The sequence below is a fragment of the Bos mutus genome, chromosome 8 (assembly GCF_027580195.1).
Source record: "Bos mutus isolate GX-2022 chromosome 8, NWIPB_WYAK_1.1, whole genome shotgun sequence".
Classification (NCBI taxonomy): domain Eukaryota; kingdom Metazoa; phylum Chordata; class Mammalia; order Artiodactyla; family Bovidae; genus Bos; species Bos mutus.
This window is the reverse complement of record NC_091624.1, coordinates 37,715,139-37,786,212: the sequence shown is the minus strand read 5'-3', so window position 1 is coordinate 37,786,212 and position 71,074 is coordinate 37,715,139. Positions and strand designations below refer to the sequence as shown.

Sequence of the window (71,074 nt, the reverse complement as noted above, 5' to 3'; positions counted from 1 at the left end):
ATTCTCCAGGCAAGAACACTGGAGTGGGTTGCCATTTCCTTCTCCAATGCATGAAAGTGAAAATTGAAAGTGAAGTCACTCAGTCGTGTCCAACTCTTCGCGATCCAATGGACTATAGCCTACCAGGCTCCTCAGTCCATGGGATTTTTCAGGCAAGAGTACTGGAGTGGGTTGCCATTGCCTTCTCCTATCAAAAGGGGAGTGACACCTAATCTACCCAAAGGCCTGTTGGGTGGAATCCATCTTGGCTGAGAGAAGTACACACACAGACACACACATGAGAGAATCCTGCTGCTGCTAAGTCCCTTCAGTCGTGTCCGACTCTGTGCGACCCCATAGACGGCAGCCCACCAGGCTCCCCCGTCCCTGGGATTCTCCAGGCAAGAACACTGGAGTGGGTTGCATCCTGAGAAGTACCAAATATGGACTCAGAACCAGGCAAATCAGAATGATTGGGCAAAGGAAACCTGAAACACATGCCCCATAAACGTGATTCAAACTACAACGAGGCCACGACTTTCTCTCTGAGTCCCCCCTCACCCCGTGTGTCTATCCACATGTACTGTACTCTTTTCCTCCTGATAAACACTTTGCTTGCCTCACTACTTTTCATCTTTGTGGGAATTCTTTTCTGCAAAACCGAGGAACCAAGGCCTTGTCAATGACCACGGGTCTAGTGCCTAGAATGTGGCGCTCTCACTGCTGAGACTCATCCTTAATCTCTGGCCGGAACACCCTGCTTCAAGCCTCTGCAGGCCAAGGCCACCTGAGATCACTATCACAAATTATGCAACTGGGTTTCCCAGTGTTGCAGAGAAGAACCAATTCTGACTCCATAATGGATCTGTTTCTTTGACTTTAAAAAAATATATTTTTATTTATTTATTTGGCTGTGCTGAGTCTTCATTGGGGCACTTGAGATCTTCGATCTTTATTATGGCATGTAGAATCTTTAGTTGTGATATGTGGGCTCTAGTTCCCTGACCAGGGATCGAACTCTGGCCCCCTGCATCAGGAGTGTGCAATTTTAGCCACTGGACTACCAGGGAAGTCCCTGTTTGTTTGACTTTAAACTTTGTTTTTCAACGCTTTTTTTATTGTAATCATACATAGTGACCTGCCTCAGGAAACCCTGCTCCACATCCCCTCCTTTTCCTCTCTGAGTCTGACACAAAGAACATGGCCTGCCCTGAGTGCAAACAGGTGGTGAGTAAGTGGCAAGCCTAACACAGTTGTGTTGAAGTAAGAGTGGCCATTCCAGGAGATATCTACAAGATAATGATTTTCACTTCCTCAATTCCTCCTCCTCTCTGTCCTATAAAAGAACCTGGTATCCAGATCCAACAAGATGGTTATTTTGAGACATCAGTTTGCCATCTTCTCAGTCAGCCAGCCTCTCGGTTAATTGGCCTGTCAAGGGGCAAGTAAACCAAGCTTGGATTTGGTAACATCACGTTTGTGGAAATCTCAACAATCAACATACCCAGAGTGCAATGGATGAACCTCGTCCTGAGAAATACCACCTTCCTGGTAGTTCCCCTGGGCTGGTATGTATACAAGAACCTATTTTAGACTGAATGGTCTGGTAAGGCTTTACAGGGAAAAGGGATGTATACAGGTGTATTTTAAACAAACTCCTATAGCATGGACTTATAGTACAATATTATGATCTATTTTTAAGTTGTCCAGCTAAATACTAGACTATGTTCTCCTTGAAAGCTAACATCTTTCTTAATATTTGTGCCTTCAGCATGCTGCAGAGAGTAGGGCCTTGATAGATAACCTAAGAAGGAACAGAAAGGGACTTCCCTGGTGGTCCAGTGGTTAAGACTTCACCTTGCAATGCAGGGAGTGTGGGTTCAATCTCTGGTCAGGGAGCTAAGACACCACATGCCTCATGGCCAAAAACAAAACAAGCAATATTGTAACAAATTCAATAAAGACTTTCAAAATGAGCAACATTAAAAAAAAAAAAAAAAAAATGGATGGAAGGACGGAAGGAGCATTGGAAGAAAGAATAAATGAATGAATAAAATGTAAGATGATGTATGCATGCGTGCATGGCTGGACGAATAATGGATGGATGGTGGGTGGATGAATGGATAACTGTCTCTGGCACCAACACAGAGAACCAGCTTCCTGGTGGTACCAGTGAAGCCAGAGTAGAAACTGATAGAAACTTAGTTGACTCTTTTACCATATTTCCAAACCCTATTTATCATTTAAGGTGACCACAAATGACCCCTCCTCCCCAAAGCTCCCTTAAATATCATTGCTCAGCCTCACTCCCCATGTGAATGAATTACATCACCTCTCACACTCCCACACATGCCACTCTTACTTCAACACGACTATCTTAGGCTTGCCACTTACTCCCCACCTGTGTGCAGTCAGGGCAGGCCATGTTCTCTGTGTCAGGCTCAGAGAGGAAAAGGAGCAGGAGGAGGAAGAAGAGAAAGTTTTCCTCCTGCCTCTGTGCCAAAGAAGGTGCAGAGCTCAGAAGGTGGTGAGGACATTCTTGCTCTGATAATTCCTCACATGACTTCACAAAAAAGCACTCCAAATGACACATTTCCTCTAAATATGTCTTAGGCTCCTAAGAGGGATATAGTTTATTTAGAGATTCAATTTGCAGGAAGAAGAAAAATCACCCAGGGCCCCTCTGGAGTGCTTAAAAATGGAAAGTGAAAAGAAGATTACATAGAGACCAGTTCCTTCCCTTTGAAAACTCTCCAACTGGGGATGAAAGTTCAGCAGGCTCTGCAGACTTCAGACTTCCATACACTTGTTTCCAGCCCCAAAGAAGCTCTTAGCCACCCAAGCACATCCTCCTATGCCAAAGGAACTTGAATTCAGAGGGAAATTTCCAAAGGATTTACAGGTGGGAAAAGAGGACAGGATGGAGAATCTGGGACATGAAATTCCCCCAAGATAAAATAAAATACTTTTCAATTGTGAATGACTTGAACAGAATGCTCTCAAAAGAGGACAAATGTGGGATGAATATCCAACCCCAATAATAACTAAAAAAGCGTGAAGAAAGCAAGATTTCTTACGTATGCGTGCACACAGATACACACATTTCAAAATGTAATCCTCCAAGTCAGGATGTCCTGAAATGGCCTCTGGTGGGACTGTATTTGGTACATTTCTGAAATCATTGGGCAGTATGTAAGTCTCAAGTGTCTGTAAAACATTCATACTATCCCTCCCAAAAGAGGAGGATGTGATTTGATACAAATTTATTTCCAATTCTGACTATCTATCCTAAAGGAATCACTTGAAATACAAAAATAAATAATAATAAACAAAACAATAATAGCAAAAAGAACACTGAATATAAGGATATTTATCCCTGGGTTACACATATTAGTGAAAGACTGGAAACAGCCCAAAAGTCCAGGAACTAAAGAATGATTGTTGGTTGGGTATTTATATTAATAGAATATGACTTATCCATACACAATTATATGTTCTGCAGGGTTTCTCTTTGGGGAATGTGCTAGCAGTGATGTCGTCTAGGGTGTAGGCTGCAGGTCCTTCAGGAGAACACCCTGTTTGAGTCCCTTGAGTCCAAAACCTGGTTCTTAGCTCCTCAGGGTGAGAATCTGACTTCTTACTGTACCACATGAAAGCAGAATCTTGGTCTGTCAACTTTCTCTAATGACACCCATGCTGTTAACATCAAACACTGATTTATTAGATTATGGTGGATGATATCCCTTTTCAAACAGCAGAATATGTAGCCACCACTCAAGTCTATCTCTCATCTGGTTTTGGTTAGGCAGGAAGAGACATCAGGTTTCTTGGTGAGCTGCATGTTTGAATAAAATAAAACGGGTAGTCTTGAGGAGTATCTTTTCAAACCGTGGTGAGGCTTGATGGAATGTCCCTGATGTGTTGGACAGGCAATTTCTCTAGCAACTGAGATGGGTGTTTCTCTTCCCTGGAGAGCCAAGGCTGCTTGGTGATCAGTTAGCTTTCTTGCACCTGCCTGTCCATGCTTATTGCTTCTCTTTTTATGAATGCAGTTCCATTTTCAGCACAGGTGACTGACCAACCCAGGGGTAGCACTGGCTAGACCAGTCATCGTTCCTCCTCTGGGTATATGGACCTGGGATCGTGCTACTTCTCAATCTATTGTCTCTCAACTTCAAATTGAATCTTCATTGTCTGTGCTGCAAAAATGTAGTGGATCATCTCAATTATTTTCCCCTGCCAGTTGATGGGTGTTAAACTTTGTCTTTGTCCAGTAGAGGGCACTGGAGAGACACTGTGGGAGGGAATTTTCCTTCCTGATTGCGGTGTGCTCTGCTCAGCACGCCCCTGTGGCAAGCAGCGCCTGGTTCCTACAACCTAGACTGTTTCTCTGGTATCCAGCACCTGCAATGCAAGCAACTTCTCCTATATCAGCTTCCTGCAGGACAGATGGTTTCTTTGGCATCCAGCTCCTACAGCACCTAGTGGCCAGCATCATCCAAATGCCCCAGCTTCCTCTGGCGCTACTGCTGCAGGCGGTTTTGTAGAGGTGGGACCCCCGTGAATGCAATCCAAGCACTCTAGAGGGTGGATTTCCAGCACATTCTGCCATTACAGCACCATAGTGACATCTCTACCATCCCATGAACCCAGCTCCACATAGTCTGGACCTACAAAGTCTGGATCTCAGCTTTGAGCGTGGGATGGGAGTGGGGGCTGCCTCAGATGCAATCCCTCAGCCCTAGGCAGAGCGGCTGCTCTTTGGAGCTGCTGTTCCTTTACTCCTGAAGTCCACTGGACCTCCAAAGACTCCCTAGTATCCTAATAGTCCTGATAATTAAGGTTGCCCTTTTTTTCCACTTTTTTTTCAAAAGATTTATCTGTTGTCTGGAGTGGGTTTCCGTTGCTATGCCGGCTTTCTCTGGTTGGAGCTTGCAGGCTCTAGAGTACTGACTCAGTAGTTGTAGCCCCCGGGCTTGATCGCTCTGAGGCATGTGAGATCTTTCCAGACCAGGGATCAAGCTGGTGTCCCTTGCATTGCAAGGCAGATTCTTAACTACTGGACCATTAGGGAAGCACCTCTTTTATTTTTTCACTTTAATCTAGCTCTAGTGTGTTTCTGTAGCTTATAAACAAAAGAGACTTAACTTGGGAATTCTTAACGAGGACTCTGTTCTCACTGCTGAGGACCCCAGGTTCAATCACTGGTTAGGGAACTAAGATTCCATAAGCCTTGTGGGCACCCCCCATCTCCCACACACACACACACACACACACAAAAATATATATATATATTGAGCAAGAAAGACTTAACAATAGAGTCTGACTCTGAGAGAGACTGCACCTCTTCTCATCATATATTAACTTCAGTAGAAGATTTAGAGTTTGAGAGATGTCCCTGTTTGAGACAACATTATTTATAAAAGTGAAAATAAGAAGCAACTTGGAAGTCCAATAATAGATATGATCTGGAAAGTATTAATGTGCTTGTTTACACTTTTGTGTTTTCCTCTTTGGCGCAAATCATGCAGGATAGTTATCGTTCATTTGCCCCTTCAAATCCATTGTTCGCTGTATGCCACACCCTCTGCACTGGGAGGTTGACCTGTGCAGAATACCTGTTCCCTGTCTTCCCATTCAGTCAGGTTAATGGGAGGCACTGGAAACAGGTAGAAGGCAGCTGGAGAGAGATGTCAGAGTATTTACTCCCCTAAGTCCCTCTCAGCCAGACCATAGGGAGGCTATGGCAGTATCCTTCCACCTCTCCAAGCTTCAGATTTTGCTGTTGCTCCTTCAGGACTAAGGGTGTTAATACCCTCGCACATCTCTGGTCTGGGTGCTTCACCATTTCTTATGTGTTAAACTAGCCTTGCTGGCACCTTTCTAGATAGTCCCTCCATGAAACTCTCGAGTGTCTGCCTTGAGTAAGCTATCAGTTTTCTGCTGAGACCCTGGCTGATTCTATATCCACGAGAAGATAAAAGAAGCAGGAGTTAGAATTTGTTATAGAAAAGATGCAGAATGGGGATTCCCCAGTGGTTAGGACGCTGCACTTTCACAGCCAGGGGCCTGGGTTCAATCCCTGGTTGGGGAACTAAAATCCCACAAGCTATATGATATGGCCAAAAAAAGAGAGAGAGAAAGAAGGACGCAAAGAGAAAGACTGAGGTTTCTGACATGCAAAATGGGATCACATAGAAGGATGAAAGCCTTAAAGGCAGGCTATTCAAATTATTTCTTCAGATTATTCTTTAGTTAGAATCATTGCTAATTTTGCCTATTAAGCATGTAGGAAGTAGTGCAGGAGACGAGATCTGCTGCTGCTGCTAAGTCGCTTCAGTCGTGTCTGGCTCTGTGTGACCCCATAGACGGCAGCCCACCAGGCTTCCCCGTCCCTGGGATTCTCCATACAAAAAGTATAGAAATCGCATTTCTATAATCAAATTTTCTATATATTCCCAATTGAAGTGTGATATAAATCTGTAACCACTACAGGGATGTGGCTAACTAAATTATAAAAGGGTAGGATGGAATATTAATGATGATCACAGCAAGCGAGTAAGAGCTTATAATGTACTGCCAAGTGAAAAAGGAAGGCAAGAAACTCATAGCCAGTATGATCTCAGCTATGTGAAACATGTACATATATGCACGTGTATGTGTGTGTGTGTTCAGTTGTGTCTGACTCTTCGTGACCCCATGGACTGTAGCCTGCCAAGGTCCTCTGTCCATGGGATTCTCCAGGCAAGAATACTGGAGTGGGTTGCCATGCCCTCCTCTAGGGGATTTTCCCAACCCAGGGATCAAACCCAGGATTCCTGCATTGCAGTCAGATTCTTTACCATCTGAGCCACCAGGGAAGCCCAATGGTGTCCTGGAGAGTGGAAAACACAATAGGGCCAGCTTCATCAGGACTGAATGAAGACATGTAAGTTGACCCCTCTTCCCACCCAGGACCTTTTGGGCCTTTGGGGCATTGTGTGGGCCCTTCCCTCTGCTTCAAATGCTACCTCCATGTCCAATCTTGGTCTATTGCTGCCTGACTCACCTTTGGAGTATTTAGGTAGAATAGCAAGTAGTCTTGGGGTTTCCCTGGTGATCTAAGTGGTAAAAATTCTACCTGTCAGTGCAGGAGACATGGGTTCGATCCCTGGTCCAAGAGGATCCCTCATGCCTAGAGCCCAGACTCCAAAACAAGAGAGGGCATCACACCACAACTAGAGAACCCTGAGAACCGTTCTTAAAAGTCTTTATTGACTTTGTTACAATATTATGTCTGGTTTTGTTTTTGTTTTTTATGTTTTGGTTTTTTGGCCCCAAGGCATGTGGGATCTTAGCTCCCTGACCGGGGATCAAAGCCATACCCCCGCATTAGAAGGCAGCGTCTTAACCATGGGACTGCCAAAGAAGTTCCTGGAAGATCTATCTTTAGGCAATAAGGAGAGTTCAGAGAAAGCCTCTCCTTGTTTTGCTATTTCTCAAGTGCTTACAATTCAAAATACTCAATTTATCAAAGCATTCATTTTGGGGTAGCATATTCTGCTACCCTTCATTGTGGTTGTCAGTGTTGTGATTTTCAGTTTCCTCTGCCTTAGTTAACCGCCATCTGGTCTAGTTAACCCTCCACCCATCACAAGCCTAGTCTGTGGGAGGAGCTCCCCCAGGCCCTCACCCGGCCTGCCCGCAGTCTCACTGCAGCCCACAGAGCTCACCTCACCAGGGCCCAGGGCGACACCCAGACATGCGCACGACCTGCAGAAGGAAAGAGATTTCAAAACTAGGCCACCTGCTCAGCATCTAGGTGCACTCGCCCTGAAACTTCTTTGCTTGTTTATGGGTCAGGCTGCAGTGAACCCTCCCTGTATCTCCTCCATTAAGCAATGTTGAGGATCAAGAGGAAGAAGCTGAAAGTTCTCCATACAGAGCCCTGAATCCTGGGCTCTCTGGCTGGCCATTTGTCTGGTCCAGAGCAGAGACGGTGTCTCTGGGAGGGCAATGGGAAGTATCTGCTTCCCCTCCAAACCTTGCTCTTTCCCTTCCTCCCAGTCAGACCCATTATGCCTCCCAGTCATGGCAGATATCCAGGCAGGAAGGACCCCCAGGTACGGCCTCATTACCTGTCCTCACTCCTGGATGACATGCCTGCAGCCTGACCTGCTGAGTCAGCCCTTGCTGGGTGAGGAGAGGAGAGAAGCCACTTGCTTCCTCCGCCAGCCTTCCCTTCCTGTTCTGTCTGACTGGCCTGGCCTGGAGGCGGCTGGGTCAGCTCTTTGGCTGAGACACACACAGAACTGCATTTGGTTTTGTTTACATGCCTGTCAGAGAGTGCGCTCATTTCAAGACAGTGCTTCTCAAACAGTAATGGACAGAGGAGCATACATACACACACTTCTGAAGAGCTTTTCAAAACCTTTAATAAACTGACGGTCATTGCTAGTGTCCGAGAGAGAGCTTCAATAGGCAGTGTTGCCCTCACTTATTTGACCACAGAGAACTTTCCAGAGACTTATTTTATAGTTCTGAGAAATATAGGTGACAGTCATCACTCCGGGTGCTCATCCAAGGACTGTAAATAAAAATTAAGTTTCAAAGGAGATCTAGAGAGATGTGGGGAGTGGAGGTGAGAATTGAAAAAACAGACACCACTTTTCTGTTCCCTTTGCAGACTGGTGTCACCAGACTCAAGATCTTGTCAGCCACTGTGGGGTTCTTCCTGCTCCTCTGGATTCCTCAGGGAAGGGAACACAGGAGAATTCTGACTCCTTCCTCCTCCTCTGGTGCACTGTAGTGTCTGAGAGAGGGAGGCCAGGAAACCTAGAGAAGACTGCCTGGTGTTCAGTCCACTAAGAGACTAAAAGTTCTGGTACATTTCTCCAGGCAGAGCTTTATTCCAGTTGGAAAGTGGAGGTGGACATTTTTAAAAGGACCGTGTAATACATGTCTGTAGCTGAGATGATTGTTGTTCTTTGTTGCTAAGTCCTGTCCGACTCTTTTTGTGATCCCATGGACTGCAACCCGCCAGAATCCTCTGTCCATGGGATTTTCCAGGCAAGAATACTGAAGTGGGTTGACATTTTCTTCTTCAGGGATCTTCCTGGCCCAGGGATCGAAACTGCCTCTCTTGCTTGGCAGGCAGATTCTTTACCACCCAGCCACTTGGAAGCCCATAGTTGAGGTTAGGGTTGAAATAAACTGACAAAAAGGAAGGGAGAGTCTAGTAAAAGGGTCCCAAGTGAATTCCAGAGTTTGTTTACCACAAATCAGTGGTTCTCTACTGGAGGTGTTTTTGCCCCCGTCATTGGACATGTGACAACATTTGGAAGCATTTTTGGTTGTCACAACCAGGGAGAAGGGATGTTACTGGCATCTAGTGGGCAGTGGCCAGGGACACTGTCCAACATTCTATAATGCACAGGACAGCTCCCTACAACAAAGAATTATCAGGCCCAAAATGTCAACAGAGACACAGCTGAGAAACCTTCAGAGTTTTCCTAGGACATCACCTGTAATAAACCTTTAGGATGTTACATAAATTCAGCTCTCTTACCACAAAGAATCAGGAGAAATTTATTCAGTAGAAGAAAATCCAAGATTATCAATTTGGACATCCAAATCTTAGTAACAGTACTATTTTGTAAATTTAAACAACATCACAAAGAGCACTACACACTTTGCAAGGAGACGTACAAATAAAACAACTCACAGAGTTGTGAGTTGTAAAGTAGTTCCTTTAATTTAAAAGCTTATGGCTGTATGTCCTGGAACTTTTTTTAGTAAGTTTCAGCAATATTAACTATATTTTCTCACTTGTTCAGATTATTTGTGGTGAATCTTTGTCCACAGTTCCTTTTCAATACAGGTCAGTAAGTTCCAAAAAAAAGTTTATGGACTTCCCTGGTTCAATGCCTGCTCCAGGAAGATTCCACATGCTGTGGAGCAACTAAGCCTGTGTGCCACAACTACTGAACCTGTGCTCTAGAGCCTGAGAGCCTCAACTACTGAAACCCTTGCACCTTGAGCCAGCCCTCTGCAACAAAGTGTAGCCCCCTCTTGCTGCAACTAGAGAAAGTCCACTTACATCCAAGACCCAGCGCAGCAAAATATAAATAAAAAAATAATAAAAGTTTTGGATGATGCCTGGATTCAGCTGTTTTAGCACAAAGAACTTGGGGAAAATTTATGAAGCAGAAGGGATAAGGAGGTAAAATAAATAAGTATTATGAGTGGAGTTGGGAAGGACCCCACTCCTGGCTACGTCATTAGAGAAATTCTCACACCGGTGCATAAAAATCACATAAGAGGATATTTTATCACAAAATTATTTGTGATGATTGAAGGGATGGACACAGTGAGGCATCCATCATTGGAGTGTTATATCAGAATAAAGAGCAATGAAGTATATATACACACAATAATGTAAACAGATCTTTAAAACAAGGTGCTGAGTGGGTGGGGGCAGGGAAGAGTAAGGAACAGGAAGAGACCTCAGCACAATACTATTGATTGAAATGAAAAATTCATGCTTATAAAATCATGCCTCATACTCTTAAGAACACACACAAATAGCATGATTTACAAATGTTAGGCACTGCACACGCTTTACAGTCAAAGAAATTAGTTTCCACTGCCACCTGGTGACCAGTTCAGTTCAGTTCATTCGCTCAGTCGTGTCCGACTCTTTGTGACCCCATGGAGTGCAGCACGCCAGAACTCCCTGTCCATCACCAACTCCCGGGGTTTACTCAAACTCATGTCCATTGAGCCGGTAATGCCATCCAACAATCTCATCCTCTATTGTCCCCTTCTCCTCCTACCTTCAATCTTTCCCAGCATCAGGGTCTTTTACAATGAGTCAGTTCTTCCCATCAGGTGGCCAAAGTATTGGAGTTTCAGCTTCAGCATCAGTCCTTCCAATGAATATTCAGGACTGATTTCCTTTAGGATGGACTGGTTGGATCTCCTTGCAGTCCAAGGGACTCTCAAGAGTCTTCTCCAACACCACAGTTCAAAAGCATCAGTTCTTTGGCGCTCAGCTTTCTTTATAGTCCAACTCTCACATCCATACATGACTACTGGAAAAACCATAGCTTTGACTAGATGGACCTTTGTTGGCAGAGTAATATCTCTGCTTTTAAATATACTGTCTAGGTTGGTCATAACTTTCTTCCAAGGAGCAAGTGTCTTTTAATTTCATGGCTGCAGTTACCATCCATAGTAATTTTGGAGGCCCCCAAAATAAAGTCTATCACTGTTTCCACTGTTTCCCCATCTATTTGCCATGAAGTGATGGGACCAGATGCCATGATCTTAGTTTTCTGAATGTTGAGCTTTAAGCCAATTTTTTCACTCTCCTCTTTCATTTTTATCAAGAGATGATAGCAATCCAAAATTGAGACATAAATCCATTTTTAAGAGATATAATTTATATACTATGAAATGCACATTAAAAAATTATTTATTTTTGTCTGCACTGGATCTTTATTGTTGTGCATGGGCTTTCTCCAGTTGCGGAGAACAGGGGCTACTCTTTGGAGAACAGGCTCTAGAGCATGGGCTCACTAGTTGTGTTGCATGGGTTTAGTTGTATGTGGAATCTTCCTGGAGCAGGGATAGAACCCATGTCCCCTGCATTGGCAGGCAGATTCTCAACCAATGAACCCCCAGGAAAGTCCAAAATCACAGATCTTAAACGTTTAATTTGATTAATTTTGACCACTGTATTCAGCATAATTACTCTAAACAATAGATAGAATATTGCCCCATGACCCCAGAAAATTCCCTTTTGCCCTCCCCAGGAAATCCTGCCCACACCCTTCCCTCAAAGCAAACGCTGATCCTTTCTGTTATTATAAATAAGTTTTGCTTATTGTAGAACTTCATACCCATGGAATTATATAGTCTGCCCTCTTTTGTGTTTGCCTTCTCTTGAGAATTATATCATGTTTTTGATTCATTCATGTTATAGCATATATTGAGTTAGTTCATTTTTATTGCTGAGTAGTATTCCATTGTATGAATGTTTGACATTTGTTTCACATTTTGTCTATCAATGTATGTTTCACATTTTGTCTATCGCTTTACCAGTTGATGGACATTTGGATTGTTTCCACTTTGTGGCTATTACAAATAAAGCTGCTTTGAATATTCATTCTTTAGCCACTTTTAATATTTATTAATTTTATTTGGCTGCATCTGGTCTTAGTTTCTGCACAGAGGATCTTTATTGTGGCATGTGGGATCCTTCATTGAGGCACGCCGGCTTCTCCCTAGTTGTGGTGTGAAAGCTCAGTAGCTGCAACATGAGGGCTTAGTTGACTGATCAGGGATCAAACCTGCATCCCCTGCATTAGCAGGTAGATTCTTTACCACTGAGCCACCAGGGAAGTCTAATAGTGGCTATACTGCAACATAAAATAAAAAGCTAAAAAAAAAAAAAAAGCTGCCCCCTCCCAAACAATTATCTAAGGGTAATTTCTGAGGTTTGCTTTAAAATGTTTCAGGAAAGAAAAAAAGGTTGTTGGTTGAGCTGTGGCAAAATCTGGATAATTGTGGAGAACAGATACTACTTTGGGAATTTATAAAATGATTATTTCTACTTTTGAGTATGTTTGGAAATTTAAAAACCTTTTATTAGAGTAAAAAAATAAATTAAAAAAATGTATAATGGCATCTGCATATCCTAATTGTTCACTCATAGCCCCATCTGAAACAACTTTATAAACTACAGTACAAATCCTTTTGCCTTTAATCTTTCAGGCTCTATTTATTTCCAAAGTTACTTAGGTCAGCATTTTTCCCCACTACCTTCAGTGAGGTTGTTTTATATGTATGTAAGACAGTTAAATTGTTTTATTAGTAGCCTTGACTTTTCCAAAATATTATATCATTGGAAACATATAGGATATAGCCTTTTCAGACAGTTTATTTCATTAGCAAAATGTACTTGAAAATTCATTAATGTGTTTTCATGGCTTGATAGCCCTTTCTTTTTATTCCTGATAAAAGTTCATTGTGTGGACGTATCACAGTTTACCCATTCACCTACTGAACGGCAAGACGATTGTGTCCAAGTTTCCACATTTACAAATGAAACTGCTGTAAACATTCATGTGAAGGTTTTTCTGTGGACATAAGTTTTTAAGACATTGTATAAGACTATGTTTACCTATATAAGAAATGAATAAACTGCTAAATCGGTCGGCTGTGCCATTTTGCATCTGTCACTGTGTATCCTCACTAGTGGCAATTGATATATGATCAGTTTCATTTGTTTGGTTGAGTTTTTTTTAGCCAGCTGAGCAATGTAGCTTGCTTGGCCCTGCAACAAAGCCGTGTATTCCATGGGTGTCAGCATGCTCAGTTGTTCTGACTATGTGACTCCATAGACTGTAACCTGCCAGACTCAACTGTCCATGGGATTTTCCAGGCAAAAATACTGGAGTGGGTTGCCATTCCCTTTTCCAGGGGATCTTCCTGACCCAAGGATTGATCCCTCGTCTCTTGAATCTGCATTGGTAACGGATACCCTGACTTAGCTCCAAATACCCACTGTCAGAGTTTGGCTTTTGGTGCTGTGGGCACAAAGGCCCATTGTTTTGTTTCATGAAAAAAGAGGAAAATAGGACTTCCTTGGTGGTCTAGTGGTTAAGAATTTGCCTGCCAGTGCGGGGGACATGGGTTTGATCCCTGATCCAGGAAGATCCCACATGCCACAGGGCAGCTAAGCCCATGTGCGACAGCTATTGAGCCTGTGCTCTAGAGCCCAAGAGCATAACTACTGAAGCTCTTGCATGTAGAGCCTGTGATCTGCAACAAAAGAAGCCACCACAGTGAGTAGCCCCTGCTCACCACAACTACAGAAAGCCTGTGCGCAGCAGCGAAGACCCTGTGCAGCCAAAAATAAGTATGTAAATTTTTTAAATAAAGAAATACATTTTTAAAAAGAGAAACAATAGCAATTATTAAAAAAAAAAAAAAAAGAGGAAAGTAGCCCTCAGAGAGGTTTAGGAATTTGGTCAAGGTCACACAGCAGCTAAATGTTAGTACCTTAATCAAACAAGGCTTCCCTTATAGCTCAGTCAGTAAAGAATCTGCCTGCAGTGCAGGAGACCCAGGTTTGATCCCTGGATTGGAAAGATCCCCTGGAGAAGGAAATGGCAACCCACTCCAGTATCCTTGTCTGGAAAATCTCATGGACAGAGGAACCTGGTGGGCTGCAGTCCAAGGGATCGCAAAGAGTTGGGCACGACTGAGCGACTAACACTTACTTAATCAATCAAAGGTGGGCTTGCTCCAGAGCCCTGCTATTTCCATCTTGCCAGTGTCTGTGCTCAGCCTCTTGCAGGGGCTCAGAATCCCAGAGAATCAGGGACAGAATTGGCTGGACAGTATCAAGAAGAGGATGTCCCAGTGAGGGTCCAAGACCTTCCCTCCTCAGGCTGGGGAGGAAGAGGTAGTCAAGAGGCTATGTGCAGGAGACTGGACCACACCCCCCATGGAGGGAGGGCAGTGGGAATCTTTGGGTGCTGGCAGAGCTGGGGAGGAGACAATCCCTAGGGAAGGGCAGAAAAGGCCTGAGGCAACATTGCTCACAGTCAGTTCATTTCAGTTCAGTCACTCAGTCATGTCCGACTCTTTTCAACCCTATGAACTGCATCATGCCAGGCTTCCCTGCCCATCACCAACTCCTGGAGCTTGATCAAACTCATGTCCATTGAGTTGGTGATGCCATCCAACCATCTCATTCTCTGTCATCCCCTTCTCCTCCTGTCTTCAATCTTTTCCAGCATCAGGGTCTTTTCCAATGAGTCAGTTCTTCCCATCAGGTGGCCAAAGTATTGGAGTTTCAGCTTCAGCATCAGTCCTTCCAATGAACATTCAGGACTGATTTCCTTTAGGATGGACTGGTTGGATCTCCTTTAAGTCCAAGGGACTCTCAAGAGTCTTCTCCAATACCACAGTTCAAAAGCATCAGTTCTTCGGTGCTCAGCTTTCTTTATAGTCCAACTCTTACATCCATTCATGACTACTGGAAAAACCATAGCCTTGACTACATGGACCTTTGTTGGCAAAGTAATGTCTCTGCTTTTTAATATGCTGTCTAGGTTGGTCATAGTTTTTCTTCCAAGGAGCAAGTGTCTTTTAATTTCATAGCTCAGTTACCATCCACAGTGATTTTAGAGCCCAAGAAAATAAAGTCTGTCACTGTTTCCATTGTTTCCCCATCTATTTGCCATGAATTGATGGGATTGGATGCCATGATCTTGGTTTTCTGAATGTTGAGTCCCAAGCCTACTTTTTCACTCTCCTCTTTCACTTTCATCAAGAGGCTTTTTAGTTCTTCTTCACTTTCTGCCATAAGAGTGATGTCATCTGCATATCTGAGGTTATTGATATTTCTCCCAGCAATCTTGATTCCAGCTTGTGCTTCATCTAGCCCAGTGTTTCTCATGATGTACTCTACATATAAGTTAAATAAGCACAGTGACAATATACAGTCTTGACAGACTCCTTTCCCGATTCGGAAACAGTCTGTTGTTCCACATGCAGTTCTAACTGTTGCTTCTTGACCTGCATACAGATTTCTCAAGAGGCAGCTCAGGTGGTCTGGTATTCCTATCTGTTTAAGAATTTTCCGGTTTGTTGTGATCCACACAGTCAAAGACTTTGTTATAGTCAATAAAATAGAAATAGATGTTTTCTTGGAACTCTCTTGCTTTTTCCATGATCCAGCAGATGTTGGCAATTTGATTTCTGGTTCCACTGCCTTTTCTAAAACCAGCTTGAACATCTGGAAGTTCACGGTTCACATATTGCTGAAGCCTGGCTTGGAGAATTTTGAGCATTACTTTGCTAGTGTGTGAGATCAGTGCAATCGTGCGGTAGTTTGAACATTCTTTGGCACTGCCTTTCTTTGGGATTGGAATGCAAACTGATCTTTTCCAGTCCTGTGGCCACTGCTGAGTTTTCCAAATTTGCTGGCATATTGAGTGCAGCACTTTCACAGCATCATCTTTCAGAATTTGAAATAGCTCAACTGGAATTCCATCACCTCCACTAGCTGTTTTTAGTGATGTTTCCTAAGGCCCAGTTGACTTCGTATTCCAGGATGTCCGGCTGTAGGTGAGTGATCACACCATCACGGTTATCTGGGTCATGAAGATCTTTTTTGTCCAGTTCTTCTGTGTATTCTTGCTACCTCTTCTTAATATCTTCTGCTTCTGTTGGGTCCCTACAATTTCTGTCCTTTATCGTGCCCATCTTTGTATGAAAATTTCCCTTAGTATCTTTAATTTTCTTGAAGAGATCCCTATCATTCTATTGTTTTCCTCTTTTTCTTTGCACTGGTCACTGAGGAAGGCTTTCTTATCTCTCCTTGCTATTCTTTGCAACTTTTGAAATGCATACATTACCGTATGTAAAATAGATAACCAATGGGAATTTGCTGAATAGCACAGGGAGCTCAGCCTGGTGCTCTGTGACAACATAGAGGGGTGGGAGGGGTGAGAGGTGGGAGGAAGTCTCAAGAGGGAGGGGACATATATATACCTATACTGACTTATGTTGATGTATGACAGAAACCAACACAACATTGTAAAGCAATTATCCTCTAATTAAAAATAAATACATCATAAAAAATATAGCTGTTCTCTTGCTTTCTGCACATCCCCTGCTCAACCAGTGTCTGTTTCACCTACACCTGCTCACATGACTGACCTTCCTATGTACTTGCCTCCAGGCCCCCACTAGTGATTGTTCTAAACTTTCCTTAAGTTTGTTTTATTAAAGTATAGTCATATAGAATGTTGTTTTACCTTCTGGTGAACAGCAAAGTGATACATAATAGTTAGCATTTGCTAATCCCAAACTCCAATCCATCCTTTCCCCAGCTCCCTGTTCTTGTCTTTAGCACAAAGCATCTCCATCACAAGTTTATCAAAAGGATGATGAGGTGCATCCTCTTAGGCTTGTTTCCCTAGTAACCAATGAGCCAATCTGTCTTCAATTCCCCCTCTAACTGGTAATCTCCCTCTCTTTCCTGGAGCGAAGACTGCTTGGTGACATGTCTTGCCCACTGTCTGCCACACTCACACTTGGGGTGTTGCTCCAGGACTTGGCTTCAGACATATAAGCTCTCCCTGTCCCTTAAACCATTGACATCTCTGTCACTGACTCCAAACTCTTTCTTCAGTCTTGATGCTGTAGGAAGACGGGATGTGAGAGGATGGTCACATCCCAGATCTTGGGTGAGTCCGCCAAGGAAGGGTTGTTGGCTTCACACAGGAAAAATTTCAAGACTGAGCCATAGTAAAGTGAAAGCAGGTTTATTTAGGAAGACACTCAATCCATAGATGGAGTGTGGGCCTTCTCAGAAGACGAGAGGCAGCCCTGGGTCATGGGGTCAGCTTGGAAAGTGAGAGCAGCCCCAAAATATGGGGTGGTTAGTTTTTAATGGGCTGGGTAATTTCACATGCTAATAAGAGGAAGGAATATTCAAACTATCTTAGAGGAGGGTGGGGATTTCCAGGAGTTTGAGCACCACCAACTTTTTGTCCTTTGTGGTCAGCCTCAGAACTGTCATGGTGCCCATGGATGTATCATTTGGCAGATGCTAACGTACTACAACGAGCATATAATGAGACTCAAGGTTACTGGAAGTCAAATCTTCTGCCACCTTGGGCCTAGTAGGTTTTAGCCAGTTTTTTTTTTTTTGGAGTATAGTTGATTTGCAATGTTGTGTTAGTTTCAGGTGTAGAACAAAGTGAATCAGTTATACATATACATATACCTACTTTTTTTTAGATTCTTTACCCATAAAGGGCATTACAGAGTATCGAATAGAGTTCTCTGTGCTATACAATAGCTCCTTATTAGTTATCTGCTTTTTTCTTATGTAGACCGTCTTTTTGTCTTTATTGAATTTGTTACAATATTGCTTCCATTTTATGTTTTGGTTTTGTTTTGTTTTGTTTTGTTTGGCCCTGAAGCATGTGGCATCTTAGCTCCCTGACCAAGAATTGAACCCTTACCCCCTGCACTGGAAAAATGAAATCTTAACCACTGGGCTGCCGGGGAAGACCCTGATTATCTATTTTATGTATAGTAATGTGTATATGTCAATTCCAATCTTCCAGTTTATCTAGATAGCATATTCAAAAGCAGACACATTACTTTGCCAACAAAGGTCCGTCTAGTCAAGGCTATGGTTTTTCCTGTGGTCATGTATGGATGTGAGAGTTGGACTGTGAAGAAGGCTGAGCGCCGAAAAATTGATGCTTTTGAACTGTGGTGTTGGAGAAGACTCTTGAGAGTCCCTTGGACTGCAAGGAGATCCAACCAGTCCATTTTGAAGGAGATCAGCCCTGGGATTTCTTTGGAAGGAATGATGCTAAAGCTGAAACTCCAGTACTTTGGCCACCTCATGTGAAGAGTTGACTCATTGGAAAAGACTCTGATGCTGGGAGGGATTGAGGGCAGGAGGAGAAGGGCACGACAGAGGATGAGATAGCTGAATGGCATCACTGACTCGATGGATGTGAGTCTGAGTGAACTCCGGGAGTTGGTGATGGACAGGGAGGCCTGGCGTGCTGCGATTCATGGGGTCGCAAAGAGTCGGACACGACTGAGCGACTGAACTGAACTGAACTGAGACTTACCCCCTGGTAACAAGAAGTTTGTTTTCTACATCTGTAAGTCTATGTCTGTTTTGTGTTTGTATCTTATTATAGATAAGTTCATTGGTACCATTTTTTTAGATTCCATATATAAGCAATATCATATAATATTTGTCCTCTGACTTCACTCAGTATGACGATCTCTGGGTCCATCTATGTTGCTGCAAATGGAAGTACTTCATTCCTTTTTATGGCTGAGTAATACTCCATTGTGTATATATACCACATCTTTTTAATCCACTCCTCTGTTGATGGACATTCAGGTTGCTTCTGTGTCTTGGCTATTGTAAATGGTACTGCAGTGAATATTAGGGTACAAGTATCTTTTTGAATTATGGTTATCTATGGCTGTATGCCCAGGAGTGGGATCGCTGGATCATATAGTAGCTCTATTTTTAGCCTTTTAAAGGACTTCCATACTGTTCTCCATGGTGGCTGCACCAACTTACATTACCACCAACAGTACGAGAGGATTCCTTTTCTCTACACCCTCTCTAGCATTTATTGTTTGTAGATTTTTTTTGATGATGCCATTTAAGCCCATGTGAGGTGACGATATTTCACTATAGTTTTGAATTGCATTTCTGTCACTAAGCGTCTTTTCATGTGCTTTTTAGCTAGCTGTATGTCTTCTTTGGAGAAAAGTCTATTTAGATCAAGCCCACCCATTTTTTTTGATTGAGTTTTTTTTTTTATATTAAGCTGCATGCTGCTGCTGCTAAGTTGCTTCAGTTGCGTCCAATTCTGTGCGACCCCATAGACGGTAGCCCACCAGGCTCCTCCGTCCATGGAATTTTCCAGGCAGGAGTACTGGAGTGGGTTGCCATTGCCTTCTCTGTAAGCTGCACGAACTGTTTGTAATATTTTGGAGATTAATCCTTTGTCAGTTGCTTTATTTGCCAATATGTTCTCCCACTCTAAGAGTTGTCTTTTCATTCTGTTTATGATTTCCTTTGCTGTGCAAAAACTTTTCAGTTTAATCAGATCCCATTTGTTTATTTTTGTGTTTTATTTTCATTACTCTAGGAGACAGATTGAAAAAGAGCTTGTTGTGGTTGGTGTCAAAGAGTGTTCTGCCTGTGTTTTCCTCTAAGAGATTTTTAGTTTCTGGTCTTACACTTAGGTCTTCAATCTGAGTTTATTTTTGTGTACAGTGTTAGGGAATATTCTAATTTCATTCTTTTACATGTAGCTGTCCAGTTTTCCCAGCACCACTTATTGAAGAGACTATCTTTTCTCCGTTGTTATATTCTTGCCTCCTTTGTCATAGTTTAGGTAACCATAGGTTTGTCTCTGGAGTTTTTGTGCTGTTCCATTGATCTATATTTCTGTGTTTGTCTTGACTATCGTAGCCTCATAGTATAGTCTGAAGTCAGTTAGCCTAATTCCTCCAGCTCCATTTTTCTTTTTCAAGATTACTTTGGCTATTTGGGATCTTTTGTGTTCCCATACAGAGTGTAGAATTTTTGTCCTAATTCTGTGCAAAATGCAATTGGTAATTTCATAAGGATTGCATTGAATCTATAGATTGCTTTGGATAGTATAGTCATTTTCACAATATTTATTCTTCCTGTCCAAGAACAAAGTAACTAGTTTGTCATATCCCATTTTTCTTAATGGCTATGTCATTTTTTTAATGGTTGTGCCCTGCCCGCTTCCTTCCTGTCTCATCAAGGCTGGGTAAGTACAGGGCTTGCAGGCCTGTGGGGTACAGCCCCACACAGCTCCTGACTAGAAGCGAGCACACTGCCTCCAGAGGGTGTGCGCCATCACCAGGGGGACACTGGACATGGAAGATAAGGTCTCTCAAAGGAAAGGACTCCCAGGGCTCCCAGGACCCACATTGAGGACTTTAGCCATTTGGACTCAGCTCCTGGTGTTTTGCCTGGCCAAAAGATCGATTGCTAATGACATTATCCTGCTCCTTTGGCAAAAACCCAGTGCATGTGACCCCAGCCTGGACAATCTAAGAAGCCCAACCCCCTGGCTGCATTGATTGGTCCAAGAAAAAAGCTCATGACTTGTCCAGTCCAGTCAGTCTTCTCTTGGATTTTTATAGATCAAAGAAGACTGTGCAGAGAGGCCCTCTCAATATTTTTAGTCCACAAAGTTGGATGATGTAAATTCACTGAAGTCTGACTATGTAGAGTAAGCCTGTCTATAGCAGGAGAGTATATGAATTTATATCTGGAGGTGAATGTAACCTCAGGAGAGCACGATTGCAGCCCCCAAAGAGAAACACGGTAGTAGGAGGCTGTAAATGAAGCTCTGGAGCGCCCCAGCACGCGCCAGGGTCCTGGAGCTCACTCCCCCTTCAGTGAGAATAACTGAGATGTGGGCCTTACACTGTCCCAGCCATCCTGGGAGGACTGAGGCCTGGTTTCCCACGATGGAACCTCACCAGTGCATATTGCTGATTCCCTTCCTTATCATACCTTGCATGTGCTCACACCCCTAACAGTGCTTTCTAAGATCACCTCCCAGCTAACAACTTGGAATCTAGAATATCAGGGTGATATAGTTCTGAGTCCAACCTAAGACTCATGCTGTCTGGAAAATCCTTATTTTCCGGTCTGTTTCTGTGGCTTGCAACCCATGGACGCTGTCAGAATTAATAGTGGTCTGGAGTGGTCACATTGCATCTGGTCATAATAACCTGTGGTCTTCTTTCTAAAGATAATCAGAGCTCTGGAAGGGGAGGAGGGTCTCCTGAACCATTGTTCTAAGTTCTTCTATATGTAAGCTCACAGGACTTGAGCTATGCCTATGAATGGAACTGCTCGAAGTGACACATGATCTCAGAACATCAGTCTCTTGTGACCCCAGGTCATCTTAGGGTGAGGCCTGGCCTAAAATTTATTCCAGGTTATGATCAAGCCAGGACTCCACATACCAGGAGAGAAGGCACATACTGAAGCTGCTGTCTGTAGGCCCTGAAGATGAACTTAGGAAGGTTTTGAAATGAATCACCACATCTCAGAATGGAGGAGATTCTGAGTTCTTAGGGGCCCAACTACCTGAGCCAAGAACGAGAAAAATGTGGCCCTTGGAATAGAGTGCCACTTCAGTTCCCATATGGACATAGCATAGGGTGATCAGTGGCTGGACCCACTGGGCCAACTAGTGTTCAGTCTGGTCCTCAGAGCTCTCTGAAGCCCTCAAGTCCAGCTGATTGAGAATCTGGAGTTGGGATCCTTGTTGTCCTGAAGTTGTATTCAGTCCTGGATGTATTCATATAGTCACATATGACATATTCATATGTCAGGCCCCGTACAGGCCATCGAGGATAGGAGGCAAATTGGATATCCTCTACTCCTAGTATCTTAGAAGGTGATGGAGACAGTCACATAAGCAAGAAAGGGCCAGGGGACATTACAAGTGCGACTGGGACAAATGTATAGATGAGGGGCCCAAGCTGGGGAGGGGTGTGAGCCTGGGTGTGAGGGGCCCAAGCTTGGGAGGGCTATCACAAGGGAGGTGATAGAGGGGCATCTGGGCAGAGGGTGCCGCATGAGCAAAGGCTTGGAGGCATAAAAACTTGGTGGGTGGTTCTGTCTGATGCATAAAGGATTAAGTGGCCAGAGATGAAGTTGCAGAGGCCAGTAAAGGTCAGTCATGGAGGAACATACATGCTATGCCAAAGGGTCTGGTTTCCATCCTCAAGTCAATAGAGATTGAATCATTTTAATTGAATTAACAATAATAATTGAATAATATCAAGAAAGAGATCAAGTGCTCATTTTTGCATTTCAGAAAGATTGCTCAGGAAGCAGACTAGAGGGTGAGCTGAAGGAGGTAAGAATGGAAGCAGGGAGACAATATGAGTCATGAAGGCAAAATGTAGAGGAGGAAATGGATATGAGTGATGATGAGATAAAATTGGTAAGACCTGATTCCCTGAATTCAGAGGCAAGGAAAAAGTTCAGGGTGATGCCCAGGTCTGCCTGGGGCACCTGGATGTTGTTGGTGCCCTCTACATAGATTGGAAACTGGAGGTAGGACATCTCTGGACAGAGAGGAGATGGTAAGTGGACTTTTGGACAGATTGAGTGAGAGGTCCATGAAATATCTCTCTCACTATTTCTATCAATGCCCCAACCACAGAATTTTATAAATACATGCTCTAGTGTCTACAGGTCCATTCCACTTATCCCCACTTTTGAATTGCAAGCCTTCTGAGCATAGCCAGCCAAGTCCCACTCATCTCTGTGGCTCCAGAACCAGGCACAACAACTGGTACCCAAACACAGGTGCTCAATAAGTATCCATTGAATGGCAGATTGGGTGTTCCCATGGAGAGTTCAGCCATTTCCCATCACTGAGTCCTCCTTGGAGTCAGATCCCAAACAAGTAGATGAAATATCTCCTTAAAGAAGTAGAGGGGTCGGACTTTCCTGGCAGTCCAGTGGTTAAGACTCTGCACTCCCAATGCAGAGGGCATGGGTTTGATTCCTGGTTGGGCAACATCCTACATGTCACATGATATGGCCAAAAATTGTTTTGAAGTAAATAAAGGTAAAGAATCGGCCTGCAATGTGGGAGACATTGGTTTTATCCCTGGGTTGGAAAGATCCCCTGGAGGAGGACATGGCAACCCACCCCAGTATACTTGCCTGAAGAACCCCCATGGGCAGAGGAGCCTGGCGGGCTACAGTCCATGGGGTCACAAAGAGACTAACACTTTCAGAGGGGTTTGCTTTCCTCCCACTGCCGTCGTGAAGGCCCTGCAACTTTAGACCAGGCAGAATGGGAAGTGGCCAGGCATGGGACAAGTTGGGTGGCTGAGGAGCCCATGGTAAGGCAGGCTGTGGAGCTAGCTGTGTGCTCACTGGGCCTCCCTGGAATACATACCCACACCCATTCTTGCTGCTCACAACAGCTAGATGGGCTGGTAGGGGCACTTGAGGCTGGTGAAGGGTGGAGCAGGATGTGGGCTGAGGGGCCAGGTAAGATGGTCCAGGGAAAGCTGGGTGGATTAGCCATGCCATCTGGCAGGCTCAAGGCCTGACTGAGTTCAGTTTATTCACCTGAAGCCAAACAAGGCATCTGTCCCCTCCACCCATGATCAGGGCTCATAACTCAGACCTAATGGATCCTGTGTTGCCATCATCAAGGACAGGCTGTTTTTCTAGAAGAGCTGGGCGCCAGTCCATGTCTCATGATTGGGGTGAAGTCTGCTGGGTGGGGCTGGGGAGTGTCTGTTGGCTCAGCCTGTGCACACATCCCAGGCCTTCACGCCGCCCTGGAGCAGGTGATGGAGGAGTCACCAGCTCCCTGACCTGAGCCCAGTTCTGTCCTTACCATGTTATTCCCAGCGCTTGTGTAGGAGCCCAGGTTTGAGGATTTGGGCTCTGCTCTGCTCCCAGGAATCCCCACTCAAGGTGCTTCCATGGCATCACAGCGGCCATACACATCTCAACTCACACTTTCCTCCTTGGGGCCTCACGGCTGCACTGGGAGTCAGGCTGGTGGCAGTACATATCAGCAGGCCCATTTCTCAGATGGGAACACGTGCAAGCCCAAAGAGAAGAAGTGAGGCACCCAAGTTCACCCAAAAAGTTAGCGTCTGGGCTGAGCCCCAAGTACAAGCTGGCGCTCCCTCTGGGCACTCACTTCCTTGTTCACTCCTCTTCTGCCACAGTGTGCTCCTTGGACTTCCTGAGTGTGCCAAGCTTATTCCTGCCCCAGGACTTGCACTTGCTGCCGCTCCTCTTGGCAGGTTCTTCCCCCAGATCTCTACAGGACCCATTCCTTCTTGCTCACGCGTCATTATCTCAAAGAGCTGCCTTCTTTCCTTCTGTCACTTTCTCCCCTCACACCATAATTTCTCTTCTATATAACATATCATGTGCTTATTGTGTATTTATTTGTTTTCTGTCACTCCATTAATGTAAGCACCTGGAAGACAGGGACTTTCTCCACCTTATTCACAGCTGAATCCCTGATGGCGAGAATAGTACATAAAATATACTAGGCACTAACTGAACTAATACATATTTGTTGAAGGAATGAACATTCTCAGATCACCTCCTTTCTGGTCCAGAACTTTCTCCTTGTACATCTCTGCACTCCAGAGAAGCCAGAACAGTGGACAGTGAAGGAGGGGTTGGCTCAGGCTGGAGGGAGGCAGTATTGCCCCATTGCCAGAGACACACAAGGCACTCTGACCCACCCAGGCTGTGCCCCTGGGGTCTGATGTGTGTCAGCAGGCTTTCTAGGGTCCTCACGACCTCCCAGAAGCATGGAGGGACCAGTGGGGATAGCAACTGCCTTCACTGAAAACTGCCCCCTCTTTCTCAAAACTTGGACCATCTTAGTCCTTGGACCCGCTGTTCTCTGCCCCTCTTGGAAGTGCCATTCAGTATTTACTGGGCATCTACTGTGTGTTGGGCTCAGGATTGGGCATTCAGAGAGCTTTATGAGTAAAATAGACAAGCAAATGCCACCAGAGCACCGAGAGGAGACTGATGGAGTTGGGAGGAGCGGTGAGAGTAGGGTGTTCAGGGAGGATGGCAATGACCTTGCCTAGGCTGGTGGAGGGCAGCAGGAAAGTTTCAGAAGAGAGGGTATTTGAGCTGGTTTTTATAGGATGGGGGTGACAGGGAGAGAGACAGGAGACCCGGCATTGCTGGTAGAGAGAATAACCTGTGCAAAGGGTTCAGAAGATCTGAAGAAGTGTAGGTCCAGAGTGGGGCTGGGCAATGGTGAGGCTGAAAATGTGGGCTGGAATCACATGTTGAAGGGCCTTGAACAGCAGGTGGAGGAGACAGCTTCATCCTGCTGGCAGTGGGCACCATTACAGCATTTTGGGCAGGAGTGACTTAGTGTGTGAGATGAGTGCAGTGTGGGAGACCTGGGTTCGATCCCTGGGTTGAGTCTCACATGCTAGCAAAGTAATGCTCAACATTCTCAAAGCCAGGCTTCAACAGTACTTGAACCAAGAAACTTCCAGATGTTCAAGCTGGATTTAGAAAAGGTAGAGGAACCAGAGATCAAATTGCCAACATCCGTTGGATCACAGAAAAAGCAAGAGAGTTCCAGAGAAACATCTACATCTGCTTTATTGATTACACCAAAGCCTTTGACTATAGATCACAACAAACTGTGGAAAATTCTTAAACAGATGGGAATACCAGACCTGAGTATTCTGTATGCAGGCCAAGAAGCAACAGTTAGAACCGGACATGGAACAATGGACTGATTCCAAACCAGAAAAGAAGTACATCAAGGCTAAGTACATAAGCAGGCTGTCACCCTGCTTATTTATGAAAAATCTGGCTTAAAACTCAACATTCAAAAAACTAACATCATGGCATCCGGTCCCATCACTTCATGGCAAATAAATAGGGAAACAATGGAAACAGTGACAGACTTTATTTTCTTGGGCTCCAAAATCACTGCAGATGGTGACTGCAATCATGAAATTAAATGATGCTTGCTCCTTGGAAGAAAAGCTATGACCAACCTAGACAGTATATTAAAAAGCAGAGACACTACTTTGCCAACAAAGGTCCGTATAGTCAAAGCTATGGTTTTTCCATTAGTCATGTATGGATGTGAGAGTTGGACTATAAAGAAAGCTGAGTGCTGAAGAACTGATGCTTTTGAACTGTGGTATTGGAGAAGACTGTTGAGAGTCCCTTGGACTGCAAGGAGATCCAACCAGTCCATCCTAAAGGAAATCAGTCCTGAATATTCATTGGAAGGACTGATGTTGAAGCTGAAACTCCAATACTTTGGACACCTGATGCGAAGAACTGACTCACTGGAAAAGACCCTGATGCTGGGAAAGATTAAAGGCAGGAGGAGAAGGGGATGACAGAAGATGAGATGGTTGGATGGTATCACCAACTCAATGGACATGAGTCTGAGCAAGCTCCAGGTGTTGGTGATGGCAGCCTGGCGTGCTGCAGCCCATGGGGTCGCAAAGAGTCGGACACAAATGAGCAACTGAACTGAACTGACTTAGTCCAGTTTGCCTTTTAGGAAGCTTGTCCTGCTGCCATGTGCAGTGGTCTGGAGACAGATGAGGAGCCAGGGATGTGAGCTGGGAGAATGCTTGAGGTGGCCAGAGATAGTCTAGGTGAGAGATGAGGGTGGTCAGAGTGTGGCAGGGGCAGAGAGGGACAGAGTCAAGAGCTGTTTGAGAGGGAACTTCCCTGGTGATCCCCTGCACTAACACTTTTTAGTGCAGGGGATGCTGGTTCAATCCCTGGTGAGGGAACTAAGATCCCACATGCCTCAGAACTAAGCCTGTGAGTCACAACTAGAGAAACCTGTGCACTACGATGAAGACCCAGCACAGCCCTGCCTCCAAAAAAATTTTTAATTAAAAAAATTAGAGCTGTTTGGGAAGCTGAATCTATATACTCAGTGGGAAGGCAAAGAAGGCCACAGGCTTGGCTCCCAGACTCCACAGCTGGGAGGCTGTGGGATGTGGGATGGGGGGCAGTCTCAGGTGTGGGGTGGGGGTCAGTCATTCACCCCCTGGTTCATTCTGGGCTGATTTCAGGCCCCTCTCTACTCACTGACCCCACTGTGATTGCACTAGCCTCTATGTTCCCTGTTAGTGCCAAGCTTCTTCCTGCCTCAGGGCTCTTTTACATTCTGTTTCCTCTGCCTCCAACACTGCTCCAGTCTGTTACATCCTGCCCCACCCACTCACCCATGACTGTCGGGATCTGGTTAGGCATTACTGGCAAAATGGAGGCACGGCCCCGGCCCCCTCTCCTCATTCTGCAGGCACGGACCCAGGATGAAGGAGTTAGACTTGTTTCTTCTTCGGTTGAGTTGGCTGGGAAGAATGTTAAGGTGCTTATTGTTCTCGAGAGAAGTGTGAGAAAGCACAAAGCCTTCTGCAGTTGTGCCCAGAAAATAATCTATAAAGTAACCATTGACATTTGTTCAAGGATTTTTGCAAAGAATGTCCCAGGATGAGTACCTAGGCCACAGCTTGAGGCCATGGGAAAGATTGTTATCTGAGACCTGTTTGTGAGGGAAATGTTTATGGCAGAAAAAGTTTGCTGAGTTTAGGGTTTATGAATAATTAAGAATAGTTAGAAGCCTTTTTAGGAGATAGTGAGCTTAGGATACTAGAGACAAGCAGGATTTAGAAAGATAAGAAATAAACTGAGAAATGTGGTATGCAGCCCAGACATAAGCATGAGTTACAATGCAATCACAAGTAAACACAATTCTGAGAGAATTGCTGAGGCAGGAACTCTGTTTGAAGGGCAACAGTGAGACAATAATCTGGGTGAGGGGGAACTGAAAATGTCAATCCTCTGACCTAACGCTTTTGAAAAAGTATAAAACAGAACCTGATGCTTGAAATAAACATGTAGTCCCGTACTTCGGGTCAGAGGCTACGTCATTTCCCGCCGACACCGCTCTTCCCTTCAGGCTGATCCCCTGGCTGCTGGAGCTGGACTCCGGCACATGACCTCCTCTGACTTCCCAGGATAGGTTAGTCTTGGATCCCCCTAAAACACTGAGCATGTTTCATTCATAGGACTCACGCCAATGGTGATAATACAGTTCTATTGCTCAGTTAGTACCAATCACTCACTCAATCACAAGCTGCTTGCAGCCATTCCTGCCACATTCATAAAAGTCTAAGGTTCAAAACAAGGGAGGTGAGAAGCTCCTTTGCTCCATTCTGTCCCCTTTTAATTCTAACCTGGGACACTGGCAGACAGACCTGGGGACCAGGTGAGAAATGCAGAGAGGCCCAGGAGCTTCATCATATGCAAGGGTCAGGGGCAGGCAAGGAACTGGCCCTGCTCAGCCTGGAGGTTCATTTGGGGTTCAGGCAGGTGCAGGAGGCTGGAGACAGGGAAACACTCCTTCTGTGTGACAAAGGGCTCTGTTCAAAACCAAATGAAGACAAATACTGTATGATTTCATTTATATGTGGAATCTGAAAAGTAAAACAAACTAATGAATATAACAAAACAGAAACAGACTCACAGATATAGAGAACAAACTAATGGTTATCAGTGGAGACAGGGAAAGTGGGGGTGGGGACATGATGCAGGTAGGGGATTAGGGGGTACAAACTACTTGGATAAAATAAATAGGCTGTGAGGATACATTGCATAGCACAGGGAAGACAGCCAACATTTTATAATAACTGTAAGTGAAGTATAGACTAAAAATAATGAATCACTATGTTGTACACCTGCAACTTATATAACATTCTACATCATCTATCCCTCAATAAAAAATAAATTAAAAAAATCAAACCTTAAAAAAATCCAACAGTGAAACTTCTCCCCATCACTGGAGGATGAATGACTTCTTTGTAGGGCTGCTGTAGGAAGGCCTGAGTGGAAAAGGGGAGAGGACCCAGATGACCTTTAAAGTTTCCCTATTTTTACGAGATGACGTTCTTACATTAGGACAGGAAATCGTGGTTAAATATTTGCTCTGCCCAGCTAGTGATGGAAGGACAGCTGCCACCTGTCCCTCCATCTCTGAGGCATACCTGAGAAGGGGCAGTAGGAGCTCAAAGCTCAGTTATGGACCTCAGGTGGGCTTAGTTGCAGATAGAGGCTTCCATCAGTCTGTAGAGGTGACTGTCTGGCTGCCTGTGACCCCCAAAGCGGCTATTCTTGAACAAAAGTCCTTCCCATTGGTTCACTTAACTATTTTTTTCATCAGATTGGGTTAATTTTAATAGAAATACAATTAATAATACAAGGGTAGCCATTTTAAATTTGTTTCTGAGTTTATTTATAGTACTACTATGTTAAGATGAAAATTAAGGACTATGGGCATGATACATTAAAAAGAATACATTTTAATCAGTTCTAATGAGGTGGATGAAACTGGAGCCTATTATACAGAGTAAAGTAAGCCAGAAAGAAAAACACCAATACAGTATACTAACGTATATATATGGAATTTAGAAAGATGGTAACGATAACCCTGTATGCAAGACAGCAAAAGAGACACAGATGTATAGAACAGTCTTTTGGACTCTGTGGGCAAGGGTGGGATGATTTGGGAGAATGGCATTGGAACATGTATAATATCATATGTGAATATCATATGTGAAACGAATCCCCAGTCCAGGTTCGATGCATGATACAGGATGCTCGGGGCTGGTGCGCTGGGATGACCCAGAGGGATGGTATGGGGAGGGAGGAGGGAGAGGGGTTCAGGATGGGGAACACGTGTGCACCCGTGGCAGATTCATATTTATGTATGGCAAAACCAATACAATATTGTAAAGTAATTAGCCTCCAATTAAAATAAATAAATTTATATTTTAAAAAATAAAAATAAATAAATAAAGACTATGGGCATGATAAATATGTTTGAAGCATCCCTACCATATCAGGCTTACTATGGGGAAATATTTCTTTAACATTAGGATTCCTTCTTGGTATCTTCTCTCACAGGACTTGTTCTTTCATTGGGGTTACTCTCTTCAATTGAGAATTATAAGATCACATAGCGGGTATCATCATGCTGAGATGAAAATGACTGAAGTTTTTATAGACTTTTGTGTGGTAGGATGATGATGGCAAGCTCTAGCTTAATTTAATAGATAAAATAGTACTATTTCTTAATCATTTAATTTTTTGCAACCTATCTGTAGGATTGAAACCATTCAAAATAAAAAGGTCTTTTAAAAAAAAAACCTAAAACTTTGATTCATATATTTCAGGTTGGGGCTCTGCATGCACAGGTTAAAATTCTCCCCAGGGAAATTTATCTGGCAGATGGAGCTGAAAATCACTGATCTAAATGAATTAGAGGAATGTGCATGTAAATAAAATTTAGTTATAATTTTTATAAATTATATAAATCAGAAATTTTTTTATAAATCAGAAATTCCTTGAAAACAGATAATCAAATATCTTATTCATATATCCTGTATTGGGCTGGCCAACAAGTCCCTTTGGTTTCTAAGTAAAAATAAAAGACACATTGTTCATTTCACCAAGAACTTTATTGAACAACATATTCACCATTTTGTTCCACTAGCTTCTGTCATTTTTTAGACAACTTCATAATTTCTTCTTCCCAAAATTTTATTTTTTTGATCAAAGAACTGTTCCAGGTACCTTTTACAATCTTTCAGGAAATGGACCTTTTTTTCCATTAAGAGAATTTTGTAAAGACCAAAATAAATAGAAATTCAAAGTTGCAATGTCTGGTGAATACGGCAGATGAACCAGAACTTCCCCACCAAGCTGTAACAGTTTTTTCCTGGTCATCAAATAGATATGCAGTCTTGCGGTACCCTGATGGAAGATTATGCTTTTTCTCCTGACGAATTCTGGATGCTTTTCATCCAGTGCTGCTTTTAGTCGGTCTAATTGGGAGCAGTGTATGTGCTCAGTCTCTCAGTCGTGTCCAGCTCTTTGTGCCCCTATGGACTGTAGCCCACCAGGCTCCTCTGTCCATGGAATTTTCCAGGCAAGAATACTGGAGTGGGGTGCCACTTCCTACTCCAGGGGATCTCCTTGACCCAGGGATCAAACCTGAGTCTCTTGTGTCTTCTGCAGTTGTTGGAATTAATCATTTGGTTTTCTGGAAGAAGCTCATTATAGAGGACTCCCTTCCAATCCCACCATATATACAACATCACCTGCTTTGAATGAAGACAGGCCTTGGGTGTGGTTGGTGGTGGTTCATTTCGCTTGCTGAATGATCTCTTCCATTCCACTTTATTGTACAGTATCCACTTTTCATTGCCTGTCACAATTTGTTTTAAAAACAGAACGTTTTCCTGATGTTTAAGTAGAGAGAGCTGCATGGAGAAATACCGTCAAGGAGGTTTTTACTCTTAACTAGCGTATGTGGAACCCAAACATCAAAGCAGTTAACATAACCAAGCTGGTGCAAATTACTTTCATCACTTGATTTGGATATTTTGAGTATATTAGCTACCTCCCTTGTGGCACAAGATGACTTCAATTAATGTCTCGATTTAATTGCTATCAACTTCTACCCCTACTGTGGAGGGGTAAATTTCCAGTGAGAAATCTCCAGCATGGAACTTCCCAAACCACTTTTGTTTGATAAGTCACAACACCTTCTCCATACAAATCTTTTTTGCATTTCAGTTGCATTTTTATCTTTCTTGAAATAATAAAGCAAATAATATGCCAAAAATGTTCCTGTTTTTCTTCCATCTTCAGTATTAAAATGGCTGCACAAAAACTCACCTATTTGATGTTACTTTTTTAATGCAGGTTGATATGACAGCTGTCACAATACAATCTAACAAAATTGTTTTGAATGAAATTAAAGACAACTAGGCAGTACTAAAGCTGGCTGGTGACTCAAGATGGTAAAGAATCTGCCTGCAATGCAGGAGACCCAGGTTCAATCCCTGGGTTGGGAAGATCTCTCGGAGAAGGAAATGGCAACCCACTCCAGTATTCTTGCCTGGAGAATTCAATGGACAGAAAAGCCTGGCAGGTTACAATCCATGCATGGGTCGCAGAGAGCTGGACATGACTGAGCGATTAGCAATGAAGTGAATGAAAGCCAGCTTAAGAGAAAACTGGAACGAATGTTTTGGCCAACCCAATATAAATATGGAGAACTTATAGGGGAATTCCCTAGTGGTTCAGTGGTTAGAAATAGGCTTCCCAGGTGGCTCAGTGGTAAAGAATCTGCCTGCCAATGCAGAAGGCTTGGGTTTGATTCCTGGTCTGGGAAGATCCCCTGGGGAAGGAAATGCCAACCCACTCTGGTATTCTTGCTTGGGAAATCCCATGGACAGAGGAGGCTGGCAGGCTACAGTCCACGGGGTCACAAAAGCCTTAGCAACATGGACAACAACCACCAGTGGTTAGGACTCTGCACTTTCACTGCCAGGGGTCTGGGTTCCATCCCAGGTTGGGGAACTAACATTCCATGGGTCACACGGCCAAAGGGGAAAAGTATGGGGAACTTTTAGATATTGATTTTTTTTTTAACAGAATCTTATCTGTATTTAACCCATTTAAATGTAAATGTATGTAGAATACATGCAAAGCATGAGGTCATCTTCCTTATGTTTTATTTTGCCTTTTTCCCTCTGTCAGTTGTGCCCTCTTTATGGTGCAAAATAAATAAATAAAAAGAATAATTTCTATTTACATTTATTCCTCATTTCATACTCTACAAGATGTTTTCCCATCTGCTATCACCAGTCTCATCTTCTCAGCAGCCTGGGGAGGGAGACAGAGCCAGACTGATCATCCCCATTTTGTGGTGGGTAAACTGAGGACCAGTTTAAGGAAAGTGTCTTTCTGAGCTCACAAAGTTGGTTGGCGTTGGTACTGGCAAAGGAACCCCTGACTCCAGCCCCTTTTCTCTGCCTCTGACTAACTTCCAGTTGCTGCTTTTTTTTCCCTTCATTAATTAACTTATTTATTTAGCTTCCCTGATAGCTCAGTTGGTAAAGAATCCGCCTGCAATGAAGGAGATCTTGGTTCGATCCCTGTGTCGGGAAGATCTGCTGGAGAAGGAATAGGCTACCCACTCCAGTATTCTTGGGCTTCCCTTGTGGCTCAGCTGGTAAAGAATCCACCTGCAATGCAGGAGACGTGGGTTCAATCCCTGGGTTGGGAGGATCTGCTGGAGAAAGGAAAGGCTACACAGTCCAGTATTCTGGCCTGGAGAATGCCATGAACTGTATAGTCCATGGGGTCACAAAGAATCACACACGACTTAGCGACTTTCACAACTTATTTATTTGGCTGCAACACGTCTTAGTTGCAGCCATCGGGATCTTCAGTCTTCGTTGGGACACACAGGATCTTTAGTTTAGGCATGTGGGACCTAGTTCCTTGACCAGGGATTGAACCTGGACCCCCTGCACTGGGAATGCAGACATTTAGCCACTGGACCTCCAAGGAAGTCCTGAGGATTTTTCATTCTCTTTTTTTTGTTTTTTAAACAAATGAAATTTGTTTATTTTTTTGGCTGTTCTGGGTCTTCACTGCAGCGCTTCTCTCGTTGTGACACATAGACTTAGCTGCCCTGTGGCATGTGGGGTCTTAATTCCAAGACCAGGGATGGAACCCAGGCCCACTGCATTGGGCACTCAGAGTCTTAGCCACTGGATCACTTTGTTGCAGCTTTTTGTTTTCATTTTGATCTCTCTCTTTCAGTATTTCTGAATTAGTCTCTCTCTGTTTTCCTCTATTTCAATTTTCCTCTCCCTCTTGCCTCAGACTAGAGTCAGCTTTGCAAGTCCAAACTTTTTCTCACTTCCAAAATCCACCATCCCCAGGGCAACCCCCACCCCAGGCCACTTGGAGCTCAGCGTCTCTGCAGAAAACAAACCCTTTCTTGATGCCAGGGTGCAAATATTACCTCCGGGTGACACCTCCAGCTCTCCACCTGGCTTCAGATAAGATAAGGGTGGGGATCGGCACTATATACAGGCCCCCATCAATCCCTGGCCCAGGCCCCAGCTCCCTGAGGCCACATAGCCTGGGATCAGCATGGCTGCCCGCCTGTGGATAGTTGCCCTGGCCTTGGCTGTTCTCTTCCTTGTGGACAGGGGTGAGTAGACAGAGCCTGGATTCTCTGTGGCTTGGTGTTGGTAGGTGAGCTTGGAGTAGGGCAGAGGCAGGCCCTGGGGCACCCTCTGAGACCTTGGCTTTCTGCATAAAACTTCTTTCTGCACCCTGGGCTAGGAAAAAAGAAACCCGAGTTCCAATCCTACCTCTGGCTTAGAATTGCAAAAGTCCTCTCCCCTCATGGCTCAGATGGTAAAGAATTCACTTGCAATGTGGGAAACCTGGGTTCCATCCCTGGATTGGGAAGATCTCCTGGAGGAGGGCATGGCAACCCACTCCAGTATTCTTGCCAGGAGAATCTCATGGACAGAGGAGCCTGGAGGGCTACAGCCCATAAGATTGCAAAGGGTTGGACATAACTGAGCAACTAAGCACACGCACACACACACACACACACCTCCCCTCTTGGGGCTTCTGTTTCTCCAGTTGTGACATAGGAGGTTGTTCTATTTCAAAGCGACCCTGAGCAGCTACTGGGCTAGAGATTGGGGAGGCAGAGGGAGACAGCCTGTCTCCAGGGAGATTGACAAGTCTACTGGCTACAGGGTGCTGGTTGCTGAAGGAAGCCTGGCCGGGTCCTCTGGGCTCCCATCTGCTCTGATAGGCTGTGGCTGTGGGGCTGAGGCAGTCATGTGAGCACAAGAGAGCCCTCGCTCTGGGCTGAACACATGCTGCTGGAGTGGGGCCTGCTCAGAGGCTGGGTACCTCTGCAGTCTCACTTCTGCTGGGTATCAGGCCTTGTTCTGGGCCCTTAAAACTTATCAGCAAGCAAAACAGAAAAAGAGCTGCCCTGATAGATATTAAGTTTAATGGGGTAGGATGAGGAGAATCAACAATCAATAAGATAGGTGTAATATATATTAAATAGTGTTTAGATGGTGATAAAGGCTAAGAAAAAAAATATTGGGCAGGGTGATGGGGATTGAGAGGGGGTTGCAATGGTAATGCAGGGGACTTCTCTCTGAGATGCTGATGTCTGAGCAATATTTGAAGGAGGTGGAGGAGTGAGCCATGGGTATATCTGAGAGAGGTGGTTTCCAGGCAGAGGTAACAGGCAGTGCAAAGGCCCTGAGGTAGAAGCATGCGTGGAATATGTGGAGTATGGCAAGGAAGCCAGTGGGACTCGAAAGAAGTGAGGGGTAAGGTGCAGAGAGACAGGAGATGAGATGATACAGGCAACTGTGAACTATAATGGATAAAGCCTTGAAAGTCAATGTAAGAACTTGGATTTTCCTGTGAGTGAAATGGGAGGTACTAAAGGGTGATGAGCAGAGTCACATGTTAAAAGGATCGCTACAGGTTGAGAACAGAGTCAAAGGAGAAGCAGGGAGACTCCTTAGGACATACCCAGACAAAATCATGATGTTACAGGGTGGGTCTGAGCAGGACATCAGGGACACCGACCTCACAGTCAGTCTCACGGCCATTTCCCTGGCTGGGGACATAGACTAGAGGCTGAAGCAATAGAGAATGGATCCGGAGACTCTGGCCCAGCACAGCCAGGTTACTCCCAGCCTGGCATCAATTCCCTGAGCAGTTCTCTTGTTGGGAACACTGAAGAAGCTTCCCTAAAGGGAGTCCTTTTGCCCATTTCAGATTCCTGCCTGGGCTGTATGAGGAAGGGGGAAGGAAACTTGGGCCAAGGTCAAGGGCAGTTGGGGGTAAATGCAACTTCCCACATTATCCAGAACGAAACTGACACCACAGAGGGACCAGCAGAAGTGGAGAGAGCCTGTTCCGGAAGAGTGAGCAGAGAGGAAGGGCGGGGGCAGAGGGGCACAGCAAGGAGGTGGACGAGGAAGTGGCCCAGGGGAGTTTGGGATCATCTCACACAATGCCCTCAACATAAGATGAAGAGTCTTAGTGGTCATGACACGGAGCCCTGGAAGGGCTTTATTCATTTTTATAAATGCTTTCCCCCACCAACAATTATGTACCATGAAATGCACACATCTTATCACTCAGCGAATTCTATTCAATGAGTTTTGATGAGGCGTATACCTGTGTAACCCAGACCCCTATCAACAAACAGAACGTTTCCATCACTCCAGAAATTTCCCTCATGCCAGTTCATCCCTGCCCCACCCCACTCCCACCCCAGAGGCAACCCTGGCTCTGATATTTTTCCACCATAGATTAGTTTGCCTCCTCTAGAATGTCCCACAGATAAAACCATACAGGATGCTGTCTTTTGTGTCTGGCTTCTTTGGCTCAGCAAGTTTTTGAGATTCAGCCATGTTATTGCATGTTATCAGTTATTGCTTTGTTTTTGCTGTTGAGTTGAGTCACACTGTATGTGTGTGTCAGGGTTTATTCACTCGCCTGTTGGAGGACATTTGGACAATTTCCAGATTGGGTAATTATGACCTGGAGGGTTTTGAGCAGTGTGATGACAAGACTGGATTTGCATGTTGATGCTTAAACTGTGCACCAGTGGTCAATCTTGGTTCCCTTCTTCCTCTCCACCTTGGAAATCTCTTGTAATAGCATCTCCAGAAAAACCTAAACCAAGGGATGGTCACCCACCTCCAGGGATGGAGAACTCTCCACTTCTGGAGACAGCTTCTTTCGTTAATGCACAGCTCCCATTAAGAGAACATTCTGGAATCCACACCTGCCTCTTTGCAGCCTCTTCATGCAGATGGGCTCTGCCTTGTGAAGTTAAGAAGAGTTCCTCTCTCCTTGGGCTTCAGGACAGCCCTTCAGAGACTTCAGGAAGCAGCCTACCCTTCTTCAGTTTTTATAGACCCTTTCCTTACACCTGTGGCCTTAGATCCAGCTCCATTCCATTCCCTCCTCCACCCGTCACACTCACCAGTCACATCACAATTTGCTGAGGTCCTGTAAACAGTTCATCCAGACCTCAAAGGGCTGTGGGGCGCAACTGCATGTGTGGAGTGACAGAGCCATGGGAAAATCCCAGCTCTGCCCTTAACAAACTGTGTTGCCTTACCTATGAACCTTTTTCACAGATTGGCTGAGTTTTGGGAAGCAGACTCTGGGACCTGTGTGTAGTTTGCTGGAGAGTGCTCGGGGGAAACACCTGGGAGGGGAGAGGGACAGTGACTGCCATGCAGAGGAGCTGGGTGGCCCTGGAGCACTGCTCTGAGATGAGGCCTTCAGACCATTGTACCCACATCACCCTGACATTGGATGTGGGTTGTTCCTGGGCAGGAATGCCACCTTGGGCAAGGCAGCTCCATTCTCCGAGGGTAATTCCTGGGAAAGCACTCACTGTGAGCAGCCTGTGCTCCTGGCAGCTGAGGAAATGTGTGCCTCAGTCCTGTGGTGGGATCCGGGTCACAGACCTCTGCCTCCTCTCCTCCCTGTTACACAGCAGTGAGAAAGCTCTGAACAGTAGTCAAGATCATGTATTATCAAGGTCTGGTACATAGTAACTGAATTATTTTCTTTTTCTTTTCAATATTTTTCCTTTGGTTAATTTATTTTTGGCTGTACTGGGTTTTCATTGCTGTGCGTGGGTTTTCTCTAGGGAGGCCACTCTTTGTTGTGGTGGGCAGGCTTCTTGTTGCAGAGCACAGGCTCTAGGCACGGGGCTCGGTAGCGTCAGCTTGCAGGCTCTAGGGTGCACGGGCTTCAGGGTTTATGGTCCTTGGACAAGCCCAGTGGGATCTTACTAATGAGAAACAGACTAGACTTTAATCTCCCTAATTCTAGGCTTTCTGTCCCAGTTCTGACAATGTCATATGAGCTTTCTGGGAGCCCTGTCTGTGACTCACTCACTACCTTTCCCTGAGGAATTCCAGATTGGGTGGTGGCTGGGATAGGTCCCTGAAGAAAGTGTCCTCAGACTCTGGTACCTGGGGCCTAGAGCCAACATCCCCTAATTCTTGCTTCTTTGCCTTTCAGAGGTGTCCGTGTCGGCAGAAAAGTTGGTTTTCTGGAGAATGGTAAGGCAGCTGCTCTTTCTGGCCTCAGGGCTGCTGTCCCGGCCTTCCTTCTCAAAGGGGAGCCCTCTCATCCATACTGGGAGACAAGGGATTTTCTTCTTTACGCTCCTTCTCAGACACCTTCAATGGTGCCACAGTGGCCAGGGCGGCCTCCTGAGGCTGCATGCTCCCTAGGTTAGCTCTTCCAGGCTGAGCAGGCCCAGCCCCTTTGCCAAAATCTACACAGCTAATCAGTGCAGAATGCAGGTCTCTCGGGCCTGGGGCCTTCACTGCTGCACAGCACTGCCCCCCTCACTCCCCACCCCTACCCCAGGCCCCCATCCTAGTCCTGACCCTCAGGGCTGGCCTGAAACCCTTTTAGACAGAGCCTCAATTAGGGCTTCAGCCTCCTCATACCAGGGGCCTGATAGTCATGCAGGCCAGGGTGAGTTCAGGAGCCTCTAGGGAGGCAGGCCTCCTAGGAATGATGGCTGTTTCTCTTCTTGGGTCCTCAGTAAGACCAGAATTTGTTAGACCCTGTGAAGAGTGTGTGATCCCATGAATACAGGTATTTACCTGGCAGCCCGCATACTTGGGCTCAGCAGATACAGGTACATCCTTATGCACACAGTGATAGCCACACATGGCCAGGCACGTGTGCACACACACACACGCGCACACACACACACACACAGCAGATACAGGTACATCCTTATGCACACAGTGATAGCCACACATGGCCAGGTATGCGCGCACACACACACACGCACACACACACAGACAAGCAAACGTGCCATGGGGCCCTGCATGCTTGGTTTCATGCTCTTTGGACCCACACTCGGGCCTTCTTGAATCTGACTCCTCCCTGGAACCCCCTCAGCCCTGTTCTAAGCACAGCCCCTTGGTACCTCCTGTCTTTGGATCCCAGAGTGTCCCCCTTTCTCTCTCCCACAGCCCATCTGTGAACACATGGCAGAGTCTCCAGCCTGCCCCCAGACATACGACCCTGTCTGTGGCACTGACGGGGTCACGTATGAGAGTGAATGCAAGCTCTGCTTGGCTCGGATGTAAGTCCACCCCCGCATTCCCCCAGGCCATCTTGGGTGGGCTCCATCTGTGGTGCATGCGAGTATGAAAGGAGCAGGACTTGACCTGTCTCTTCCTTTACTCATACTTGGCCTGGGACAAGTCCTCCATTTGCTCATAACAGAATGAGTCCAAGTACAATCAAAAGAAGGCATGTGGTTCCAAGCAGAAAGCCCACTAGCGGGGCATTGGGGGTGAGGGCGGAAACCCTGGCTTCTTTTCCTTGTTCTGCCCCCTGACTAGGTGACCTTACTTGTTCATTTATTCCTCCAGCCAACAACTATTTATTGAACACTTGCTCTGCTCTAGGCACTGGGGATACAATAGGATATAAAAAGCTAGACAGCATTACCAGCTCCTGGGGGCGATGGTCAGTCTAAGGCAGAAGCCAAGCTGACAGTCAGCCCATTGCAGCACAGAATGCTTAAGGCTCAGATGGGGGTGCACAGGGTAATGTGGGTACCAGGCCAGGGCAGGGAAGACTTCCTAGGACAAGGGACATCTCAGCTCGGCCCTGAGGGATAAGTAGGAACTAGGTTGGAGAAAGAATAAACAAGGAAAGGTAATTCCAAGTAGAAAAATGAGTTTGGAAAGATCTAGAAGAAAGTTTATATTTGAGGAAAAATAAGAAGTTGGATATGCTAGAGTATAAAGTGTAAAGGAGAATGGGGGAGAGACAAGAGATGAGTCTAGAGTGAGAAGGCCAGAACATGACCTTGGTACATCAGATCTCCTACTTGGTTTCATTTCTTCTTTCATTGGAGAAGGCAACAGCAAACTACTCCAGTATTCTTGCCTGGAAAACCCCATGGACAGAGGAGCCTGGCCAGCTACAGTCCGTGGGGTCACAAAGAGTCAGACACAACAGAGCGACTAACGCACTTCACTCATAAGATCTTGTGCCGTCCAGCACTAAGCGAGATCACAGAAGAGAAATTGCTGACAATCGCAACATCCTAGAGAGATGGGCAGGAGAGCAGCAAGGACACTGTCCTAACTTAGAAAAAGATCATGATAATTAAAGATTCATGCTTCCATTGGGAGTAGAATCCACAAGCTGTGAGATTGGATGTGAGGGGTCAGGGTGGGTGGTGGGCAGGAAGGAAGCAAGAGCAACATGCTCGTTTCTAACTTGTGGGCTGGGGAGGCTGGGGATGCCATGTTGGTGGGGGGCTGGAGGTGTGCAGCAGGCTTGTGGGCCAATGATGTTTGTGGACAGTGGAGCCTCTGGGACATCCCAGAGGCAATACACAGTCAACAATTGCACAAACAGGCCTGAAGTTGAAGACAGAGGTCCAGGCCAGACAGATATGCAGCCAGCAGCATGTAGAGGTGGTTGAAAGCCCAGGCAGCTGAAACCTCCCAGGGGGAGGGTATACAAAGTGAGAAACAGTAGAAGGAGATGCCCGGGGAGTCCTGGGATCTCCCCCGCACTGTACACTGAGTGGGCTGAGCTTAGCAGGGAGTCGGGACAGACTGGGCTGGGGTTCCTGAAGGGTATGTTACACTTCCTGAGGAGCTGACCTCATTCTCGTCTGCTGTGACCCTAGAAAAAACAGACAGGACATCCAGATCCTGAAGGATGGGAAATGCTGACCCGGCCAGAGCCTCTTAAGCCGTGAAGCTTCTGGCTAGAGAACCGTGGTGGGCGTGCAGGATGAGACATGAAATAAAGATTCAGCTCAACCCAGCCAATGGCTCAGTGTTTTGGGGGATTCTGGGGAGGCAGAATTCTGGGGATTTGGGGAAGGCGGATTCTGGAGGATGGGGGAATTTGGCCCTGTCTTCCCTACTCTGAATCTGATGTCCTCTCCATCACTCTGATGCTCCTCAACCTTACCACATGTTCCCCTAGAAGTCCCAGGTATCTTCTGCCTTCTTGAGGGGGTCAGGGCTGTGTACAGTGCTCCTGTGAGCCCAACCTGGCCTGTCACTTAGGTCAAGAACCTAACTGAAGTCTGTACTCTCTGCCACTGCAAGGCCCAGCCTCAGCCTTTGAGAGGCTCCCACACGCCTCACAGCTTTCTCCCTGGGCTATACCAGCACCCTGAATCTCACTCACACACATACATACAGACCCACACACACGTCAACACTGCCATGGCTGACATTCAGGTGGTGTTCACCATACATCTGACTGCTTATTACAGTATTGATCTAGGTCTATAACTGATGACAACAGATGCTCCCCAAGCCCTGGAGTGTCCCCCTGCTCCCTGACCACCCGCAGCAAGAGGACTTCCAGACTCTGCTCTGCTCTCTTGGTCAACACACACTCTGACTGGTTGTTAAATGTGTTGACACTGGCCACACTGCACACAGAGCTCACAGGGACACGCAGCTTTCAGGAATCCACCATAGACAGAGATCCCAGCCTGTGGGACATGTCAGGTACCCCCACTCTATTGGCCAAAACTTACAGGAGCCGCCTCTGGTAGAGGTGGGGGTGGTGGAAGAAGGGTCGAAAGGGGCTTGGTCAGGCGGGAGTAGCATCACACAGATCCTGATTCCTGCTCTAGGGTAGGCAGCAAGAGCAGGAAACGTTCGGTGGGAAAATCCACACTGCTAGGAGAGTGGGGGCAGGGAAGATGGGACCCATCAATCCCTGGACCACTAAAACGGGAACCTAGGCAGGAATTGTTGACAGGTCTGCAGGGGCCGGGGCCCCAAGAGGCCATCTGTAAGGTCCTTCTACTGCTGGTAACATCAACTCGTTTCCTACCTGCATAGGGATGGTATAGGATGAAGTTTGGCTGTGACAGACCAAAAAGCCAAAATAGCAGTGGTTTCAACAGATAGAAGTTTTCTCTCACACATAGACCTAGGTAGTATGCTGATTTCATGTTGCTTGTATACTGTTACTCTGCCATCCGTATCAGTTTTTCACCCCAATGTCCAAATAGCTGCTCCAATTCCAGTAGTCATGTCTACACACAGGCCGGAGAGGTGGGGAAAGGCACTCTATGCCTCTGACAATGCTTCCCATAAAATGCATGCCGGGGACTTCCCTGGTGGTCCAGTGGTTAAGACTCCACATTTCCAAAGCAGACAGAGCGGGTTTGACCCCTGGTTGGCAAAACAAGATCCCTTGTGTCAAGTGGTGCAGCCAAAAGATTATTAAGAAAAGAAAAAGATGCACACACTGTCTACAACCCACTGGGTAAAATGTACCCTCTTGGCCATACTAGTGCAAAAAGACTGGGAAATACTATTTTCTCTGGTTGGCCATGTGCTAAGCTGAAAATTAGTTCCCTCAGTGTAGGAAGACAGTAGATACTGTAAGTCTCTACCCTAAGTGGGAAGCCCCTCTTACACCCAGGTGATGGATCTCAGCCAAGCTTCTCCCTAGTGACCCTCTCCTCCCTCAGGTTTCCACTCACAGGATGAGGAATCACAAAGGTTAAGCAATGTGCCAGGACACCACACAGAAAGACCTAACTTCCCCGCTTTACAGGTGTGGAAACTGTGGGCCTGTCTCTGGGAACAACCCTGCAACCTAAGTGTGGACTCCTAAAGGCCTGTTTGCAGCATGTGACCCTGCTGCCCTGGCCACTGCTCACTGGCCAGAAGATTCTTCTCCAGATTTTTTAAGTCAGAAATCAGGGAACTGAGGCAGTTCCTCTCTGGTAGCGAAGTTGTAAAATATGCCAAGTGGGGACTGCTGGCAGCCACGTTTCCTACTTTGTGGGAAAAGCAGGACTGAGTGAATGATGCTGACGTGCAGAGAGAGACAGACAGGGATTTCAGGCAGCATTTGTATTCCTGAAGTCCAACTGCCCTTGAATTTTCCAAAGTTACATGAGATAACATCCTACCAACAAATTTTCTATTTCGACAATCTCTTTGGAATAGGTTTCTGGTATTTTCCACTACGGCTTCCCTATGGGCTCAGTCAAGAATCCACCTGTCAATGCCAGAGACCCAGGTTCGATCCCTGGGTTGGGAAGTTCCCCTGGAGAAGGAAATGGCAATCCACTTCAGTATTCCCTGATAGCTCAGTTGGTAAAGAACCCGCCTGCAATGCAGGAGACCCTGGTTCGATTCCTGAGTTGGGAAGATCTGCTGGAGAAGGGAAAGACTACTCACTCTAGTATTCTGGCCTTGAGAATTCCATGGACTGTATAGTCCATGGGGTCACAAAGAGTTGGACATGACTGAGTGACTAAACAACAGTTTTCAACTAAAAGAGTCCTGACTACCAGATAAAGGGCTTCTCACAGGGAGTAGCCTTTAAGCTGTGCCTTAAAGGATAAGAAGAAATAACTGACGGAACAATGTATGGGAAAATCCTTCCAACTCTGTGAGGCTGAACAATGTCCGTGGGATCACAGAGCACCATCTGTTTCCCTACAGCAGGACTGATCATGTCCTGCGGAAATGGGCAACTGACAAGTACTCTCCCTGGGCAGAGATGCCCTGCAGATGTGCAGCTCTATGTGAGCGGGCCATGTCACTACCCTGCACGTCTGCTGGGCAGCTCATCCTCAAAGAACACAAGGGCTATTGGATGCTGTAAATCCCTGTGCTGATGGAGCCTCAGTGGGCGAGTGCAGCAGTGGAAATTTCACTATTAATATGTGTGGTCAACATTCATTCAGTCTCCAAATATTTATTGAGCACCTAATATAAGCCTAACAATGTGCCTGAAATACACTGTTAACAAAGCAAAGAAGTTCCTTAATCCAAAGAACTAGCGTTAAAAGGCAAATATTAATCAAATAATCCCACAAATAAATCATCATAGACCATGATAAATGCTGTTTATCATAAAAATAGTCACAAGCTGTGAGAGGACATCACCTGGGGGCTTGACATTCTCAGACTGACTATCAGGAACATCAGTAGGTGAGGTTTCTCTATGGAAGAGAGATTTACATTCTGAAGGATGAACAGCAGTCGCCTAGGATGGAGGCAGGGGTAGGGGAAGGATGGTGGGGAAATGTCCAAGCAGAAGAAGAGCGCGTGCGAAGACCCCAGGGCGAGAGGGCTCAGAGCACCTGAGGACCTGAACTGGCCCAGAATGGCTGATGGCACAGAATAAACAGGAGAGTGGAGCAAGATGAAAAGGGCAAGGACCCTGGCCTTTATCCTAAGAGAATGGGGGTCACTGAGATTTTTAGGCACAGGACTGACATGACGAGATCATGATCATGATCACTCAGCTGCTCTACGGAGAATGGAGAGGGCCAGAGAGGAAGTACACAGACCAACACAGGAGATAAATAGAAGAAGAAGAGAAAATGAGAAGGTGTGAGCAACCCCATGTTAGCTGGGACAAAAATCAGTAGAGATTAGGAACACTGGCTTGGAATCAAGCCACCTAGTTTGTGTCCTGGCTTTTCACTTACTCTATGATCCTGAGCAAATCACCTAAGTTCATCTCTAAAACAGAGTATCTGTCTACCTCCTGGACTGTGTGAGGATTAAATGACTAACACACCTGAAGAATTCAGAATGGTATCTGGCACATAGGAACTTGCTGTGGCCCAAGACCACACAGCTACTACATATAAACAGGTAAATACAGAACGACTCTGGTTAAAGTTGGGGGTGGGCCAATGGGACCCCCTGAGCCTCGTCCACTTGCCACCACTTTGTCCTAGGCCCCACCCACACAGCCCTAAATTCCTAGGGTTTCACCAACTCCCTCTCTGCCAGATTAAGACTGGCCTCAGAGTGGCCTTTAGGAGTTTTTCCCCTGGGCACTGTGTGAAAAAAATGGGGGTAACATCAGCTGACCCATTTAAGAGGCCACTGAAGTACACAGACCACCTCTAAACTTCTAGACTAGAACCTCAGAAGGCTTCTGTTTCTCATACTTCATCAACAAAAAAAAGTTTAAACACTCTTCTGGGATTTCCCTGGTGGACCAGTGGTTACAAGTCCATGCAGGAGCATGGCTTAGATCCCTGGTCAGGAACTAAGATCCCACATGCTGTATGGCAAGTTCAAATAAAAAAAAAAGTTTTAACACTCTTTTGCTTGCTGATGTGTATATAAACTGCTTTATTTTTTAAATAACAAATGAAGGGGGAAAGGACCACAAAACAGACAGAAACAACCTCAAAGTAACTTGAAGAAAATGTAGATCTCAGAAGGGGATGGCTCCTAACAATGCCTTTGAAAGAACTCCTGAGAGGTTTATGGTTGCCCTCGCTACCTGCCTGCTGAATTCACTCTGGCCCCCTCACTGCCCCTCGTAAGCCAGGGTTCTGACCTGGTTGCAAGCAGAGACTTAGTCAACTCTGGGTTCTAACCTTCTAGAGATTTGCTTGGCAGCAAGGCAGTCCATATATCAACCACAGGCCCCACTCCAGGAATGAACCAGAGATCTCACGAGCTATGGCTGATCAGGGTCATTGGGAGCTGAGGACAGGGTCATGAACCCACAACCAGCCAGCTGTTTCAGAGGTCACATGAGAGACACTCGGGCTACCTGTTTTGACCCATTCCTGATTTTCCTCACCAGACACGGGCTCCTGGTGATTCTGGTTTACACAGACAGGTTTATGGGATCATAAGAACAAAAAGGCCTCTTGGATCTGAAGACCAAAATGGCCAATAAACTCAGAACTACCTCAGGATACATAAGAGCTCTCACCAGCCCAAAGAAAGCACCCAAAGGTCCAAGCAGCTGGGAAGACTTGGTCATGGGGGCACTCTCCAGACAAGGTGGGCTGCTGGACAGCACAGATCCACAGAGACAGAACGAGAAGCTGATAGGAGGCTAAAGATTGTATGGACGACACTTGTTCATTGAGAGTGGGTTGTAAGAGAAGGAAAAGGCAACGGGCCAATTGCCCCCAGCAGCCCTGGGGAAGGCAGGTAACTTCTGTTCCAGAGATGGCAGGGCTGGTGGGGCTGTTCTTCAGTGCAGCACGGCCTTCTCCGCCTCACCTCAGTCAGCGAGGGCCAAGTTTGTGGACTGCAGTCGCTCTGTCTCCTGGCAGATGTTCTGTTCCACTGTGTCACACTCGGCTAGGAAGGCCTAAAAGATAAATGCAGAGTAGTGAGGGCCACTGGAGGCCAGCCAACCCATGCCAACCTTAGCCACAAGAGGTTCTTTGCCAAGCCACTCTAGGGAACCCCTGGGTGACTGACTCAGGCTAAACGGGTGTGTGGGGATGGAGATAGTCCAGGCCCCAGACTCAGGAGAGGGAAGTGACAGTGCTCTCAGTTAACAACCTCCAAAGAGCACTGAGGAGAGGAAGCCCTGCCACTGAAATGGCGTGATTTCAGGGGGCCCTGTCCACAGGAATGGGGGCCCCGTCCATAGGAATGGCACCTCCTAGAACTGCATAATGTGTCAGCCCTGTCTGCTCCCCAGCAAACTTCTTTCCCGATCAGTTTAATCCAAATTCAATTACAGGGACATGAAAGGAGCTCTTGCGTTCTGGGTTCATACTGAGAAGTAACAGCTGAAGAGAGCCCCCACCACACATGTACTCTACCCTACTTTCAGGAGATACATGCACTGATGCATGACATTTTGTGATGCCCTACCACACAACTCACCTGAATCCTTTTCACCAAACCCTTCCTTTTCATTCTACTGTCTTTGAAATTTTCTGGCAGAATCTATGGAAGAATAAGTTGACATATAAATAATCTGAGTAAGTGAAAATGACATAGGAACACGTCAGAAACACCCATAGCACACCAAGCTGGCCACAGGTCACCAATGTGGATGACAGGCATTTTCAGGAGTCACTTCCCTGGATCTCTGACCTACACATCCCCTTCCATGGCTCTAGCTCCATAAGCACTCCTTAGCTCTCAAGGCCTGGACTGTAGACCTATAGCATGGGCTTTGTCCTTTCATCGTTTTCTGTGCACGGATAGTGTCCTGGCTGGGCCACGCGCTCACTGTGACATGAAAAGCATAGTGCCTTTCTGCCCTTCTTTACCACCCCCTATACCACCTCCCCGGGGAAGGCGATGGCACCCCACTCCAGTACTTTGCCTGGAAAATCCCATGGATGGAGGAGCCTGGTAGGCTGCAGTCCATGGGGTCGCTAAGAGTCGGACACGACTGAGCGACTTCCCTTTCACTTTTCACTTTCATGCATTGGAGAAGGAAATGGCAACCCACTCCAGTGTTGTTGCCTGGAGAATCCCAGGGACGGGGGAGCCTGGTGGCTGCCGTCTGTGGGATCACACGGAGTCGGACACGACTGAAGTGACTTAGTAGCAGCAGCAGCAGCATACCACCTCCCCTCAAGAATCCCAAGCAGAATAGTTCACCCTAAGAATGAGGTATCAGGGGAGAGATATTATCTCTCAAAGGGAACATGGCATCAGTGATTCCTAACAGCCTCCCAAGAGCTGGATCTGACTGCCTTCTGTACGGGTAATGGGCCCAGTGGAATGTCAGATACAAGAGTGTCAGGAAAGTGACACCCTGTATGTCTCTGACCATGAGACCATGTATCACTTAGGTCCCTGCTTTGTGAGGATTAGATGCTACTGTATGTGTGTGCTCAGTCATGCCCGACTCTTTGTGTGCAACCCCAGGCTCCTCAGTCCATGGGATTTTCCAGGTAAGAATACTGGCATGGCTTGGCATTTCCTATTCCAGGGTATCTTCCCAACCCAGGAATAGAAAACTTGTCTCCTGCATTGGCAGGCAGATTCTTTACCTCTGCGCCGCCTGGGAAGCCCCCTTAGATGCCACTAGTACATATAAAAATGACAAAAGCCCCATGTTGGTGAGATAGGGGAAGTCAGGAACTGTCTTATCTTTCTGCATATTCACCAAAGACCTAGCAGTGTCTGGTACACTGCTTAATAGGTGCCCAGTATCCTCAGGCAATGAGTGTGATACTGAGAAAGTGAAACTGACTGAAAAGCCATCAAAGGAAACTAGTCCTTCTCAGCTGAGTATTTACTTACTAGTGTGTCAATCTCCTCCAAGATCTTCATAAACTGCTCAACTGTAGCTTTTACTCTCCTATCGAGTTTGCAGAGAGCTTCAGCTTGCAAATCCTTGGCCAGAAAACCCTGTGGAGGAATGATGCATTATTCCAAGTGTTTCTTTGAGGCTGACAAAAACTCCAAGCCAGGCACTGATGAAGCAGCCACACCCTGAGTCCACGTTCCCCAATAGGCTGGGCCAAATCGCAGGCCCACAACTCCACCTCCTGGAAAAACAGAAAAGCCAGCCCTGGGCCTCCTCAAGCACTGTAATAGGCTGCAGGCCCCTCTATCTCATGTGGCCTACTGAGGCCACAAATGCTTCCAGAGGCCTGGCTCTGCTGAAGCCCTCAGTCACCAGTGAATACCTGCACATAAGAGGCAGATATTAAAAGCACAGGGTTTAGAGTTTGATAGGCCTGGGCTTCAATTCTGACTGCTGTGTACTGGCTGGTGAGCTTAAGCAAGTTCCTTAACCTATCTGTACCTTGCTGTCCTCATTTTTTAAATGGAGATCAAGGCATTTCCTTGGCAGTCCAGTAGTTAAGATTCTGTGCTTCTGTGCAGGGGGCACGGGTTCCATTCCCCATTGGGGAATAAGATCCCACATGCTGAGCAGGCTGGCCAAATTAAATAAATGAAATAATACAATGGAAGACTTCCCTGGCAGTCCGATGGTTAAGAATCTGCCTTGGGGAGGGGAAAAAAAAAAAAAAAAGAATCCACCTTGGGCTTCCCTACTGGCTCAGTGGTAAAGAATCCACCTGCCAATGCAGCAGACACAGGTTTGATCCCTGATCCCAGAAGATCCCACATGCCAGGGAGCAACGAAGCCCACATGCCACAACTATTGAGACTGTGTTCCAGAGCTCGGGAACCACAACTACTGAGCCCACGTGCCACACTACTGAAGCCTGCGCTCCCTAGAGTCTGTGCTCTGCAACAAGAGAAGCCATTGCAATGAGAAGCCCGAGTACTGCAACCAGAGAGCCGCCTCCACTCACCCAACAAGGGAAAAGCCCACACAGCAATGAAGACACAGCACAGACAAAAATAAGTAAATAAATAAAAATGTATATATATATATAAAAGAATCCGCCTTGCAATGCAGGGGACGAGGATTCAATTCCTGGTCAGGGAACTAAGATCCCACATGCCGCTGGGCAACGAAGCCCATGTGCTGTAACTACTGAGCCTTTGCACTCCAATTAGAGAGTCCATGCGCCCCAGTGATAGACCCCACATGATATAATGAGGATCCTGCATAGGCAACTAAGACCCAAATAAACAAGCAGCTAAATAAACAAAGGCAAAAAGAAAAAAACAAAAAAAATAAAATAAAATGGAGACCATGACACACACATCCCAGAGGGTTACCATGAGGATAAAGGGAAATACAAGACCTTTAATACGAGTCCTGACACAGACATATTGCTAACAAATGGCAGCACTTACTTAATTGTTTTTATTAAATTATCTGTTTATTCACGTTACTTGGCCTAATGATCAGTTAGCTGGTGACAGCAGATGGATAGCAGGGATCTCTGAGGATGTTTTTATCAAAGTCAAAAGCTACAGATGCAGATTTCACAAGTAATGAAATAAGCTACCGATTCCAACTGAAAGAATTTACTCGACCAAAAAATGAGAAATGGCCAAAAAAGATTTAAGCCCAAGGACATTCAAAGAAGCATTATGTATAATGTTAAATAACATTAGGTGATAAATAATAAAGAATTGGTTAGGTAAACCATGATACACTCATGTGATGCAATATTATACGAAATTTGAAAAGGATGATCTTTTTTTTTTTTCAATCAAGACATTTTTTTTTTTTTTAATTTATTTTTTTATTTTTATTTTTTAATTTTATTTTATTTTAAACTTTACATAATTGTATTAGTTTTGCCAAATATCAAAATGAATCCACCGCAGGTATACATGTGTTCCCCATCCTGAACCCTCCTCCCTCCTCCCTCCCCAGACATTTTTTCTTTATTGAAGTATAGTTGATTTACAATACTGTGTAAGTTTCAGGTATACTAAGTATGATCATTTTAAATGACATGGGAAAGTGTTCAATTCCTTAAACCAAAGAAAGAACTATTTACAAAGTATACCTAACATTATACCGATTTTTTAAGATAAAAAAACAGATTCCAGGTTTTAGTAATGGTTATCTTTTGAGTTGGGGGTCTTAAAGGTAATTATTATTTTTCATATTGGTGCCCACACATCTTAAAAATTGTGTACAATCAGTATGCAGTACTTTAGTAATTAAAACACAATCATACATCCATTAATGTTATAAAATGAAGAGATCAAAAATAAGTACGTGGTTTGAGGCCATAACTAATTCTAATTTGGTTTCGGTCCTCCACCTCTAGTACTACAAGGAATTGAATAGGATGACCCCTCGCCAATATCATGCTCAACTTGGACATTCTGTGAATCAGTGTTCTTTGCCTTGCCAAATACATTATAACTGACTAGACTGAGAGAAACTATTTATTCTATTTAAGACAACACATGATCCTAGCATGACAGGTATTCTCACAGGAATACAAATGGATGCTGGCTGGGGTTTGTAAATAACAATGATGGGCTTACAAAGCACTTAGAATGTGTCAACCTTAAACTATGTAATTGAATCCTCACAACAGCCCAAGAGGGAGTTACCAGCATCACTCCCTTTTTTACAGAACTTGAGACAAAGGCAAACTTGCCCAGTTACAGAATGGGAAGAGTCAGGGTCTGAACCCAGCAGGGGCTGAAAACAAAGTTTGCCCTCATAACCACACATTTGTGTCTCTAGAGAATTCTTAGAGAAGGCAGAAAGTCAAGTCTACCAGGAGAGTTACCTGCTGGATTCCAGCAAGGTCTTTATTCAGTTCTTCCAGCTGGTCAGCTATCTTCTCCACAGATTTCTCCAAATCTTTCAGCTTCTTTAGTTCAGCTTCTTCCTCCGGACTGTTCTAAAATGTTAAGAATAAAAGGAAGTCAATAATCACCAAAAATAGTAGCTTCTGTCAGATAAAAAAGTCTGACCACAAGCGGTCGAACTACTCCCCTAGGAAAACATCATCTTAAACTTGCTGCTTCTTGGAAAGCAAGCTGGAGGGTTATACACTAAGGTTTTCTATCTACAAAGACACTAGACAAGATAGAGAGAAGGTACCAGGTACAAGTTCTGGTGAGATAGCCCGACGGCTTGGGTTCAGAGAACAAAGCTGATCCATGAGCCAGATCTGACCTTAGCCTGGGGCTGATCACCAACTGACTCCAGACTGAAGCCCAGAGTGTTAACTAATTATAGTGAACGCCTAGCATGTGAGGAGTCCAGAAAGGTGAGACAGGCAGAATTTTATCCTTTCCTTAATGGAATTCCTGAGCTCTCTCATTCAGTATGACCATGTAATGATGCATACTTTCACTGAGCATCCCCTCTATGCCAGGCACCATCCTAAGCACTCTACCTGTATTATTATTTAAGCCTTACCACAATCCAATGATGAAATTGAGGTAACTGTAAAGTAACCTAAGGTCACACAGCCCAAAGAGGTAAAGCTGAGACCTGAATGTGATTTGGCTTCTCACACCCCAGGACAACTCCAGCTGAGGGTCCTAAAGTTTCTTCAAACTCAACCCTTGGGTTGTGCTCATTATTCCATCACCGTTCTTCCTGACCCTTGAGCAAGAAATCTAGACTATTTCCCCTTCTCTCAACTTCATTGGTAGCTAGCAGCTTTCTGCTTTTACACTGTCTCCCATTGTTCCCACCATCTCCCTTGGTGGCCAGATCCTGAGTGCCAGTCTCCTGGCAGTTCCAAGTCTGCACTAGACTTTCCTTACCTCCACCTTGCTAACCTCTGCCCTCTTTCCACTCTTAAATCAGCCACACCCAGCTTAAAGTAAGGGAACTTCATTTGACCAACAACTCCACTGTGTCACAATGCATGGCTGGCCCCAGGGTCTACTGTCCTCAACCCTTTTTGTCACCAACTGACTCTTTTTCTCCCTCACTTCTAGTTTGAACCTTTCTTTCCAGCCAGAGTGTTTAACCTCACGGGAGATTTTAGCAAAAAGAATGGTTAAAGGAAGAGAGGTTCCTGAAATTTGTAGAGTTACTTATTTTTAAAATTTACAGGTTTGACAGTCTCTTGCAAATTCCTCTCCAAGTGAGTAGCGACTGCTTCAGACACCATTTTATCCAGACTGAAATCCCACCACCAGCACAAAACCCACATAATTGAGGCAATACAACCACTCCTAATTCCCAGGGTGAAAACCCTAAAGAACAGAAGATGAAGGATATGAGAACAATAAAACTGGTAACTTCACTAAACAAATAGCAACGACATTTGTGTGGCAAGCCCTACTTCACCAGTGCCAAACCCGAGCCCCCAGTTTGGCCTTCTAAATGGACACTCATGTATAACACCTTAGTCATTTGGCTCTGAGGTATTTCTGATAGAAAAAGCAATCTACCTTTTTCCCAATTAACATAACCCGGCAACCATTTTGTATTCCAAGTGCTGACAATGGCATCTCCATTTCCTTCAGAGATTTTCCTGAAAAAAGAAGACAGTTATGTCAAAGGTAACTTGTACAACAGTGAAAATAGATTTCAGCAAGGGTATAGGAAATAGTGTGTTCACTATTGAGAAGAGGATGAGTTGGTATAACATTTTTAGAAGGTTTCTTGACCCAATAACTTCACTTCAGATATTGATCCTAACAAATAACTGGACATGTGCCTAAATAACTGTTACACAATTATTATTATTCATAACAGTGAGAAACTGGAAAGTCAAAAACTCAGGAATAGGGGACTGATTACTATACATCATAACAACAGAAGACTTTGTAGGCACTAAAGCTCATTTTTCAGGAAACTTCAATGCCACAATATGTGTTGATGACCAAGTGTTATAAGAAGATCACAAGAAATGATCCTAGTTTTATCCACTACAGAAACAAAAAAAAAGCCACAAATGAGAACCCACACTTCAGGATGCCAGGACAAACAAACAAAGGCTGGACAGAAATATACTGAATTGTTATGAGGGGTTTTATCCAGGAGAACATTTTCTTTTTTGTGTTTTCCTCTATTTAGAAACATGAATTTCTATTGCCTTTATAATTGTAAAATGAAATGTTTTTAAAAAGAAAAGACAAGGAGTTACAATATGAAGTGTAAAAGTAAATGCTTCCTATCACTAAATTCTTTATGATTGGCACCAAATGGAGTGAACTTAGCTTCATCAGATACAAAATAATGGGTTCCCATGGGAATGAGAAAACCAGAGAATGGGGATGGGAGAAGGTGTGTCCTGGCAGAAATCACCATATTCCACTGGGCCTGCTACATCCAGGTCCTTTAGTCTGTTCAGTACCTTCCCTGTGTCAGAACTAGGCCAAGCCCTGAAAACATAGAAGTATCTCTGTCCTCATGGAGTCTGTATTGTACCAGAGAAAACAGATGTTTGGTGACTGTGGAAACAATTATTTAATAGTAGTTTCAATACAAGCTATGCAGAGGTGGAGGGAGTGCTACAAGAACATACACTGGGAAGAGGATCTAACTTAGCCAGGGAAGACTGCCCATGTGCCTCATCAAAAATGGTAAGGTTTCTGCCACCCTCATGTGACTTCAACTCTAATACCTGTGCCTGTGTTTGCAAGTGTCCACTACATAGTAGGTACTCAACAAATATTTGTTGAAGGAATGACGGAATTAACAAGCAAATAAGAACTGTCCTAGATTGAAAACCTAACCTTACTGTTCATTTCAGTTCAGTTCAGTCGCTCAGTCGTGTCCGACTCTTTGTCACCCCATGAATCGCAGCACACCAGGCCTCCCTGTCCATCACCATCTCCCGGAGTTCATTCAAAATCACGTCCATCAAGTCGATGATGCCATCCAGCCATCTCATCCTCTGTCGTCCCCTTCTCCTCCTGCCCCCAATCCCTCCCAGCATCAGAGTCTTTTCAGATGAGTCAACTCTTAAAGGTTAAATAGTTTTAAATAGGCTCAGAGCTGGAAGAGAAAGCCTTACCCTTAAATATGAGTTTCTGAAAAGGCAGCGGAACCCCTGTAGCCTCTTCAACAACTTGGGCCAGGTCTTGGACAATTGGCTCACTATTGCCTTCTTGTGGGGTAACTTGAAGATCGTGCTTTTCATTGCCTGGGGATAGAGAAAAGTGTTGAAGAAAACACAAACCAATAAACAGAGGCTGACACTTCATTTTCCCAGCCTTTAAGACCTGCTCAAGGATTTTTGTTTCCTTGGGAATTGTTACAGGAACTAACAATATCAGTGATATCAGCTAACATTTTAAGCATTTAACATGTGTAAGGGGCTGACTAGACTTATTTTGGAGAAGGAAATGGCAACCCACTCCAGTATTCTTGCCTAGAGAATCTTGTGGACGGAGGAGCCTAGTGGGCTGCTGTCCACAGGGTCGCACAGAGTCGGACACAACTGAAGCAACTTAGCGCGCATGTATGCACTGGAGAAGGGAATGGCAACCCACTCCGGTATTCTTGCCTGGAGACTCTCAGGGACAGAGGAGCCTGGTGAGCTGCTGTCTATGGGGTCACACAGAGTCAGACATGACTGAAAGGATTTAGCAGCAGCAGCACCAGGCTTATTTTATGCATAATCTTAATTAATCCTCAGAACAACCCCATGAAGTACCCATGAAGCCGGTATTACCTATTATTCCCCATTTCACAGATAAGCAAAATGTGAGATCAGTCAAGACTTGCCTAGTGAGACCCATCTCTACAATCAGAACTTAACCTCAGATCTATTTCAAATTCTGTGCTTTTCTTTACAAGCCATCTGCCTCCTCTAGCCTGACTGTCCTCTCCTCTGTGTTGTACTGAGCGAGGAACTGTTTCTATCTCCTTTGCTATAATGGGCAAGCAACTGCTTTTCTTCCAGGTCTCTCCCACTGGGCACACCTGGACACATATGGTTGGTGCCCAGAAAATAAATGAGGGACTTCCCTTGTGGTGCTGTGAATAAGAATCTGCCTGCAAGGCAGGGGACACAGGTTCAATCCCTGGTCCTGGATGATTCCACATGCCGTGGAGCAACTAAGCCCATGTGCCACAACTACTGAGCCTGTATGCTGCAACTACTGAGGCCCGCATGCCTAGAGCCACCCCAGTGAGAAGCCCCAACATCTCAAGAAGAGTAGCCCCTGCACGCTGCAACTAGAAAAAGCCCGAGCAAAGCAACGAAGACCCAGTGTGGCCAATAAATAAACAAATGAGTGAAAAAACTCAAACAGCAGAAATTTCTTTTTGGAGCAGAGGTGCCAATTCTTTTCTGGATATGTGGACAGCAAGGGCATAGCCTGTGTCCAGTGCATCACGCCAAGCCTTAAGCCTACTCAACAGCCGGGAAGTCAGCGGGACAGGTGTTACCAACTCTATTTCGCATAGAAGAAACCAGCTGCCTAGAAAGGAGACATCCCAAGGTCACCCAAACCTGCAGAATCCTGGTCTCCAGATTATTGAGGCCCTGGGGTCTCCCCTAGTTGGTCCTGAGGAAACCTTATGGACTCAGCTCCCTGGAGAACAGTCTTTGCCTAGTTCTGTGTCAACTCCAACAGTAGACAGACCCCAAGGGTGCCCACAGTGTACACTTGAACCCACGCCTCACTCAAATAGCACACATGAGTTTTGACTCCTGCACACAAGTAGGTGTCCAGATACACAGCAGTCATAGACAACATGGCCAAATACAAGCCAGGCACAACGGCCCACAACTGTGCAGGCACACCCTAAGACATACAACCAAACCACGACGTGAAGCATCAAGGACCTAACAAATGGCCTGAGACAAAATACACCTGCCACGTGGAAAGGTGTGCTGACAGGAGACCAGTAAAAAAAAAGAAAAAGCCGGTCCCACGAACACAAACAAGATCCCACGCTTCTGGACTCCAAATACAAGGGCACACACTTCGGGAGGGCAGGCGACCAAACCCAGAGACCCCGCCGGACTTTCATGGCCCAGCACGGAGCCCACCCGGCAGCCCGCGCTCACTGTGGGTGACGGTCACGCTGAGCCCGGCTGCCGCCATTTCCTCGCTCTGGGCCACCTCTTCGCTCAGGGCCACCTCTTCGCTCGGGACCACCTCTTCGCTCGGAGCCACCTCTTCGCTCCGGGACATCTCTTCGCTCCGGCACACCTCTTCGCTCCGGGCCGAGCGAGGCTGTGCTTTCTTTTTCACCCGCGGCCTGCGAGCGCAGGCGGCGGCGCCTCTGGTGGATCCGGCATGCCCTCTGGTCACGCTCCGGACGGCTGATTTCTGGGAGGGAGGCGGACCGCGCTCGGCTGGGGGCACCGACTGGCGCGGCTCCCGGCCCGGCCGAGGCGCGCGCCGCCGGGGACCCAGCCGCTCCCGGTCGCCTCGCGGTCTTCGCGGGCCCCTGCGCTCCGCCAGACCCGCGCTTGTCGCCCGCCCAGCTATGGTAGCTAGCTAGGGGCCCTCCACCCCAGTTCGGCTACTTCCCCGCCCCTCCCGGGCCTACCGGCCCCGCCCCTCGGAGCAGCCCGGCTGCAGCCGGGCTCTATTCCTCTGAAGCCGCCCCCTACCCCACCCACTCAGCCGAGGCCCCGCCTGGCTTATCTGGGGCCACGCCCACGCCCGCCACCGGGGCCACGCCCCCTGCTGACTCTCGGTCCCTCACCTCCAACTTCCCGGAGCTCCCCTTCCCCGGAAGATCAGGCTGAAAATCCGGTAAAAGGATCGGGAAACGCCAATAGGCACATTGCGCTTGCGCATGGGGGGCCGGAAGTCAAGTCGGAGAGGGAGGTGACTCTGCTTCCGTTTCTGGTTTTGCTCCAGTGTTTAGGTTTTCTTAGCGGCCGCCCAAGATGAACCGATTCTTCGGGAAAGCGAAACCCAAGGCTCCGCCGCCCAGCTTGACTGACTGCATTGGCACGGTGGGCACTTAGACTTGCTAATTAGGCTCAGGAACCCTGACACCCCTTAACCCGTCCACCCCCGACTTCGGCGTCGATTCCTGGCTCCCAGGCCCATTACACCTTAGCTCTCTCCACCCCACTTTCGTTCCTGTTACCAAGTCATTGCTGACGCCACAAACCAGGGACCCCTAACCCATCATTGCTTAACCCTACTTGCGCCCCACCCCCTCTGGTGCTCAGCGCCGCGTCCACTCGCTGTTAACTTACCTGGTCACCCCGACCAGCCATAGGCCCAGACACCCTTCCCACCTCATCCAGCCCTACTCCTCCCTCCTCTTCCGTCCCTCATCCTTCTCCGACGTCAGGAATCTCGGCTTGATATCCTAGCTCAGTATATCTGTAACCCAATCCTGGATCTGTTACACAAAATTCAGAACTCTAGCCCCTGTCATTAGGCCACCACCTTTTATCCAAGTGAATAGCGTTAGCTCTACAGCCCTAGCCGAGGTCCATTGGGCAGTAACTCATTTCACACACTTTCTGATTGAGCACTCTGCTGGCCTAGTCTCCAATTCTTGGGAAATTTCGACTCAGTCGAGTGATTCTCAAATTCTTTTTCTGCTCAAATACTTGAATACGCCCCTGGAATATTAGAATCTAGGGGGGTGGAATACAGTTTAAACCCCGCCCCCCAGGATTTCTGAGAATCCCGCCTCCCCACAATTAGGAATTGCTGTTTTCAACCATCACCATATGCTCTTGTTTTTCCTTTCTTCCTCTATATTCTTTCCTCTCCTACCACTTTTCATGTCAGTGTATTGCAGTAACTACTACTGCCTTTTATGTTTTTCCGCTGAAGGTGGACAGCAGAGCAGAATCCATTGACAAGAAGATTTCTCGGCTGGATGCTGAACTAGTGAAGTATAAGGATCAGATCAAGAAGATGAGGGAGGGACCTGCAAAGGTAAGGTAGACAGCTCCTGCAGAAGTTGTGACACCTTGATTTGAGTACCTGTGGAAGTAGGGCCTGGTGGTAAGGGCTGGTGAGAAATATAGAAGAGATGCTCACAGTCTGGTAAAGGGAAAACATATGTGATGGTGTGTCCTTCAGGGAGGAGAGTTTGCAGCCAGATATGAGAGGAAAACTGGGGCTTGACCTGGTGGAGAGATGTTGATCACACCCAGAAACATGTATGTGGGAATTAGCATATTCTACTGAGAAGGTGGCAATCTGGACAGGCTGGGCCTGCTCAGACTAATGAGTTGCTTGGCTGGTCAGGTTAGGTAACTATAATAGATGGTTAAGGAATAGCATGTTGGGGAAAAGTACTAGTATTCTATTAATACCATCACTACCTACTAGCTGTGACCTTTATAAAGTCACTTAATTTCTTCCTTTCTTCTTCTGTTAGGAAGAAACATAGAGTGGTGTATGTAAGTGCATGGATTTGAGCTGCTTTTTTCCCCCACCCCATCTCTGTAACTTATTAAGCATTTAAGTGAGAGCAAGTTACTTAGCATCACTCAACCTCAGTTTTCCAATCTGTAAAAAGAGGATAATATCTACTTTATAGTGTGAGATTGAACAAGGTAATTCATGCAACCTATGTCAAGGTAATTCATAGCACTATGTCTAGTACGTAGAAACAGTCAGTAAATGTTAGGTATTATTATCATCTGTGAAGTAATAATACCTGCTTTTCCGTCTGCATTGGAGGAGACAAAGTGATGTATGAAACAGTATAGAAAGCGAAGTGATCAGAGGATTTTCTCTGCCATCGTAGTTGGATGGCATGAAGTGAAGAGTAACCAGAGGCAGGACAGCCCACCTAGGCTTGAGGAGATGAAAGCCTAAACCGTGGTGGTAGTCATGAGAATGACATGAGAGGAATCAATTTGAAAGTGAGTTCGGAAATCTAACACAATGACAGTGCATGAGGAGATAACAGGAGAGGAAAGGTAAGGTCGGTGTAACAGTTTTCAGCCTAGAGAAATGAGAGACTGGTGAGGCCGTTGTTAGTCATTTCCAAGATGATAGCAGGTTGAAGAGATTGGGCATGGTGAGTTTGAGTGGATAGCAGACTGTCCAAATTTGGAATCTCTCTAAGGCACCTGAATATACAAAATTGGCCCTCTTGGAATAGAAATAATATGCCCTAGAAAAGGGAATGTACTGAGTTGTTGGGTGAAAAGACTGAGGTGGGCTGGAGCTTAGAGCCTGCTTGGGGGGTAAACAGTCTGGGAGCCACATGTCTACTGCTTTGAAGATGAGAGGAAGTAGGTATGTGAGTTTGAGGATATGGGAGGTTTCTTTGACTATTTGTATATTTTCTACTTCCATTCATTAAAATCTATTTTTCTTCCTAGAATATGGTCAAGCAGAAAGCCTTGCGGGTTTTAAAGCAAAAGCGGATGTAAGTTCTATAAGTATAACCTCCTTTCCTCTAACAGGTTTAGCCAAAAGGGGAATGGTCTTCCATTCCTTTAGATTTTCATACCATTTTATAAGGGCTTCCCAAGTGGCACGGTAGTAAAGGACCCACCTGCCAGAGAGGTAGACATAAGAGATGGGGGTTCAATTCCTGGGTTGGGAAGATCCCCTGGAGGAGGGCCCAGCAACTCACTGCAGTATCCTTGTCTGGAGAATCCCAGGTACAGAGGAGCCTGGCAGGCTGCAGTCCATAAGGTCGCAAAGAGTTGGACACAGCTGAAGCGACTTAGCATGTATGCACCGCTTTATAAGCATTCTTCAGTTAACTGCAAATTTCATTTACACATACACTTAACTAGAATTTCTCCCCCTGCATGTTCAGCAACATCTGTTGCACCACTGTCCATTTAAATAGAACTTTTTGCTGTGGTGGGAGATGTTTTCTATCTGTGCTCGTCAGTACAATAGCTGTTAGCTATGTGTGCTTATTGAGCACTTGAAACATGGCTAGTATGACTAAGGAACTCAAGGTCCAGTTTTATTTAATTTTAACAATTTAAGTAGCCATGTATGTCTAGTGGCTTCTGTATAGACTTCCCAGATCTGTAGAGTTTGATTCTCCCATTTATGTAATTAGAATGTGCCTTTTAAAATTTCATTTGTTTGCCTGTAAAATTGGGAAACCTAAATATTTGTTCCCTCCTTTCAGAAGATTTAGCAGTCCTTAATTTGTTTTAGGTGACTATGTCCCAGTGTTTGAGCAGAAACCCAACATTATCTTTGGTTCTTAACCTTGTGGGCTCTCCAGCTGATGAGACCTTCTGCAGGAGTGCAGAGGTCAGGTGGAATCAGCTGATAAAGAGCAGAAAGATATTGGTATCTCTATTCTTGTTTACAAAATGACTTCTTATAAAACATCAGATACCATCTTACTCCTTTTAGATTAGACAGAGTTATAAAAAGAAAATTATGATGCCTAGAGCAATGAAAGTGTGTAGTAAAACTGTTACCTCCTAAATTGGTAGCATCGCAATTTTTTAATTTAAAAATTTTTATAAAAAAAAAAAATTTATTTTTGGCTGCACCAAAAATAAATAATAAAACAAACACCAAAAAGGTCTTTGTTACTTTGTGTGGGCTTTCTCTAGTTGCGGAGAGTGGGGGCTGCTCTTCTGTGCAGCATGTGGGCTTCTCACTGCAATGGGTTCTCTTGTTGTGGAGCACAGGCTCGAGGCATGAAGACTCAGTAGCTTCAGCTCGCAGGTTCTAGAGCAGTGACTCAGTACTTGTGGTGCATGGGCTTAGTTGCTTCACAACATGTGGGATCTTCCCGGATCAGATTTTAAACCTAAGTCCCCTGCATTGGCAGGTGGATTCTTATCCACTGGGCCACCAGGGAAGTCCAGCATTGCAATGTTTAAGTAGTTTTTTTTTTTTTGATAAAAGAATACATGTTCATTGTGGAAACTTGGCAAGTACTTAAACATGAGTAGAAGAAAAGAAAATTCACCAAGATTCCTATTGCCAGAAATAACCACCTTTAAAATGTTAATTTCTTTCTCTGCTTGTGCATACATGCCATATGTGCATATAATCTTTTAGAAGAAAACAAATGGCATGTATTATATCAGTTATCCTTTTTACTTAATGTTGTATCACAAGTATTTTTGTCCCTCTAAATATTTTTTGGAAACATATTTTTTTAATGGTGTGATAATATTCCACCACCATTTGCCTGCATCATTGATCATTTTTCTTCTGCTTGAATGGTTAGATGGTTTTCAAATACTGTATAAAGAGTATAGTGATGTAAGTCTTTGAGATAGTATTATCAGTTGATATAAAACTTCATTAAAAAAAGTTGGAGTGCCAGGCAATATATTAGGTTAGATAGATTACCTATTTATGGATACAAGATTAATAAAATACAATACCAGTCCTCAAGCAGTTCAGTCTACTGGAAAAAGTTTCACTGTATATATGAAGAACCTTAAATATAGTCTTGCTCCTTCCCCCTAAGAATTCCACTTCTGAGAATTTAGCATTGGAAATAATCTAAAACATATATTAAAACATATATTCTTAGCAATGTAGAAAACAGCAGTAATAATGTTAAGCGGAAAATAGTGTTATAGTTACAGAACATTCCAAGGAAGAAAATTGGAGGAACGTCAAATGATGTTTGTTTAAGATGGATTAAATTGTTTTTCTCATTTTTTCTGTGTGTTTGTTAAGGTTTGTTGTTGTCTTTAAGAAGATTCTTTTATCTAGCATTAAAGATACTTTCTTCCTGAAGAGTTCTATCTGCCTCACATTACCGTTTTCATTTGACTCTGAAAAGGTACGAGCAACAGCGGGACAATCTCGCCCAACAGTCATTTAATATGGAGCAAGCCAACTACACCATCCAGTCCTTGAAGGACACCAAGACCACGGTACTCCCAAAGCACTTTTTCCCACGGTGTCATTTTATTTTTGTACTCCTGTGCTCTTTTTCCTATAGTTTCTAAAAGACAGTTAACCATCATGGCCAAGAAATGGTATGTTCTCTTTGCTTTTTTTAGGTTGATGCTATGAAATTGGGAGTAAAGGAAATGAAGAAAGCATACAAGCAAGTGAAAATTGACCAGATTGAGGTGAGATGTGTGCTGGTTTCTGTAAGAATGTACACTGGTTTCTCAAAGCACCCAAATGAATGTGTATGTGATGGGAAGAGCCCAGGAGAGGGATGGAATCTTGGGCCTCCCGTTTACTAATGGAGTAACTTTGGGAAAGCGTCAAAGGTCCTCACTGTTAACCTAAGGATCCTAATACCACATGCAGTTATTATGCTGCTGCTGCTGGTGCTAAGTCACTTCAGTCATGTCCAACTCTGTGCGACCCCATAGACGGCAGCCCACCAGGCTCCTGCGTCCCTGGGATTCTCCAGGCAAGAATACTGGAGTGGGTTGCCATTTCCTTCTCCAATGTATGCATGCATTCTGTCGTTTCAGTCGTGTCCGACTCTATGCGACCCTATGGACAGCAGCCCACCAGGCTCCTCTGTCCACAGGATTCTCTAGTTATTATGAGGGTGAAATAAATGATCTGGTGTATCTAAGTGCACAATGCCTGGCACATAATAAACACCCAGTGAATAAACGCCCAGTTTCCTTTTACTACTAACTCATTTAATGATTTTTAGTCTTGTTGCCTCAATTATAAAGTAGTGATGTTGCTGTTCATCTCCCAGGATTGTCCCCAAGTAACACTTGGGACAGTATGTATATTGACAATATATATAAAGTGCTTAGCATGGTTCTTGGTATAGAATTGGTTCCCTTTTCTAGTAATTCTCTCTAGATTCCCTGCCCACCCCCACCCCCAGTTTTATTGAGATACACTTGCTATAGAATATAGTGTAAGTTGAAGGTGTACCGTGGGGGTGATTTGAAATACATAGTGAAATGGTTACCACTGTAAGATCACCTCACATAATTACTATTGCTTTTGTGATGAGAATATTTAAGGCTTACTTTCCTAGCAACTTTCAAGTATTGTTAAATATAGCCACCATACTGTACTTTAGATCCCCAGAACTTAGTCATCTTCTTTTTTTAAGGTTATATTTCATTTATAGTTATTGTAAAATATTGACTGTTCCCTGTGTTGTGCAATATATCCTTATAGCTTATTTATTTTATACATAGTAATTTGTGCCTCTTAATCACCTCCCCCCATCTCTTTAGGTTTTTAATAATAATGTCCCTAAAATTAGCATTTCTTTTTGGAGATCCTGTTTTAGCTGGGGTGGCGAGCCCTAGGAGCTTGGTATCTCTTAACTCTGTCAGTTGAGCAGCCCAGATGGCAGACAGGATTAGCAGAGGGAGTGGTGATGGTCAGAGGAGAAGGCGTTTCTGCACATATGATAGTGGTGTTTCCCCCTAAACACTAAGTAGAATGTCTCTTTCTAAGAGGGCAGGGACTCAGTTTTGTTCACTATTCCAAAGTGTATTCCCAAGTGCCCCAAACAGTGCCTGGCCTTCGGTTTACTTAATGGTTGGTGAACAAATGAAGGAGAGGCTATTCAGTGCCATAAAGCGGTTTTGCCCCATTTAATCAGGGTTTGTTAGTTGAGTTCTTATTGTGTCTCCAGCATCTTACTGCTTCTGCACAGTGTTCCCTGATAGTTCCAGTCTTAAGTGAAGGTGTTCTTCCTATCTTGCTGTTTTCCAGCACCCCTCCTTATACTAATGCTGGGACCCTCTCTAATCCTCCACCAGTTTCTGCTTCCAAGAATTTAGGCTTAGTGACAGAGATTCACTGAGAAAAATGTTCTGAGTATGCTTGCCTTATTTGTATCATATTATTTGATAATCAAACACAGTGAACTGAATTTTATTTTCTACTTTCAGGGTTCCTTGTGTTTTAATTAGTGCTGTTTAATGAACAAAATAGAAATTTTGGTATTTTTGGTTTTCTATGTTTCTTCGTCTTTCACTTGTGGTTGTCTGGCTGTCTCCCCACCTGGTTTTCCTTCTCCTGTCCCCTAATACAGTGGTCCCCAACCTTTTTGGCACTAGGGACCAGTTTTGTGGAAGACAGTTTTTCCACAGACTGTGGGGTGGGCAGTGGGTTCAGGATGATACAAGCACATTACATTTATTGTGCACTTGATTCCTATTATTATTACATTGCGATCTATGATGAAATAATTATACAGCTCACCATAATGCAGAATCCATGGGAGCCCTGAGCTTGTTTCCTGCAACTTTTAGATGGCTCATCTGGGGGTTTTTATATGAGTCTGCAAGCAATTGATTTATTATGGTCTTTGTGCAGTCAAACTTCTCTGCTAATGATACTCTGTATTTGAAGCCACTCGCCAGCCCTAGTGTCACCACCTTAGCTCTACCTCAGATCATCAGGCATTAGATTCTTATAAGGAGCGTGCAACCTAGATCCCTTGCATGCACCGTTCACAGTAGGGTTCATGCTCCTAGGAGAATCTAATGCTGCTGCCACTGATCTGACAGGAGGTAGAGCTCAGGCAGTAAAGTGAGTGATGGGGAACAACTAAAAATACAGATGAAACGTCGCTTACTCACAGCTCACCTACTGTGAGGCCCAGTTCCTAATAGGCCATGGACCAGTACTAGTCTGTAGCCTGAGGGTTGGGGACCCCTGCCCTAATAGACTTGCTTGCATAATAGGTGGAGAGCCCGGTTCTTTCTTAACTTTTTTGATGTGTTTGGGTGTGTGTCTTTGACTGGGCTGGATAGTTTGAATCCCATTTGTTTTCCTAAAATATTTTACTTGAAAAGCATTTTTATTGTTTTCTAGCGCTCATTTTGGAGAAGGAAATGGCAACCCACTCCAGTATTCTTGCCTGGAGAATCCCAGGGATGGAGGAGCCTGATGGGCTGCCGTCTATGGGGTTGCACAGAGTCGGACATGACTAATGCGACTTAGCAACAGCAGCAGCAGTGCTCATTTTAAAACTTTGCCTCTACATGTGTGTTCTCCTATTTCTTTTTTATTTCCCAGTTTCTGTGGTCCAGTCTAGTGCTTGTATTTGTTTTGCATTGCTTTTGTTTTTGCAGAATTGAACCTGCTAATTCTTTGTGATGATTTTTTTCCTGTGCCTATCCTGGAATCTCTTGCTAGAAATCCTACTCTTTCTAATAGGATTATAAGATCCTATTAGATATAAAAAATTTCAGATCACTCTGAAATTTTGGGTGACTTACCTTGATATGTAAAAGTCTAAAATAAGTTCAACTTGATTAGTTATGTTATTTTCACCCTCTTAATTACTGTTTCAGCCAGTGCTGCTCTGTGTAGCAGACTGTTAAAGTATATGCAATGTGGTAGTTTGGTACTTGGAAACAGAAAGCATTTCTTTTTAAAAAAGTATTTTCTTCCATTTTATTTTCTAACCTTTATATGGAAAAACTAACCTCTAATTTGGGGGTGAAGGAGTTTTTTAAATGTTTTGCATTGCTCTGGAAATTCTGAAGAATAAGCAGTGTTGATTTAGAACCTCTGCATTATCAGCAAGAGTCCATTCCCCTCTGTGTGGAATTTTCAGCATATGAAAAACATTGTTCTGCACATCCTTAACAGACAATATATAATATTAAGTGTTTAGTGTTTGACACATATTATGACATATGTTATTACAATAAATCATTACCTATGAAGAATGGCTATTAATAACCTCATTTTATAGATGAGCAAATTAAGCCTAAGAGACATTACTTTTTATTGAATATGAAATAAAACTTTTGAATATTGAATAAAACTTTAGCTTGGTTATGTTTAACCACAGTCTGCTCTTCTTAGCATTGTACTAACTGCCCTTTATTATGCTGGACCACTTCTCAAATGGGTTTTACATTCTTTGTGGCCCTTTAGTAGTTTCCTAGTTAAGTACAGACAGATTATTCCCAGATAATTTATGCCCTCAGTCAATTTTTTTCACCAGCCTTGTCTCAGATATCCAGCCTATCCTGAATCCACTTCTGTTTCGCCATGTAGGGTGGGCCCAGTACAACTTTTTGTACTATCCAGTTGTTTCTGCTACTGCTTCCTTGCCCTCCACAGTGCAGTCAGTTTTTGGCTGACTCGAGAAGCATGATTTGCTTGGATCAGTTACCCTCTTTCCTCTTAACTTGAAGATTTTTGATAGTATAAATGTTGCTTGATTTCCTGTTTCAAGCAAACTTTCTCTAAAGAGAGAGATGGGCATCTCTTCTTGCAATAGCAGTTTGATTTTCCACGAAGCATCTTAAATTCAAATGCGAGGTTAGTAGTTCTGTTCTTTATTTTTCAAGTTTACGTTTTTACCACCAAAAATAGGGGAAGGTTATGTGGTCCATGGCTTATTTCTAAGATTCAGGGGAGAGAATAGAGACAGGGGGTAGTTAAAGAAAAATGGTAAGAATTGAATAAAAATCCTGTCATATATACTTTTGTAGGATCTACAAGACCAGCTAGAGGATATGATGGAAGATGCAAATGAAATCCAAGAAGCACTGAGTCGTAGTTACGGCACCCCAGAATTAGATGAAGATGACCTCGAAGCAGGTAAGTTATAGGAAAAGCAAAGTATATGTAGCCTAGCATCTGAAAGGAACAACTGTCAGGGATCTTTTCTCCTAAGCAATAGAGAAAATTTCTATGAGGGTTCCCTCAAAGTTTGTCTATGGTACAGGCTCTGGGCACAGAGCTTGGGCGGCAGCCAATCAGACTGGCATACCTCACCAACTCTGAGGTGGACAAGCTCTGAAGGAACATCCGGGCAAAGGCCTCTGCTGACCTGATGCTTGGTAACCAAACACTGTCATTCCCTGCCATTTTCCTTTTGATTTTTTTTCTCTTCATTTTCCTGCGTGAGTCCTCTTCCTCAGAACAGTAAAGCCGATCAAGAAACAGTAGTTGGCAGATACTGATACTTGGTGTGCATCAGTTACTATATGCCAGGCCCTGTGTTAGATGCTGGGGATTCAGCATTGAAGAAAACAAACATCATCCCTGCACTCCTGAACCTTCTCCTCTAGTTTCTAGTAAGAAACTGCATGAGTTATAAGAGCACAGACTGATGGGAAGAAGTAGTATGGGGTACCATAGGAACATAGAGGAATCCAACCTATTTGGGAGTCAGGGACGGCATACGACCTGAAGGATTAGCAGAGGTTAGGAGAAGGCGATGGCACCCCATTCCAGTACTCATGCCTGGAAAATCCCATGGACAGAGGAGCCTGGTAGGCTGCAGTCCATGAAGTCGCAAAGTCAGATACCGCTGAGCGACTTCCCTTTCACTTTTCCCTTTCATGCATTGGAGAAGGAAATGGCAACCCACTCCAGTGTTCTTGCCTGGAGAATCCCAGGGACAGGGGAGCCTGGTGGGCTGCCGTCTATGGGGTCGCACAGAGTCGGACACGACTGAAGCGACTTATAGCAGCAGCAGCAGCAGCAAGATGAAGTGGAAGGGGTTGTTAAGAAGTGGCCTCACGGAGAGTTGTTTAGAAACTGTTGCTGTAGTCCATTTAAGACATAATGGTGCCTGAAACTAAGGCGGTGGCAGCAGAGACAGGGAGAAATGGACATACTGAAGAAATTTTAGAAGGTTGAATGGACAGGACCTAATGATTGATTGATTGATTGATTGGATGTAGAGAGAGAGGGCGGAGAAGGCAATGGCAACCCACTCCAGTACTCTTACCTGGGAAATCCCATGGACGGAGGGGCATGGTGGGCTGCAGTCCATGGGGTCGCTAGGGGTCGGACACGACTGAGTGACTTCACTTTCACTTTTCACTTTCATGCATTGGAGAAGGAAATGGCAACCCATTCCAGTGTTCTTGCCTGGAGAATCCCAGGGACGGGGGAGCCTGGTGGCCTGCCATCTATGGGGTCACACAGAGTCGGACATGACTGAAGCAACTTAGCAGCAGCAGCAGCAGAGATAGAGGGAGATGTCAAAGATGTTTGTCAGTTTCTAGCATGAGTAACTGGGTTTTCTGTTGGATGATTGTCCTGTCCCATTACTACTACTTTATCTCCATGTTCTTGTTTTAACTATAACCTCCCCTGCCCCTTCTCTCCTCCCTACCCCGTTTATTTCTGTTTTCTTATTTCTCATCTTGGGTTTCCTCTGATGAGTTTCTGCCTGCTATTGCTATTCCCCCTGGTCACTTCCAACTTTGCCATAGACTTACTTTTAAAGCCTGATCTCATGTCATGGTCACTCCTTTTACAACAATCTCATGCCTTCTCTCACTGGCTGTTTTCATCAGTAAATGGAAAATAATTTTTACATTTGTATTGTCAGGATTTTCTAATTTGAATTGGCCTACTAATAACTATACAGTCTTCTCATGAATACTAGGGCTTTATAAACCTGTGGGAAATAGTCGTTTTAATTTTTGTTTTTCATGGACTTTTACCACCCCAGTTTCCTTGAAATAGCCATCTTTTATTTTGAAAATAGAAATTAATAATCCCTTCTCTGTTTTTAAATTTTCATCTTATTTCAAATAATTTGGCTGACTTTCTTAACATTAACTGCCAATTTTCTTTTTCTTAAATTATTTATTTTTTTAATGAAAGAAATTTTTTTTGGCTGCACTGGGTCTTCATTGCAGCGCACAGGCTCTTCATTGCTGAGTGCGGGCTTTCTCATTGTACTGAACAGGAGCTACTCTAGTTGTGGCGCACGGGCTTCTCATTGTGGTGGCTTCTCACTGCCAGTCACGTGGGCTCAGTAGTTGTGGCACATTGGCTTAGTTGCCCTGTGGCGTATGGAATCTTAGTTCTGAGACCAGGGATCAAACCCATGTCCTCTGCATTGGCAGACGAATTTCTTAACCACTGGGCCACCAGGGAAATCATCCCTAGCCTCCAATTTTTTTGCTTACATTTTTTTGACATGTTGACTGTTTCAACTTAGAGTTGGATGCACTGGGCGATGAGCTTCTGGCCGATGAAGACAGTTCTTATTTGGATGAAGCAGCAGCTGCACCCGCAATTCCAGAAGGTGTTCCCACTGACACGAAGAACAAGGTGAAAGCTTTTTCTGTTCATATTTTCTGTGCAAAATGGTAAAGACTTTATGCCTAATCATCAGCCTGGGAATCTAAAAGGTATTAAGTAAGAACAAGGAAAGACTCTGTCGTTATTTTGGGAACCCTTTAAAGCCCAGTTTTCCTACAATGGACTGTGGTTGGTCTTCCCCTACTTTATCCCCCGTTCCTCCTTGAGCCTGGAGTTGTCTTAATCTTTTTCTACTGCCCATGCCATCCACACCACTCTGACTTCAAGGTGCCAGGTGCATATGTTGTTTTTTCTCAGCATTCCTGAAATAGTTTTTATTAACACTACCATAGCACATCTTTTTAAATCCCTGGTAACAGGTTCCTGAAGCATGTATGTTATTTCCATGTTTAGAAGATCACAGATTCCTGATTTAAATGTGCTATTGAGCTATGGTTTCTGAATTGATAGTCTGCCTGTGGGTGCATGCTTAGTCGCTCACTCAGTCATGTTTGACTCTTTGCGACCCCATGGACTATGGCCCACCAGGCTCCTCTGTCCATGGGATTCTCCAGGCAAGAATACTGGAATGGGTTGCCATTCCCTTCTCCAGAGGATCTTCCTGATCCAGGGGTCAAAGCTGGGTCCTCCTGCATTGCAGGCCGATTCTGTCTGAGCTACCAGGGATGCCCAGTCACTCCTAGAAGTCTGTAGTAAAGTATGATATGGCAGTGACTCCTGTCCTGGGGCACCACTCCTTTGAGGATTGGTGAGGCTACAAAAGATATTGGTTCACTTTAGGGACCAGAGTGAAAGTGGGAATCTGGAGGCAAGTGCTCACTCCGCAGCCTTTACTCTGGACACTCCTTAACTCCTGGATACTCGCAGCCCCCTCTCCCCTTTCAAGGTTTACTCTTAAATTTCTCTCTCTCACTTCCCTTACTCTTCAGAGTCATCCCTTTTGATCCCTTGCATTTCTTTTCCTGGTTTATCACTTGCTACTTTACCTCTCTTGAAAAAAAGGTTGTTCTCATCTTAGTGAGATTTTTGTTTTCATTGATTAACCACTTGGAAATGAATTTTGACCACTAAATGTTTGAAATCAGTTTTTTTTTTAAAGTCAGTTGGAGAATAGTGACACTGAACAATTCTTTCTTTTCATAGGATGGAGTCCTGGTGGATGAATTTGGATTGCCACAGATCCCTGCTTCGTAGACTTGCATCATTCAAGTACATCATGTAAAATAAATGCATATTCTAGGACTGGGGAATATTTATCTTTCCAAGTTTGCCATAACAGATTTAGGTTTCTTTCCTTTCCTTGGAGGAAAAGTTAATTATTTTACTTTTTTTTTTTTCCCGATAAGAGACTCGTTGCTTGGAGGAGGCTTTCTTTATACTAAATTTTTATTCCTTTTCTTTTATGAAAGACTAACTTACTTAAAATTATCATTGGATATGTCTGTCTTAATTCCTTAATAATAATTTTGAAATAAAACCAAGGAAATGGAAATCTTTTAAGTTCTGTGACAGCATATCTCCACAATCTCAGATTGACCTGATAAATTGATGGCAAAGATGAGAATGGTGGCACTATCCATATTATGATTCAAAACCATTTTCTCTTGTGGTGTTATAGGTTGGTTAAAGTGATGGCCTTTCTGGGTGAGTTTTCTTGTGTCTTGTGAGTAAATCATTACTGTGTCCAGTATTGGAATGGAATTATCACTACTGTATCATGGGTGGATATTTTGATTCTGTGGTTCCTGCAGTATTACAGCTGACTTGTAATCAGTAATGAATATTTCTTGATATTTAATGTATAGGACATTTATTTATACTCAATAAATATTTTTCAAAAGGATATTATTTTAATAATACTACCTCCGCTTGAAACCTCCACTACAGAAACCAAATTTAATATAATCTTAATGTCAATTCAGCTTAAAAACTACAGAAATCAAATTTAACTGGCAGCATTGTGGTGCTGTGGTTGATCCCTAGCCTTTTTGACACCAGGGATTGGTTTGGTGGAAGACAGTTTTCCCATGGGGGCTGGGGTGCTGGGATGGGTGGTTTCAGGATGATGCAAGCACATTATATT

At 44.8% G+C, this 71,074-nt stretch overlaps 3 protein-coding genes across 3 annotated transcripts; 2 read left to right on the top strand and 1 right to left on the bottom strand.

Annotated features, from left to right (window-relative positions):
- Window positions 1–32,218: 32,218 nt before the first annotated feature.
- SPINK4 (serine peptidase inhibitor Kazal type 4) lies at window positions 32,219–40,849 on the top strand. The gene is made up of 4 exons (XM_005903017.3): window positions 32,219–34,169; window positions 38,057–38,097; window positions 39,031–39,143; window positions 40,713–40,849. Exons 1-4 carry the CDS (start codon window positions 34,109–34,111, stop codon window positions 40,756–40,758), a joined length of 261 nt encoding a protein of 86 aa, XP_005903079.1. The 5' UTR covers window positions 32,219–34,108; the 3' UTR covers window positions 40,759–40,849.
- A 3,056-nt stretch (window positions 40,850–43,905) lies between these two features.
- Window positions 43,906–56,875, bottom strand: BAG1 (BAG cochaperone 1). The gene is made up of 8 exons (XM_005903018.3): window positions 56,786–56,875; window positions 56,139–56,403; window positions 54,135–54,263; window positions 52,564–52,646; window positions 50,937–51,050; window positions 48,055–48,162; window positions 46,678–46,740; window positions 43,906–46,150 (listed from the first exon to the last, which is right to left on the bottom strand). Exons 2-8 carry the CDS (start codon window positions 56,263–56,265, stop codon window positions 46,061–46,063), a joined length of 714 nt encoding a protein of 237 aa, XP_005903080.1. The 5' UTR covers window positions 56,266–56,403; window positions 56,786–56,875; the 3' UTR covers window positions 43,906–46,060.
- On the top strand, window positions 56,817–70,834 carry CHMP5 (charged multivesicular body protein 5). The gene is made up of 9 exons (XM_005903019.3): window positions 56,817–56,835; window positions 56,944–57,041; window positions 57,883–57,987; window positions 59,391–59,437; window positions 61,796–61,889; window positions 62,019–62,090; window positions 66,414–66,522; window positions 68,888–69,000; window positions 70,135–70,834. Exons 2-9 carry the CDS (start codon window positions 56,973–56,975, stop codon window positions 70,183–70,185), a joined length of 660 nt encoding a protein of 219 aa, XP_005903081.1. The 5' UTR covers window positions 56,817–56,835; window positions 56,944–56,972; the 3' UTR covers window positions 70,186–70,834.
- Window positions 70,835–71,074: the final 240 nt, after the last annotated feature.

Coding starts and splice junctions, on each gene's coding strand:
- SPINK4 (XM_005903017.3), top strand. CDS start 34,109: ATGGCTGCCCGCCTGTGGATAGTTGCCCTGGCCTTGGCTGTTCTCTTC. Junction 38,098..39,030: donor AGTTGGTTTTCTGGAGAATG/GTAAGGCAGCTG, acceptor TCTCTCCCACAG/CCCATCTGTGAACACATGGC. Junction 39,144..40,712: donor AAGCTCTGCTTGGCTCGGAT/GTAAGTCCACCC, acceptor CTGTGACCCTAG/AAAAAACAGACAGGACATCC.
- BAG1 (XM_005903018.3), bottom strand. CDS start 56,265: ATGTCCCGGAGCGAAGAGGTGGCTCCGAGCGAAGAGGTGGTCCCGAGC. Junction 54,264..56,138: donor CAGCGTGACCGTCACCCACA/GTGAGCGCGGGC, acceptor CTCTATCCCCAG/GCAATGAAAAGCACGATCTT. Junction 48,163..50,936: donor ACCTTGCTGGAATCCAGCAG/GTAACTCTCCTG, acceptor ATTCCTCCACAG/GGTTTTCTGGCCAAGGATTT.
- CHMP5 (XM_005903019.3), top strand. CDS start 56,973: ATGAACCGATTCTTCGGGAAAGCGAAACCCAAGGCTCCGCCGCCCAGC. Junction 61,890..62,018: donor TGAAGGACACCAAGACCACG/GTACTCCCAAAG, acceptor TGCTTTTTTTAG/GTTGATGCTATGAAATTGGG. Junction 69,001..70,134: donor CCACTGACACGAAGAACAAG/GTGAAAGCTTTT, acceptor TTCTTTTCATAG/GATGGAGTCCTGGTGGATGA.